The sequence below is a fragment of the Thunnus maccoyii genome, chromosome 14, assembly GCF_910596095.1.
Source record: "Thunnus maccoyii chromosome 14, fThuMac1.1, whole genome shotgun sequence".
Classification (NCBI taxonomy): Eukaryota; Metazoa; Chordata; class Actinopteri; order Scombriformes; family Scombridae; genus Thunnus; species Thunnus maccoyii.
Genome location: NC_056546.1, coordinates 12,748,859 through 12,820,947, shown reverse-complemented (window position 1 = coordinate 12,820,947; position 72,089 = coordinate 12,748,859). Strand labels below are relative to the sequence as shown.

The 72,089-nt window shown below is 39.0% G+C and overlaps 2 protein-coding genes and 2 long non-coding RNA genes across 7 annotated transcripts; 2 read left to right on the top strand and 2 right to left on the bottom strand.

Moving 5' to 3' along the window:
• Positions 1-16,472: 16,472 nt before the first annotated feature.
• On the top strand, positions 16,473-20,399 carry nkx1.2la (NK1 transcription factor related 2-like,a). The gene is made up of 2 exons (XM_042433673.1): positions 16,473-17,747; positions 19,179-20,399. The coding sequence occupies exons 1-2, from the start codon at positions 17,531-17,533 to the stop codon at positions 19,790-19,792; spliced, it is 831 nt and encodes a 276-aa protein (XP_042289607.1). The 5' UTR covers positions 16,473-17,530; the 3' UTR covers positions 19,793-20,399.
• Positions 20,400-23,984: 3,585 nt separating this feature from the next.
• LOC121911679 lies at positions 23,985-32,038 on the bottom strand. Of its 2 annotated transcripts, none has more exons than XR_006099936.1 (4): positions 30,147-32,038; positions 28,087-28,281; positions 27,437-27,578; positions 23,985-27,309 (listed from the first exon to the last, which is right to left on the bottom strand). It is a non-coding gene; the product is annotated as an uncharacterized LOC121911679 (long non-coding RNA). The 2 variants fall into 2 exon arrangements; XR_006099937.1 differs by lacking the exon at positions 30,147-32,038 and adding an exon at positions 28,694-28,866.
• A 601-nt stretch (positions 32,039-32,639) lies between these two features.
• On the top strand, positions 32,640-54,288 carry LOC121911678 (carbohydrate sulfotransferase 15-like). Of its 3 annotated transcripts, XR_006099935.1 has the most exons (10): positions 32,641-33,161; positions 45,433-46,077; positions 47,130-47,469; positions 48,662-48,805; positions 49,710-49,866; positions 50,089-50,245; positions 51,907-52,054; positions 52,242-52,521; positions 53,145-53,193; positions 53,371-54,288. XR_006099935.1 is itself a non-coding variant. In XM_042433428.1 (9 exons), exons 3-9 carry the CDS (start codon positions 45,604-45,606, stop codon positions 52,430-52,432), a joined length of 1,611 nt encoding a protein of 536 aa, XP_042289362.1. In that variant the 5' UTR covers positions 32,640-33,161; positions 45,433-45,528; position 45,603; the 3' UTR covers positions 52,433-53,060. The 3 variants fall into 3 exon arrangements, 2 of the variants coding, with proteins under 2 accessions (XP_042289362.1, XP_042289361.1); XM_042433428.1 differs by lacking the exons at positions 53,145-53,193; positions 53,371-54,288 and having other exon boundaries at positions 32,640-33,161; positions 45,433-45,528; positions 45,603-46,077; positions 52,242-53,060; XM_042433427.1 differs by lacking the exons at positions 53,145-53,193; positions 53,371-54,288 and having other exon boundaries at positions 52,242-53,060.
• On the bottom strand, positions 33,168-36,033 carry LOC121911680. Its single transcript, XR_006099938.1, has 3 exons — positions 35,482-36,033; positions 34,684-34,826; positions 33,168-34,354 (listed from the first exon to the last, which is right to left on the bottom strand). It is a non-coding gene; the product is annotated as an uncharacterized LOC121911680 (long non-coding RNA).
• Positions 54,289-72,089: the final 17,801 nt, after the last annotated feature.

The window sequence follows — 72,089 nt, the reverse complement described above, 5'->3', positions numbered from 1 at the left end:
TGTCTTTATTTTTTCCATTAATGGTTTAGTTCAGTAAGAGCATACAGAGACATCTTTCTAACTCATACACTCTAACCCGGTTTGACACATGCAAGCATCATAACTCTGTTAGTATAACCCAGTTACGCTTATATTTGATCATGAGAGACAAAATTAAGATGTCTGGCTTTCTCTGATGGTTGAATAAGTTACTGAGAAAATGTAATGGCCAGTAAAAATATTTGGATCATCACTTTCTTACTGTATTAGTCTTTTTCCAACTTTTTTTTGCTGATGGACTGTTCTGTCTGGGAATATTTTGGTTAGTTTATATATCTGAGTGACTTTGTTTGTAAGTCATGTGACCCTGGATCACTTTTGGCCTCGTTTACTGGGTTGAGTACAAATGACAGCGAAGCTAATCTGCTCTTTCAATAGGGAAGGTCACCATCCCTCTTCTCTTACTCACCCGTTCAGTATTTGCACTCAAAACTTTCATGAACGAGCACAAGGGGCACATTCTCACACATGAGCATGAATACAAACTGCAAAAATAGGCCGATGTTTACCACAATTCCAAGGGGTTATCTGTAATGCAGGAAGTGCGTGTGTAATGAAGGAAGCCTAACTAAAAGATAAACACACCACACCTCATACTGTCTTGTCCTGTCAGATCCTGTCTCTCTCTGTCTGTTTGTTGCTGTTGCTCCTGCTTTGCTGCCTCTGGGTCAACAGGGTGTATATCCATGCATATCCATACATGAAACTAGGTGTGTTTGATGTAGAGCCGGGCGATATATTGATATCGTTATTGTGATGTTAGACTGGATATAGTCTTTTTGGGTATCGTAATATTGTGAGAAGGCATAAGTGTTGTCTTTTCCTGGTTTTAAAGGCTGCATTACAGTAAAGTGATGTAATTTTCTGAACTTACCAGACTGTTGTAGCTGTTCTATTATTTGCTTTTACCCACTTAGTCATTATATCCACTTTACTGATGATTATTTATCAAAAATCTCATTGTGTAAATATTTTTTGAAAGCACCAATAGTCATCCCTACAATAGTGCTGCAATATAGATATCAAGGTAATTGGTTAAAAATATTGTGATATTTGATTTTGTCCATATGGCCCAGCTCTAGTTCAATGCACACAATTATCTGAGTGTCTCGTGCTCACAAGAGAAAGACACACTGACTTACACTCCTTAAACATACTCATACCTATGGACACATTAGCTATATCATGATTTGTTAAACTGCATGTCCTTGATGACACAGTGCATTATGTCTGCTTCACCTTTCACTCCCACACATACACAAAAAGGGCATTAATACACATAGATAGAGGCATTTGGAGACGAAAGAAAGTGAGAAAGATGGAGCTTGGTGTGTTTACTTTATCAGTACGTCGTGGCACGGCACAAACAAAAGGGTCCATTTTTGCCACACAATACTCCTTGCAGGTTATTTCTAGTGCCTCAGCGGTGGAGAAGGATGAAAGACCAGCCACAAAGGAAAGAATGTGGTTCCTGTTGTGGTCTTAGGGGGTCATGGGCGAGTAGATGTGGGGATGGGGTGTCTGCCTTTTCACATTGGGTGGCCCCTGGGGTGCATGAGTCAAGGTCTGCTGTGGGAGGAGGGGTGAAGGGAGGGGCCAGAGCTTTATGGGCCAGAGCTTGAGGGGTCAGAGGGATGAGTTATGTTATGAGAACAGAACGATACAAAGGGTGCCACCTCGGTGTAACCCTGTCAAAGATAAGAGTGCTTTAAGGGATGAAGAAAATCAAGCTTGGCACTGACGTAATGTTGAAAAGTGATGCATAACGTCGAGGGAAGTGGAGTTTGTTAAAGTCTCCTTTTCATGCTTTGACAGCAGTAGACAGTGACACTGAACTCAAGCCCTGACAAATTCCCTGTGGAGACATCTCGGCCTCCGCTAGTACAACAAAACAAACGCTGACGACAGAGACGACACATGACATGCATTGTACTTGTGTACAGTGGATAAGTTTGTGTACAAATGTGCGTGAGAGAGATTATGTCTTTGCCTCTGTGAATGTTTACTGTGTTAATTTGTGTGTTGTGACAGTATTGTTACTTAGATCCTGTTACAGTATAAGTGTGACTGCATCACACTGTGAGTGTTTTTCTAGCAGTTGTGTGTTTGTACATACTCCCCTTCTGGCAGGCTCCCATAACTGACAGAATCTAGTTCTGCCACTGTTTTTGTGTCTGTCTGCGTTCACTACAGCCACAGGGCTGTCTTTATCACCAAGACAAGCCCTTTCATAATAGGCAGCTGATGACAGGACATGAAGACGGGCAACTTTTTCCTTTTTATTGACAAAGAGATTCTGATCTGATTACTGCAGAAAGAGCTGGGCAGCCGCCAAACAAAACACAAAACAATTCAGGCAGAATAAAAATTTTAGAAAGGCACAGAAAACATACCACCCAAATCCAAACCTATTCACTCAGGGAAGTGAGACAAACCTACCTTTTGAGTCTCTTCTGTTTACTGATTTTGTGCATTTTATTCAGCGATTACATGTATTCCCAGATATCATGGCAAGCGAATGTGGAAAAAAGTCTTGTGATGAAAAGGAACAAGAAGATGATGATGGCAGTGGCAGAAAACAGAAACAAAACATTAATGTTTTTACTTTCTGTCTCTTTTTAACATTCCTCACTCTGTCCATGTGGTTGCGTGTGTGCAGTCTAATTGGCAGAGCTGTCTGGGACCCTGTGGCTGCTCGCCTGGAAGGCTGGCACAACAATACAGGAAGCCGGCACTTATCTGGGGATGGGATAAGGAGGAGGACACAGCATACTCTTCTAGAGCTAGGGTTTCTCATAAAAAATCTATTTTAATTATGCTCATCTTCTAAATCAAAGGAATGGAAAAAAAATAAATCTTTGTGCATGTGAGAGCGAGGTAGCAGGGTGAGGGTGTAGGGTCCAGTGAATGTTTAGAGTTTACCGTGGAGTTTGCTGATTTGTGTGTTTTCCTAGTAATGACATGTGTGGTGCTTTGCTGATGTGTATCATCCAGAGAACAGCAGAATATAAACACAAGACTATATTCTCAGTAGTATTTTTATACTTCTATTCCTCTTTTTCCAGCAGCAAAAACACTCAAAAATTACACACATGCATCACAGAAGAATCTTCTGTATTTAAATGAACTCTCCTGGTCTAAGTTTACACTATATACATGGGCGTAAAGTTAAATCAACACTTACAAATATTCCCAGGGATGACTGAGTATGTTTAATGAGTTTCAGTGACATTTTATTTGGTGTTCAGATGTGTTGAGTGTTTGCACTCTCACAGAGCTGATGTGGCTCTGAGGCAAAAGTTCAACACTGTAAAAGTATTAAATTAACTCTGCCGGTTTGTTAATATTTATATACCACAAGGTCAACTCCAGGTTATGGTGAAAGATGATTAATCAATCATTACTGGAAATGATTCATCAGGCTATAATTCACTCTGATATAATGTTTAATTGCAGGAATGAGTTGTCATGCATCTCACTAAGGCTGCATGTATTTCTGTTTTAAAAGTTATTGTATTTTTCCACCAACAGGTATGCTGTGAGTGTCATATCAATGCTGCAGTTTTTCCTTTACCACTGAGATGACCCAAAACATCTCAGGGTGGCCATCTTGATGAGCATTCCCTTCTCCCAAACGCTTGATAAAGCTGAACTCCATGTGAGCTCCTCTGAGATAAGAAAACCTGCTGAGTTGCTTTGTCTTGTGCAACTTCTTGTAAATGAGTCTGGGAAACATCCGCAGACAGATGGACTCTCTTGGTGCCACTCTAAACAACGAAATGTAATATAAAAGTTAATGGGTGAAAACAGTTTTCCCAGTAAGCCACGTGTAAGATCCACATGGGAGTTTTGTGAGTGTTACGTTCTCCTCCAATTTTTGGATTTAAAAGATACGTTCACAATTTTTCAAGTCTGTCTTAAGACAACAGTCAGGTACCCATATGAATATTGAAACCGGTTTTACTTGCTGTAATCATTCCTCCTGTTCATAGTGACCATTAGAAGATTCCCTCCAAATAACTGATGGAGTGATTGAGACAAAATCCACAGCTCTCATTTCGAGCAAAAATGTATTTAAAAGTTTGCAAAGTTACAGTCTTTTTAGTAAAAGAATTCCCTCTTTGAATCTCGATGGACAGTATTTTTCTGTTTCAGTGGAAGGATTGTAACAAAAAGAAGGAATTTGGCACTAAAAAGACAGTAACTTTAAAAGATATTGACTTAATTTGGTGCATTTGGACAACTGAAGCCTCAAAAAGACAGAGTTCAAGCCAACACGGATATGGAAAAGCAGATTTCTATGTTAAGAATTCCCTATTAATTCTCCAAGATTTACTTTCAAATCCTGGAGAAGTAAAGTGGTTACAGCATTCACTTGAAAGGCTATGAAATGGTACTAATACTGGCTAATAGTTTCTGCATGTCGGGAAAACTAATACTGAATAAGTAGGTTGCTTTTGAATTCCTGACTTGTTAAAATAATGTCAGCTAATCAGCCGGGCTGCCCCTGCAGGGTTTGTACTCACACTGACGGTAATTGAGGGAGCAGAGAAGTGTTGGGAAAATACAGAAAGGCATAAACAGGTTTGGGTAACTATTTGTGCACTGAACCAATGCTTTTACATCTGGCCCTGAACAAAGGAAAAACACTTTATAAATTACATTCAAGTGCAATGTTAATGCACACACAGAAACACAATAAATTTACAGCTAATGTAGTAACACTTCCCGAAATGTCTCTATTGCACTGTGCTCCAGTAAAAAAAGGCATCTACGGGCGATGCCTATCTGGCAGAAGGACAGGAAATTTGAGGAGCCATAACCAAACCAATAAGCCCAGAGATGATTATTCAACACCCTGGCCGAAAGGCAGCTGTCAGAGATACGCAGTCAAACACTCCCCATGGCTTTGAACCTGAGCAGTGCCTTTGGGGGAGTAGATAGATGAAGCAGGGTGGAGAGCTGCACAGCTCTGACTTCAGCATGGCAGCTGTGTGTGTGTGTGTGTGTGTGTGTGTTTGTGTGCACACAGCTTAGACAACAATATGGCAGTTAACCTTCCTTCAGCTACTAACTGAAATGACCCAGAATAACACTGCTAATGTTTAACAAACACAGATGACAGGGTATACTGTATATGTGTGTGTGTGTGTGTGTGTGTGTTTATATCCTTTGATAACCCCGTCCTGACCTTTCTATCAGAAGCTCATCTTCTAATAGTCCTTGTCAGGGCCACTAATCATTTCACAGACTGTTGCACAACACCTTTCGTTGACTCCAAGGAACAAACTGTGCTGCCAATGACACTCATACTTAAAGGCATTCAGAGAAGCCTCCCTGTGCCACACATACACCTACATACACACGCACACATACACACACACACGCGCGTGCACACACACAAAAACGCAGTCACACACGCAGTCACACACATGTATACAGGTCACCACATGTTTAAGCAATATTTAGGCTCGGACAGTTTTATGAGCATGAGTAACACTGAACATGTAAAGGCAAACTCCACTGACCAAAATAATAAAGTCCATCATAAAAATCATGTAATTTGTGGGAAAACACTCAAGCCAATACACTCTACAGCTCATTACGGTGCAGAGCCAGCAGATGGCACCATTTTACTTTTATATGTGCAGAAGTGATCAGTTCAATGTTCAGTCCAGCAGACTTACAGTATATAAATACTCTGCACAGCTTGATCTGAGTTGTTATATGTCTGAATTTTCTCACTTTTCAGTAGTTTAAGAGTGAGAGAGTTTTTGTGTAAGGCTTAATAGGGGGTGTTTTTTTTGTTTGGTATGTTTTATTGATGCTGCAGATTTGACAAATATATAAAATATATGATTTATTTATTATAATTTAGATAATTTATTATTTACAAGTCAATTCTCTCTGTTATTCTATTATCACAGAACTCATGCAGATCTGCAGAGAAACTCCTTTGAGTAATGTCCAGAGTGAGATCATAGCTCCCTCTTCTGACACAGAAAAGCTCATGAACTGTTACTCACTCCAACGTGTGAGAGTTAAATAACGGGAGGTAGATGAGCTTTTTAAAGCAATGAGATAAACAGATTTTGAGAGAAGTGTTTGGAATATGAAGAACATCAAAATCACAGTGGATAAAATCATGGAATTAAAAGACTGACACTAAAATCTGAAGGATATAAAATCAGAACTAGTGATTTTCCAACATTATTCTCCACCTGCAAGCTATCTTACACAGTTTTTTAATCCCCAGAACACTGCTGCTGATGGTCATGAGAAATGCAATGACAAGTTAAAGTCAAAAACAAATTATTTAACATTAAAGAACTCACAGGAGGTGGTGATGTTACTCTCCCCCGGGCCAAAATCCAAATCAAGCACTCAAATAGAGGATGAATTCAACGTCTAACCAAATGATATGACACCACATATATAAAAATGCCATAGCACATTTCAGATTGTGCAGCAGTCGCTTTAACCATTAGAATCTGTAATGTCTTTATATGCTGTCATTTTTGACTCAATGCTCAGGGACTCTGCAAAATAATTTTTTAGTTTACACAATATGAATCTCAAAAGTCCTTCAGGCTGCAAATCATTGATCATCTAAAAAAAGATGGCCTAGTGGTTGATAGTAGCTTTAGAGCCCCACCAGTAGAGGTCATCTGGTTAGACGGCCTCTACTGTGTCTCCACTCCAATATGTTGAATTTTTAAAAATGCAATTTTTCACTGTTGTGAGCACTAGGAATGAAATTCAACATTCAACTCTATTTTATTGAGGTGGGGGCAGAAATCTCAGAGATAGATATCTTAAAACCTGACCCAATGAAATCGAAACCATCTGCATGGATACCACTCAAGGCAAATGAAAAAATATGTGTTTTTGTAATTCAGATGACAAAATTGGATCTAATGTGTTATTTGTGATTCTCATGTGTATATTCATAAATGTGTTAAGTTGTCCTTTTCATGCTGCACTGAGTTTAATAGGGCTTGGATGAAATCAACACTTCATAACATGCCCAGAAGTATGATTCAGTGTTCTGTTATGTTTTGTTATGAGACAAATAGTTGTTTTTATTCATGCAAACCAAAATAAAATCATTCACCCCAGACACTGAACTGGGAACTACTGGCGAAAGTGTGATGTAACAGCTACTTCAGCTGCACCACCCATTCTTTTTAATTAGGGATGTGGCCCTTTAATTGATCAATAACGTAATGTTTGCCATAAATGGACTAATAGTGGAGCGGGGATGGGAGGAAAATGGAGCGACTCCCCCTTGAGATTGCTCTCTGCATCCCAGAGGTCTTATCAGTTACCCTCCTTGTCCCTCATACTGCTCTATTTGCTGCTAACTGTCACCCAGCCAGATAGATAGAGGTCTAATAGAGAGTCTCGCTCTGTTAAGTGATTGAGCTGTAAATACAGATTGACCTGAACTAAGACTCTCATCATCTGTAAACTCATTCAACACTCTACGTCCTCTCCCTTTGACGTCTGGGAGAGTCTGAATCATTTCCATCACTGAGCAGAGGGGCATCTCTGATCATGAGATAGAGGGGAGAGAGTGAGCCACACAGCTCATGGTATATAAATATATATATATATCTATATGTTGGTGTGTGTGTGTGTATAAACGTGTATGCGAGAGAGTGCTGAAGCGTCAAACGACAGCACCGAGATGATCTTTCCATCAGCCCCACAGAGAGCAGAGATTGTCCCAGACAGAATTTATGAAAATGGTCGTAAAACGTGAAGACTTCAGTAATGGGATATGTCGATAAAACCCACGGCGGCACAATCTACGGCAGTTTACTGAGGAGATGAGTGGCCCGGCTGTTAGACAACTCAAATCTAATTTTCTCAATAAAGCCCTGTAAGTCAACAACCCTAAAGGTTCTGTAAATCATAATATATAATACAAAGAGCCACTGAGGAAGGGACAGATTCATCAAGCTGGTATTTATTGTTATGGCAGAGTGCCACCTCAGCATTAATCCTCTCACTATGTGTGGCTCTAATGGCAAAATTAGATGTTTTCCTGCTGCAAATTACTTTTTAAACAATAATTAAAAGAGAAACTCAAATAGGGCCAGTGTAGTTTTTATGCTAATTATTTTTTACACACAGTATATAATAATATACAATAAGAAAATATCCCACATGAAAACAATTAAACATTTAGATAGTAATATCCACTTGTATTGTAGGTGTATCTTTAACTGAGATTCTGTAGGCAACGGATCTTGATCAACTTCATTATACAAAGGACTCTTCTCCCTCTGTGGTTGCTGGCTTTTGTGCATTTGTGGGGGAACAAATGTGATGCTGATGACAAAAATGTGATGCTGATGACAAAAATGTGATGCTGATGTCAAACAATCTGTGTCATGACACTCAAATCACTTTCACAGGAAGACATATACAGTGCAGTGAGCTCAAAAGGTATTTAGGCAGTTCCTTATTGCCTATTCTGTGCTGCAAGTGTGAAATCAATAAGGTTAAAGTGATGGCAGTCTGTTTTAATTTCAGGGAACGTCTAGTCATATCTTATTAAGAGCAGTTAATGACCCACAGCCCCTACGGCAGCTGATCAATAGTTCCTCAGAATTGTTGGTGATTCACGAGAGGTAATTTTGAGTATTTAGTGAAGAATTCTTAATGTGCATCTACTTCTGAAAATCTGTTATCTCTTTAACCTCGTTTGATAGCTTGACAGCTACTATTACTACAGTCTTTACATAATAAAAAATACAGATGTGGATAGTCAGTGTTAAAAAATATTTAGAAGAGGAGACAAAAATCAGGCAGAAAAAAATGAAAATGAGAGTCATAGCTGTAAAAATATGTAGTTTGGTGATTGTCACTGGATCCTTTGTCACTGCTATGAACTGTATTTACCAGAGTCAGTCCCTTGACTGCTGGATGCTCCACATGAGCGGTGATGCCTGCAGAGCCAGACAGCCAGGAGGGAGCCCTATGAAAGCTAGCGACCCCTCCCCCTGGGGAACGAAGAGGACCCACACCGTTTTACTAGCACAGAAGGGCAATAAGTGCTAAAGGAAAACAATTATAACCCAATCATTTCCGATTCTTTGGTAGTCATGGGCCAAAACGGTCTGAGGATGAAGGTTACGGGGCAGTAGAGGACGACTATAAACGCTGGCCAACATGTTCAGATGCTTAAGATTTGAATTTGCAAATAAAGTAAGTCCTACTTGGCAATACTAAGGCAAGAAAAAAACATCATTTATTAGAATCAAAAACAAAGGAAACAAAAATGTCTCAAAAAAAACAAAAACCCAAATGATTTGATTCTGCTTTGAGAATATATTCATATGAAATGTGTCTATCTGTCTCCAGTTTAGGTGTCAGCAGGTTTGACTTATATCTCACCTGGGTTAACTGCTTCCTTAAAGGGTTAGTTCATCCAAATTACAAATGTTTTCTGTTTTTCTGCCACCAATAATTCAGCAGCAACATGCCTCCCCAGAACATGTCCCCATTACTCTGAAGAATGCACCTACCTCACTGTCGAAAACTACTTTATACCAAAGAAACAATCTCAATAAAATCTGTTGAGAGTGAGTAACAGACCCTGGTTTTGGAGAGAGGCAAACAAAATTCCACATATCTCAATTATTTTAGGGTGGTATTAGAAATGTCAGATGTTAATATCTCATAAACTGGGCAAATAAAACCAAAAGTATCTGCATTGCAAGATTCCACTTGGGGTAACCAAGAAAATGTGTTTTTTCGTAATTTGGGCAAATCCACTCTTTAAAAAAATGCATTTTAAGAGGTTAAACAGAATCAAGTGTTGCTTATTTTAGAAAGAGGCTGATTACCAGTGTTTAACAACCGTATATTTATTAAAACAGATTCATATAAAGAGCATGTCAGATCTCAATCAATTGAATCCTCTGTTCATGGCTGATTCCACATTCCTGTTTCCTGCGCTGGGTTAACACAGCTGTGCTGTCATCTCGACATATTTAGGTCTTTATTTGAGTCAGTGGTCAAGCTCGGTGTCAGAAGTGAAGCTGCTCTGGGGAAGCGTGAGCCTGGATCAACAGTAATCCTCCTCCCATGGAGGTCACAGTCTAGTTAAGAGGCAAAGGTTCCCTCCGCTGTTTTCAGGCCAACTTCCATTAGCAATCTGTTAGCTGCAGTCCATTGAGAGGGAGGACCGGAGCACAAACTCCTGGGAGCACAAAAAACACACAAAGACACACACACACACACACGCTCACGGCACAGACCTTGTTTGATGAAAAAGAACAATTAAGGGAGAAATGAGGGAGAATCATCAGGGGAAATGGCTGATGAAGACTTTATTGATTAGAGCAGCTCCACTGATCCAGCTCTCACTGTAGCAATTACCACCAACCGCCTGCCACCAGTGTGGGGGCCTCACAGTGCAGGGCCCCCATTTAAAGACCGCGACGTGAAAGACAGGAACTGGGGAATCATGTTTGTATTACATTTGACAGAACTACGAGCAAGAACATTAGCCTGTGCTAAATTTTATATTGACCTGAGAAAGAAGAATGTCATTAACTTTCCCAGACAATCATAAGTTAAACTGATATTTTATTGCACTTTGCATAATGGTTGAAAATTCTGCTATTTAATGCCATTTACTCAACTACATAATACTAAGAGTAGAGGAGAGATAAATAAGAGAGAGAACATGGTAATGTAAGCACTTCTGGGCTTAGTAGAAAGGAGTTTTGGGTTGATTCCTGGCCTGATGGATGGAGAATAGTGTTTTTGCTGTTCTTCATTATCATAAAAAATATTTTTTTCCCCGTCACTTAGTTTCTCCACATTTACCAAAACCATGGCCTTGTATATTAATCACACATGCAGCAGAGCAGGCTGGAATATGCGTAAGAGAGGGTCGAATAAAGCAGCGACTTCCTGTTTTTGTCCTTCTCTCACACATACACACACACACACACACACAGACACCAATGATTAATTCAAATCCCTGGTGAATAAAGCAATAAAGCCTAATAAGGGCACATCTGAGTCAACATGCCTACAGTGCATACCTACCAGAGAGGCCGGTCTGATCATTTCCATTCATTTGTTTGCTAAGCTAAAACAGCGCTTTATTTGTATTTAAATCAGACTGTTGTATCTTCAAAGACCAAAGACGCTGCAACTGATGTGTACGTTGACTTGTTAGTGCAGATTGCAGACACTTGCATGCATGGGTGGCATGAAACGATATCCTCTCTTAATGTGGTGATTGCGATCAATTGTATGTTGGTTAAATGTAACCTTTGCATACCAATAAGACAGGATGCAGCCTGACTGTCTTTATCCCTGAATGCCTTTCGAGAATATGTTAGATCTTATTGTGTCAAATAATGTTGTCATCATGCAGCATAAAGCAAGCAAACCTATGTGCTGGACTAGAATGCACATCTTCATCCCCGTGGCAAGACACCAAGTTCAAAGGTCAGATGAGGTGACCTTTATCTAATTAGAGGTGAGGGGCTAAAATTTAATCTACAATGGGACCTGGTGCTCTGTGAACAGCATGATAAACTGAATGCATCTTACTGACTGAGCCCAAAAACAAAGAGAACTGCAGAAGTGTAAAATTGTAATTATATGTTCAGTAGTTCTAAGTTATTTAAATGCAGTTTTAAAATATTTTTGGATTGGGTTTTTGCGGATATGTTGACTTAACACTAACAAACTGCAATTACTGAAAAATGTGTTAGGCTCCTAAGATCATCTCTTCCTCTTATCAAATGTAAAAGCCTCACCTTTTTTTTTTAAATACTTGAAAGACTAAATCCCTGTTTGGGATCATCATGAGGTAAATTTCATGTGTGCAGTATAACATACAATAGCATCAGTAAAGGAAATATTACAGCTGTATAAAAACACCTATTCATTATGAAAATCATCTTTAGAAAATACCAAGAAATTAACATGTTTAGAAACTAAAAGTACCAAACCTACTCTGAAAATGAACCAAAAACTGAACTTAAAAGGAAGAAACTGATGATGATGAAAAATGAAATGAAAAATTCAACACTATATTAAATCTTGCTGAGAAGAAGCGCCTTTGCTGAAGTCCAATGTCATCATTTTAGGCTGGTGAAGCTTGAAAAGCCACCAGTCCTCCCAGTAACATCGACCATTACTGAGCCACTGAGCTCTCATTCTAACTACAGCATCACAGTTTCAGAACACCATGGACTATTTGGCAAGGGCATAGAAACAAAAAAGAGATAACGGTCAATGGAGAAATATAAAGGGACAAACACAATCTGTTTCTACACTAGATGGAGATGAATGGGGTGTAATCCTTTGCCTTCCATCACACCTTCCCAGCCTGCACCATGGCTGCTCCCCGCTCATCCGCAATGATGATTAATCCTACACCCACTATTTATATAATTGTAATTAGCACAAATTATCAATTACAGTTAGTGCCTAATTGCCCTTCATAAAGACAGCTCCCCAGGTTTAAACGGGTCCATTTAAATAATGTAACTAATAGCTCTTGCCTTTACGTTGCGGATACATCTTCATTGTTCCACGCGTGAACCGTGATGGTTGCTCGTAATTTAACAGGGCAATCGAGAGAAGGAGTGCAGGTGGCACTGCGGGACTAATTATTGTTAATGAATTATGATGTGACCTTCTCAGAACAATGGCTAATCAATGCTCACGTTGAGTGACAGTGCGCTCTGCGCAGATGCCAGAGACCACATAGCCATTACTAGCAGGCCTCAGCCCTGTGCAAAAACAGGCAGCTGCAGCTCTTGCTGTTTGTTTTCTCTTGGTCCCTCACATTATGTTCACTCTACTCTAGTTCCCACAACACTCACCTCCCTGTGGCTGCAATTGCAGTTTTTGTGTGGAGAGAACAGGTCGGCCAAAATACCTGTGTAGCCTAATTTACAGACTAAACAATATGAAGGTCTATTCAGGGCATTAGGCCAAAGAAACTTAGTTTTGTACCCAGAACTTGTGCCCAGAGAAGATAAAATGTTAGCTGATTGTTTTGTAATCCTCAATGTTAGTATTTAACTAGCTATATGTATTTTATTGTATCACATCATTTCTCTCTGCTGTTACACAGTTAACAGTCAGCCTGAGCTGAAGAAGTTTAAATGCTCTGGTCGCTGGTCTGTCACCCACAACTATCATGGATTTTTTATTCCATGTTGCAATTGCGTGAATGCCTGAGGAAATGTCATTAATGAGACAGGGTCCAGTACAAATCACTGTTTTCCTTTTGCACAGACTCAACACAGCATGGAAACAGAAAACGACTTTACCCTCCACTTCTCCTCAGATCTTTGTTTGCAATAACACAAGACTCTATTTAAAATTTTTAAGAGGTACATTTACGTTTGTCTAAACTCCAAACATTATCAAATATCAAAACAATCACATACAAATAACATTTTCACATGAAGACAGATTGAAAGCTTAGGGAAATACTCTAACCTTTGAACTAAACATCTCCAGTCAGTATGAGGTAGAAAGTTTGCTCACTTTGCCAACACGACCACACTATGCTGGTTGTCATTTGACAACATCAGTGTTTGAACTGACCTTTACCTTGCTGTGACAGGGGCGCGGTATGACTGACAGTGTCCCTCAGCATAATTTACCCCCACCCCACATCGCCCTCCATCTCCTCTGTGATGCAGTTGACCCCTTTACAAATCACCCCCAACTTTACACATCTGCTGCCTGTCAGCATCTGCCAGGCGCACTCACCCGTCCCGCCCGTAATGAAAAACTCTCATTACTCGCCTCCACCCAACAGGTATACAGACCGTTAGGACAATTACTGGGCAATGCCACTGACCTTGTTGTCAGAGAGAGTCAAACAAACATAGAGGTCTAACTGAAAAGGAGGCCTGGCAGCAAAATCCGTAGGCATGCAGTGCAGGCAGGAGATTTGGCAAAATGAATGAAGCTTTATGCTCGTTAAGGAAGATTGTACTGTATTGATCAGCACCGGCACACATCAATGCCAACTGCCTCTAAGTGCAGATAAAGTGGAATTGTAGGTAGTAGCAGAACTCAGTACTCTAGGGCAACAGACACTAAATGGTCCGATTAAACCACAAATACAGAAGTGGTGTTACATCTCAGTATGTCAGACACTTAAAGTTGCAGCACTCAGATGACCAAACTGGAGGTTTTGCCATTTGTAGTTCAAGTTGTGTATGTATTACTGCTGACATCCAAGCTCTGCAAATCAGCTGCCAGAAATAAGCTATAGGGTCAGAAAATTAAACCCAGATTATGAATAATAAGCAAACAAGATGTGAATTTGGTGGTTTAATGTGTAAAAAACAAGAGCACTTGAATGCACATGGAAGAGTTCAAAATAATGCCTGCTTTCAAACACATTACCACAAAATGATGATGTGAGATTAATGAAAACAAGACAACACAGCCCAGCTAGTTGTAGAGTACATGCTCACAATGACAATGCTAACATGTCGCTGTTTAGAAAGTATAATGTTTACCATGTTCATCATCTTACTTTAGCATCTTAGCATGCTAATATTTACTTATTAGCTCCTAACAAAAAGTACAGAGCAACTGATTTGAACATCATTAGCTTAGCAGGTATTTGGTCATAAATCAAAGTATTGGACAAATTAAAATTATGACCTAATGATGACGATAAAATTTAAGGGGTTACCAAAGTTATTACAAGTCATCCTGAGAGGGGCATGAATGTCTGTATCAAATTCCATGGCAATCCATTCAATAGTTGTTGAGACATTTCACTAAACACTACAAATGTGAACCTCATGGTGCCGCTAAAGGAAAAGTCAAAGGGTCACCAAAGTCATTAGGAACCATGCAGGCAACCATGAATGTTTGAAAAAAGTTTGTGCCAATCCATCACGTAGATGTTGTGATATTTCACTAGATGAGTTAAAAAAGAAAGTCACAAAATCAATCTAGCTTGGTATGCTTTTTTAAAAGAGGCAAAATGTAATGAAAAGTATACAACATATAGACAAAAACATGCAAAAATACTAACTATGTTCTTCAGTAATGTCACTGTATCTTAGAAACCACAGAAATTACAAAGTTTAGGAATCTGGTACAGAGGATCTAACAGCCTCCCTTAATGTTTCACCAGACACTTGCTGATCCTTTGTTTGAGTCCCATTTTACAAGAGAGTTGGGGAGACAGTGGAGGACTTTAGAGAAAACAATAGACACTACAGTCTGTGAGTAGAACTGCAGCTCATAATGCCACTCCTGCCATTAGACAAATTATCTGACGTTTAGCAGACTGGGGGCAGCCTCCCTGTGAAGTGATGACTTTATTGACCCTGGAGGGGGGTCTTGTATGGAAGTGTGTCTCTTGGGCTCCCTGCCGTGTTTGACAGGGACTGCTCCTCCTCTCTGAAGTCTTGCTCTGGCCCGTACAGACTCAGAGCCGAGCCAGCTGCCGTTCCCGCTCTCTGAAGTCTACCTGAGGGCCTCTTTGTCCTCGGGGCTCGTCCCCTTTGTCCCGCTGACCCACACAAACAGATGTCCAGCCATCGGGCTTTCTCGTAGGAAGTTGTAAACCTCCAGTGTGCAGTGGGCTCTATTCATATGGAGGGACTACAGTAATGGCCGTGCAAGTGCCATACACATGCAAATGTCGACAAGCAGACACCCTGTAGGGGTGGCTTTAACAAATGTTTGACTATGTAACTGCTACAGAGCATGCCAGTCCACCAGACTATGACTGGGTAGTAATGAAACCTCCATGTAGCAGAGTAATCACCCTGAACCGTATAACACAGGAAATTGTGTAGGGAGGAATTGGAGAGATCTTAAACAGTGTGTAAACTTGATCAGATGTCGCTAACACCGGACAGAGCTGCAGACACAGAAATGGCCCTTCTGCCTCCTGTCTGTCTCATGTACTGACAATGTAGACCTCACAGGGCTTAGATAGTAAAATATGTTAATGCATAAACATATGGAGCAAAACTTTAATACCAAACTACACCTGGCAAAAGAAAAAAGGTTTTCTAACACATATTTTTTTAACTACACCTAATTCTGCAAAAATACTAATTACAAATGTGGAAGACATTATAGGAAAAGCATCAACTAAATGCTCAAATAATTTGGGTCATTCAAGAGCTGAAGCGTTAATGAAAGCTTTGAATGAGCCTTCCTGTGCTGTTGTAGTTACTGGTTTGGCCTTCCAGTATCCAAAATGACTGTCTGTAGCCATCAGGTTTTATCTGTATTGGACACCTGCTGAGAATATTGATCCTGTGCTGGTTTCACCATCTTAGCCATCACCAGGCATCAAGCTTTAAACAACCCCATGTCACTTTATATTGAATACTAATACCGAAGACTAGTGAGCCAACTGATTGTGAATATAAATCTATCACCTTAGGTGAGAAAACAATCAGCTGTATTCATTGTGTACCTGCAATATAGGTTTGAGTGAATGGATCATTTTAGTTTGTCCAAAATATATATGCTTACAGTATAAAATGAGCTGTAGGTACTGCAATACAATGCAAATTATACTGGAGATATTATTAACAAGAATGTTTTATGAAAAACAGCAAAATAAACAAGAGAAGTCACCTGCAAATACAAATAAGCAAAACAAGAAGGATGAAGTGAGACTAACCATTAGCTGACCTCAGAAGTGTGTAATGCAATTATTAATTTTCACTACAGCTGCGTTTAAAGTGGCACAAAATACCACAATAACATCTGGAAATAATAAGCATCTGTGTAGTAAATATTATATCAACAGTAGATATCAAGGCGTTTGAGTTTCTCTTTCAGTAATTGCAACTCACCACTGCTACCATCTGTGCTTAACACCTCCAGTGTTGATACTGTTACAAACTACATTTTCAATGCGTTTATATTTTTACATTTTTATTTGAAAGTTATCATTTGAATTTATAGGGATTGTGATGCTACAATATCCCTATAGCCGGTAGTTTAGAAGTAGAAACCATTTGGTTTCGACTAATAGAAAGTTTTTCTCTTCCTCAGAATCCACCGTCCTGACAGTATCGCCTCTAACTGAGTCCAATTTTGGGAGACAGGGCGATCTCTGATATGGCTCAAGTGCCATCTGTGCCCAATTTACTTTCACGTCGCGGATTATTGAATTTAATGATATGGGTGATTATCGACGAATGCTTTGAGCCCATTAGGAGGTCGTGTGAAACACTAATAGTGTTTGTGTCACGTGTCTAGTTGAGGGACTGGGGGACAGACGCTTTAAAGACCGCGCTCCGGTCATCTCATTCACGCTGCAAGACTGACAGACAGAAGCAGAGGAGCGAAGTCCACACTCCGAGGGATCATCAGCACTAATCCGGTTTGATGAAGCTTGAAGACAAGAAGTGGGCTAAACTATGAAAAGTTCATTTCCACGCGCGTAATTACGCACATCATCGCTTTTCCATCTTTAATGTTTTTTTTAGTATAAAGGATGCTGGACCCCAAGGACTGTGGAGTGACAATGACGTCTAGTCACAAGATTTCCTTTTCTATAATCGACATTTTGGATCCGAACAAATTCAACAGCAAAAGGGTAAACGAACTTTCCATCGCCGAGGAGAAGTTTCTTGTGCCAAATGCAGAGGGAACAAGTTTGCAGTCGGACACCACTGCAGGCGGAGACTTCAGAGTTGAGCGCACGGAAGCAGGTAGAGAAAACAGACATTTTTATAATATTTTTCAACGTATAGACCGAATCTTTGATGCTGTTTTGCGTTTGTTTTTTGAGTTTTTTTTTTTTTTTTGCATATGCAGATTATCTTCCTATATGCAGAATTTTAGACAAATGCAAATCCATTGCACCATTTGTAGGCATTTTTTAAAAAAGTGCTTCAATGAAGTGAATATTAAATTTAATGTGAAATCTTACGATAAACACTTTATGCTCTGGGTTTAGACTAAATAGCATGTGAGATAGTGAGATATTTTCTATCAGATTTATTGTCATCTCTGTATGACCTTCCCTTAATTTCCAAGGCTGCGTTTCCTTTCAAGGAAGCCACAAAGGCTTGCTCCCAGAGCCCCAGCGTGTGATTGGCATTGGGACAGGCAGGCTAGATAATTGTTTAAATCGTCCCATTGAGGATGCCTCTGCGCGCTTTGATCGATATCCCATTACTGCATCCTGCATATCTCCCTCCAGCACCTTGCAGGTACAAACTTCACACCCCATCCATGTCTGATCCTAAATATCGTTCGATTAAAACTTCCCTTTAAATAGATGACATTTATCGATCCGCCCGCAAATATGAAACTCCATTAGCACGTCATGGCTGAGGTGGCGGAGCTGGATTTAGACGGGATTTCTTTCCGCAACATGACATTTGAGGCGCTATGTGGTTTATAAATTATTTAAGGATTAGTGACCAAGGCTCCCCCTTCTCTGAATCTAAGCTTCGTTCCGCTCCAACGACCTCCGGATCCAAATCATACACTTAACAGATGTCAACTTTGGGCCTTCTGTGTTTGGTATTTAAAACGCAATTCAAACAGGACAAAGAGGAACATCATTGCACAGTGAAGATAAATTTCTTAAGCAGGTGAGGGCTTTCAGCTCTGGGATTTGACACGTGACTTTTCTGTCTTGTCCGGAGCTGTCCATTCAGCACCACGGCCAATTTAACCCCCTTAGCCAGCCCCCCTTTTTTAGGCCCGTTACTCAGATCACAGAGACACCAACAAGGCACATGTCTTTTATTGTAAACATTCTAGAAAATGGTTACAAAACCAGTAGTACTTATTGAAAACCATGGTTTGATGCTGTAAATAACCTTGAAAATCACTTTTTTATGCACGACCAGGGAGGCCTTGATGCCCAATGTTGCTGTCATCTTTTAAATCAAAGCACTGAATATATTTCAATCCTCAAAAAGCTGTTGCCACTTCAACATGAATCGAGGACGGATGGGGCCTACAGTTTCACCCTTAAATAGTTGACACGTACCCTAACGACTTAATTTTTGATTGAAAGTGAAATATTAATATGACTGGAATCTGGTAATTCTTCGCACTATCTGTTAGTTGTTGGATTTGCTGCAGAGTTCAGGATGTTAACTCACTCATCTCTGTTTTATTTATAGGAGAGGACGCAGGAGATGAAAACTCCACAGGCGCCAAACATCACGCAGTCGTCGCTGACCCCCTCCTGCTCTCCCCAGCGGCTGAACCAGAGCGGTGTCTCACCGGGGATCAGGACGACACAGCAGAGGAGTCAGCGGTCACCCTGCAGGACCCGTCACCGCACAAGCGGCGGCGCCCGGACCAGGCCTGCGCCAAGCCACGACGCGCCAGAACAGCGTTCACCTACGAGCAACTGGTTGCTCTGGAGAACAAGTTCCGCGCAACTCGGTACTTGTCTGTGTGCGAGAGACTGAACCTGGCCCTGTCCTTGAGTCTGACCGAAACCCAGGTGAAAATTTGGTTCCAGAATAGGAGGACCAAGTGGAAAAAGCAGAACCCCGGGGCGGACAGCACCTTGCAGCCCGGCTCCAACTCCCTGGTCAACGTCAGTCCCAATCCGGCCACATGTGGGTCGAACCCCGCCAGCTTCCACCAAACTTTCCCCAACTTCAGCTCTGGGAATGTGATCTTCCACACGGCCGGTGCTGTTCCGCTTTCATCCACTGGAGGGCTCCTGCATCCCTTCATGTCCAGTGGATTCGTCCAGCCGACTTATTTTAATCCACACCTATAAAAGAAGCCAGGACTGAAATGTTGCAGCTGGTGAAACATTTAAGGCGAATCTTTGCAGGGAAGAAATAACTATCCTCAGCTGAACTTTTACTGGCCAGAGAGCTTGTAACTGTTGCATTGATAAGGTATCATGTTCTACAAACTGAGCAGAGAAAGGCATCTGTTTGTACAAGTTATCTCTTTCATGTCCCATCACCACTTTGCCAAACTGGCTTCTTTGAAAGGAGGAAGGTCTTTAATCTTTCACCATGGGCCTTTACCAAGACTTGAACATCATAACAAAAGGCCAACTTAGTGATCTGTGATCAAGCCCAACAATTATTTCAAAAAGTACTCATAACTTTGTCAGAATAATTCACCACTATGCACTGATTGTCTGTCGTTGTGTTTGCTGCAACACCTGCTCTCACAATGTGTATTTGACAGCTCATACGTATCATTTTCTGCATCAGTGTGCTCCCTTACATCTCTGTAACACAAACTGTGGCATATTGCAACCATCCAATACCCAGCTGTGTTCTTACCTCTCAAAAGGCTTGCACAGCTCACGTCTGTTGCCATTTGTACAACATTATCAGTGTAAGTTAATTAAAAAAACATAAAACATCTGTGTGTGGCTCTTGTAATACAAAGTAAAGCATTCCGAACGAGGATGGATTGAGGGACGTTTTGTATCCCTCTTAACATTAATTTGGCGTAAAAGTGACGGCAGTAATAGGCTTGTAATAGTGTTAGATTGTGTACTTGTTAAAGGGCCCGGTGAAAATTACTCGTATGCTGCCATCTCCTGAGCAACAGGGCTGAACTTTTTCCAAAAATATATTATACATAAAATACATGCTACTGTATACTTATACTCCATCCATCTCAGAGGGAAATATTTTACATTTATCTGCTGCAGCTATAGTCCCCTTCGCAGATTAATATTTTACACACAAGATATGTTTATTACTGATTAAACTAATCAAACTGCTGCATCCATGTCAATGTATCAGTAATAATCCAACTTTTGTTAATGACAAATCTGTAATGTTACTTCTCTCACCTCTAATTATACACTGTCACTGATCCAATCCTTCACTTATATACTATGACCACACCGTGTCGCTATTTCTTGGCTGTCTGCCTGCATAATCTTAAATGAGATGCAGACACCAATAAATTTATGGGGTGTTCACGTGTTCCTTGGTAACAGTAAGAGAATGAAACACAGTATATGATGTAGAAATGTCACATTTGTAGAGGACCAGAAGAAGTGGATGTCTTCCTGGGTGCCATGAACATTTTCAGATATGCACATACACTCACCGAGCACTTTATCTGGAACACCTTTGCAATCTAATGCAATCCAATACAACAGCTCTGCCATAAATTCTACTTTTACAAAACTTATGTATTTTCAGTTTTTGTCAACATTGTCAGAAAGGTGATAAATCTACATTATGTTTATTACTGAGGTCGTAGTGGGTGGTGTACTAGAGTGCATTATATTGAAAAGTGTTCCTAATATTTTGGCCCCCTCATATATGGAAATGGAATAGACAAAATTGGCATTTGATTGCACAGGTGTTCCTAATAAATTGCTCTGTGAGTGTATATTATTCACAGAGAGAGAGAAATTAGAAAAATTTATGACAATGCAGCCGGGGTTTAATTGCAGACCTCCTTCTAATTTAGCACAGTATTGGTGTATAGATCTGGTGGATACAATCTTCTGTTACACTTCATTTATATCAGTTTTGTGTGTAGCAGGTGTGCATGACTGATGTGACGTATCACCCACTGAGCTGAGAGATGGCAGCCAGCAGAACAGGAGAAAATAAAGAAAGATTTGGTATAACAGCTATAGGTTAGCCGGGATGATCAGCACAGTCCTGCAGCAGAGAACTGGGATAAAGGAGCTTCAAACCCACTGTCAAACCAGTGTCATTAGTTGACATCTTTCAAGGGTGTGTTGTGCTTTCGCTACTTTGATCCACAGTACACTGGTTGAATAAGAGGCCTCTGTCTGTATCTGCAGAGAGTGAATGTGCTGGGGGAAGAGACAGGAGAGCAGACTGAGAATGGCTGGTAGGCAATTTTCTCCTGACATCAGTTTGACGGTTAGAGGGCTGACAAGCATCCTTCAATTAAATGGAATTTTCTCATTGCTGTCAAAACCTGGTCAATGTCAACCTGTCGCTGAGGTGTGCCGGTGTTAATGTAACTGCAATTTTTTATTTGCTTTTTCTGTCTCATACTTTTCTCACTTCCTCTTTCACATATGCATACTTTTGCACGAGTCACACACAATAATGAAAATGTGATATCCCTCCATTTAGCTTTGGTTCAGTGAAATTTTTCATTCCAACAAGGCTTGGCATGCAGCCCAAGAATTTGACGGTTTTGATCAATACTCCGGGTAATCTGGCATGAGAAACCCATCCCATATTTTGGCTTGAGGCAACTGTTATATGACAATATGATGAATAATTTTGCAAGGTATCTGAGGGGGGTTATTTAGGTCTGGGCGAAGAGGGCTTGTGTTTAAAATTCATGTTGGAGAATGCTCTGGGACAAGGTCAGATGTTAATAGTAACAGCGCTTTCATGCCTGTGTGTGTGTGGGCATTGGTATGGGGAAGAAAATTCCATCTACAGTCCCTGTTCGCTGTACTTATCTTTTTCGCAGTGAAACGAGTAGGAGGCTTGAATAAATAAAATGGAACTGAGGATTTCCTGGTATATGTGTGTGTGTGCTATCTTCAGCTGTGGTGGTCCACAGGGACCGGCGTTATTTCCACCAAGGTTCACAGGTCAGATGGGAGGGGAGGGTGTGGGGTGTAAAGAGATATGGGAAGAGAGACAGAAAGAGGTTTCCAGATAGAGTTTCATACTGATACAGTGATATCTAAGAATGGTCAGTCTCTTGTAATTTAGTGAATTAACACACATGACATTTTTATCAATCCTAATACAGTTCTGCTCATAAGTTTACATACCCTGGCAGAATCTGCAAGATGTGTACCATTCATAGTGTCTATAGTTGTGACCATAAAACTAAATTTTGGTCTCATTACTCCAAATAACTTTGTTCCAGAAGTTTTGAGGCTTGTCTAGGTGCTGTTTGGCATATTGTAAGCGGGCTGTTTTGTGGCATTGGCACAGTAACGGCTTTTTTCTGGCAATTTGACCACACAGCCCATTTTTGTTCAAGTTCCTCCTTATTGCGCATCTTGAAACAGCCAAATGCAACTTTCAGCTGAAGTTGCATGTGGGTTTTTCTTTGCAATCTGAATGCAATTTTCCTGGCACTTGTGGCTGAAATCTTTGTTGTTCTACCTGACTGTGGCTTGGTATCAACAGAACCCTTAATTTTCCACTTCTTTATCTGAGCTTTAACACTACTGATGGACATTTTCAAATCTTGGGATCTCTTTTTATATCCTTTTCCTGATTTATAAAGTTCAACTCCCTTTTCTCGCAGGTCCTTGACAGTTCTTTTGCTTTCGCCATGGCTCAGTATCCAGTACAGTCAGAGCAGCCCTGGAAGAAATGTGCAGGGTCTCTCAAGAGCTAAGAAACTCATCGACTATTTATACACAGACACTTATTACAATCAAACAAGTCAAAGGTGTGGAAACATACCCTTCATAGCATTTAAACCTGTGTGCGTCAACTTGTGTGTTTATTATCAGGCCAAACATTCACAAATATGTAAACTTTTGATCAGGGCCATTTTGGTGTTCAGTTATCATTATGATTTAAAAAGCGCAAACATAATGATGTGAAAATAAATGGCTTCACCTGACCACTATCCCTGAATAAAACAAAAGCATGATCAGTCATATTTTCCAAAAAATGGCCAATATTTCACAAATTCTACCAGGGTATGTAAACTTATGAGCACAACTGTATTTAATTTATGATTATACACTCATACTATACATGATTTAGGACTCAGTCCTTGACTGGGCTACATTAATAAAGGCTTTTATCCTGATTTATCCTCCTGTTATCTTAAATTTACTAAATTCTTCTATCCTTGGGGTCGAGACTCCATGGGACTGTGGAAAAATATGTGACTCACCATAAAATCTCACTGACTGACCTCAAATTGGAAAGAAAGATCTTTCCAATTTTATGCCCCAGGAAAAACAAACACAATTTCAAACATTTAGAGGGATTTCATTTGTAAAATAGAACATCGTCATCATCAGATCATCACATAACAGTTCTTTATTTACAAAAAAACACCTATAAAAAATAAATTTGAGCATTGCGTCAGGGGTTCTATGCTACTGTAAGTGCTATATAAGCAAATATGTATGTGTATATGTATAAATATGTGAGATAGTAAAAAACAAAGTTATGTAGTCACCAAAATGAGTTTGACAGAATACAAACAGCATAGACAGAATATGAGCAGCATATTATTTTTCCCACAGGCCACAGAAATACCAGAAGGTACAGTCTAGCCTCTACTGTGCACATGATGTGCAGAGAGTGTGTGTGTGCTCCATGCAGACATATTTCCTGCATTTCACACAGGTGTTGCTGGTCTCGGAGTCATTTCTGTTGGGATAGACCTGGGACCTGCCACGTTTCCTGCCTGCAGTTTGAACCACGGGGGGAGTTGGGGTGTGTGTCTCCGTTTGGATGTCCTTCACAACAGTTGCAGCAGCTGTTGATGCTCTTGGAAGGCACCGTCTTGTCTCGATATGAGGCTTCATCAGCCCATAACCCAGATGCTCCAGGAAAATCCTCCTTCCACTCAGTTTTCCATCGTTCCAGTCCTTGTTTATTTCACAAAGAAGAAGAAAATGACAAGGGGCCAACGGGCAGTCATGCATGAGCAGCTGTATGTGGCTGTGACCTTGTCCAGGTTATCAACCCCTCCCTTTGTCTCGTAGTCTAAGACCATTTGGGGTTTTCTGTCTTCTCTGGTGCTCAGGACAGCATCTTTGTGCATGGTTCTCATCAGCAGGATATTTTTCCCTTTCTTGGGGCAATAGGAAACCACAGCGGTTGTGTTAGTGAAGGCAAATATTGAGGATGTGACCTTGCTGTGCAGAGGGAAGCTCTGGCTTGTTTTTTCTCACTGTCCCCAACATGGTAACCTTCCTTTTCAGCAATTCTTCACCCAGTGCATATGATGTGAAAAAATACACATATAATGTTATGACCAATCAGTCCTTCAGCCATGGCTGAGGTATATCTTCAATGTTTGCCTTCACTGACAGAGCCACATTAATAGTAGGACTTTTTTTGTGTCAAAATATATTTATATCCCTCTCACTTGAGGTTTCTAATGTCCAATAAACAACACACACACACACACACAAACTATATAAAAACAGTGCATTCTGAATAATGAAGCAAAACCACATTTTATCGTTAAATATTGATATGTATCTGTCTATATCCTGAGCAGCTACTGAAGCAGTGGTGGGAATTTACCAAGTCAGTTTATTTATAAACCAAAGTGGCAACAGGCCTGATATTTGCACCTACACACAACACGCTACTGCTGCATATTCAAACCTCTGCTTTTTTTTCTCTGAACGTTGCATTAAAGTTGAGTGTTCTAAGTAAAGTATGTGGGCTGTATAGTTCAGTATTGTCATCCTTTTTAGATGTAACTACAGCAATGCTTTCATTGTTCTATGTATGTTAGAAAACAGTGGGTAAACCAATTCAACAAAAAAAATCTTTTATAGTTTAAAATATTAAAATATCTCTCTGAACACTTTATCTTTAATATCTGAACTGTGTGTTTGAATGGAGAAATAACCATGCAAGTGCCCTTCAGAAGACCGCTCCTATTAATTTTTAACTGGAGCCAATTTTCTATGAGCTCTAGCTCTTGTAAATTTTATTACATGTCTTGCCAACTTCACCAGCTTTATAAATGACAGGGTTATATGGTGAAATTAAGTACTTTTTGAAGCATATGTGTTTTTGTATGTGTGAATCTGTTAATCTGTTGGGAACATTATTGCCTTGCAGTGAGTAGAAAAAAAAAATAGAAAGAGGGTAAAATGAAAGCAAAAGCAGGTCCTGGAGACTTATCAGACATCCTGCGTTTGCTTGAATCATCAGAGTTTTACTTGACGTCTCTCTTAGATGCTTTGTTTTACTGCATCCTCCAGCGCAGCAGGAACTCCAGCCAAGGCAAGAGGAGATAAAACTGATTTCTTCAGTACCAGGCGGCAGTCAGCCGGCAGAAGGGGCCAACTTGTAATGGTCTTTTAATCAGCTGTAGAAAGTGAAAGTCAGGTTAAGGGCAGCAAGTCCTCAGAGGTTCAAGGCTTCCCTGTTTGGGAATTCATACGTGATCTGTACTGTACCACCTCATCTCTGGGTCAGCTCAATGACAGGAAGTGGAAGTCATAAAAACTTCAACAGCGCCATTACCGAGAACAAGACTTGTTGAACATCTTTGCATGATTGTTTTGTGCTACATGCAGAATATTTACATTATGACTGTAACACCAGCTGTTTCCCTCTGCTAACCTCGGTCTAAATCCTCTGAGCTAAAACACAAAATTACCCAGACGTCAGACAGCTACTGTGCCTGAGAAGGAGGAGAATGCCAAGAGCTTGACAATCCAAATGTTCCCTTCTGTTTGCCTACCGTCTGTCATCATTTTAGCTGTCTTCTCCAGCTGTTACCAGCCATTAGGAAAAAATGTAATCCAAGGGTGTTAAATGTAAGTTAGTATCCTCTTTTCCATATTCATAATTAAATCAGAGTTTCCATTTGGTGTGAATGATTCTACTTTGAATGGGTTTTGTCTTTGCATTTGCCTGAGGGAATACAGTGTGTTCAGATTTTCAGAGAAAGTCAATATTTTCTCTCTTTCAGTCTGGCTTTGCCCTCCGTCATTGATTCCTTCCTTCTATGATGAACAATGTGGTTTTGATAAAGCTGTTTCTATATAGACGTGTCCTGCAACGGTGAAAAAAAATCCTTGTGAAAAAGTGGAAAATTTAAAGTGGCAAAACAATTAAAGTTGCCCAGCTGAGCTACAGTAAGAGCAAGTATGATTTAGCAGACCTAATCTGACTCTTAGGGAAGTATTTGGGTAACTTCCCAGGAAGGGTTTTTACTCAAGAAGTCCGGAAATGGCATGCCAGTGTATGAGCGATGTCTTGGATAAATCTCTACCGATTAAGCTCGTCTAGTCCATCTTTCCATGTTGAAAACTCTCCTCCCTCTTAAATCTTTTGACTTCATGTGTTCTAATTTTTGCTCACGAGCCAACATAGACACGCTGATGTGATTACAAGACCACTGGCACAGGAGTGAAGCAGTGGATGAAAACAGATTTTCCAAAGAAAAGGCTTTAGGGAAAGGAAATGAGTGTAATGTGATTTAATCATGAGTAAAATGAGGGGTGAGAATGAGTGTGTTTCCCATCACTCTTGGAGGAGACTATTCTTGATTCTGATAACACGAAGCCCTTTAGCTTAAAACCGTTTGATCATCTTGGGCCACTGACAGAGACATCATTAGTTAAATCCTCCGGTGAATCCACTGTAAAAAAAGAAAAACAAGCTGTACTTCTGTGATACATTTTGCATGATGTCTTATATAATCAGTGAGGAAAAATGTTGAGAATCCTAAAAATGAATGCTCAAGCTGTATCTGTGTATTGATGTACCTTCTCTAAGCTGAAAACGGTGCACCACTAGTCAAGAGTCCTGCCTCTGTTTAATAGTCTCTTTATCTCTCCTCTCACAAAACACTGCAGCTTTACCAGATGTGTTGTTTCACTGATCTGATGCATTCAAAGGTCAGCTGTGCTAATAACATGGAAGAGGAGAGAGCGCTGTTAATTACAGTCTGTCTCAAAGTCAAAGACCACAGTACTGGAAAAGAGTTCGTCCTTCCTCGCACACACACACACACACATACTGCTCCAACACAGTCATTAGAGTACATTATCTCGCAACGGTTGCAGAGTGAACTAATGGCAGGGTAATGGGCTAATGAACTCTGTTGCTGATGTTAGATTTGGAAAAGAGATGCGACAGACTGTCTGTCTCCGAGGTCTCGTGTACATATTGAGAAAAGCACAGTTTCTCAATCAAAAGTTAGGAGACCTATCAATTTACTGATGAAATCCTGACATTTCTACACTGGATGCACTCCAAGGTGAGCTGATTTATATTTTCACCCAGAAACTTGATGGTGAGAAAGGCAGAGGTGGAGGCAGTAGCAGCGTACAGTGAAGGGAATTTCAGCTTTTTTCTTAATGAGCATTGCTTTGCTTCAAGGATCTCCAATAACAGTATAAAGAAGACTTTTTACCTTGTGGAATACTTCTATGACTTTCAGGCCTTTGAAGAAAGTGTCAACTTTCCAGAGACGACAGACAGAAGCTTGCGGTCCCGTGTTGTGTGTTTGGGGGGGGGGGGTGATCTCATAGAATCCATAATGTATGAGAATGCATGTCTTCAAATATACCTCACACAGGCATAGTTTTCGATGAGGGAGCCACAGAGCCTGGGGTAAAGTAAGCAAGAAAAATTAATTATAAGTTCCTTTTAGAAAAGAAATTCTCAGATGCCTCTATTAATGATACTAAAACAGAAAAACAACTGCATAAAATGGTGCTTACAAAAGGTTAAAACAGCAATATTAACCCAATACTACATGCATAAAAAAACACAAAATAGTTTAAATGAACATCCAAGGGTAAACACTAAAAGCATAAGAGTCAGGATTCATTTTAAAAGGTGAGTTTCATGGATGATTTTCTAATGTTAAGTGCATGGATGTATTATAGGAAAACACATAGAGCAAACATGTTTCTAGCTTCCTGGTTTGCTTTTTTGCTTTTTTGGGCATTAGGAAAATTTTACAAATAAAAACCTTCATGGATTAAAAATTAATTATACAAAGTGTGATCATTGACCTTATTTGCAGTTGGAGGTTTCCTGTCAACTGTATATAGATGTGTCTTTTATAATAGTTGTCTATGGTGGTGCTATAGCGCTAAATGCTAACGTCAGCATGCTACCATGCTCATAATGACATTGCTAACATAGTGATGTTTCAGCTCGTCCTCAAAAGAAAAACGACAGTATAGGTTGAAAATTCAGCCAGCAAAAACAACCTATGGTTACGTTTGAGTGACAGACGCCATCTACTGGCCGTAGTAATTATGACTCATACTCAGAGGTGGCGGGTTGGGTGGGCTAGATAGATAGATAGATGGCAAAAAGTGGACTTAGCTGCAGGAGACTGTTCGCCTCCTGTTTCCAACTGTGAGTGTCATGTTTCCAACTGTAAGTCAGGACAGTTTTTTAAAAACTCTAACTACAGTCGTCGTAGTGTTTACTGTTGCCATGACGAAAAAGGTTGCCTAACTTTAAGGAAGTAGTAACTTTAACCCACACCATGTTTCAAATAACCTTTTTAACCCAAACCATGATCTTTCCTTAACCCTAACCAAGTGGTTTTTGTGCCTAAACCTAATCAGACCTTAACCAAGGCATTGTCACACCATAACACATAATTATTAACAAAATTAAATTATTTAACAGTGATTTTGAACAGTTTTGGAAAGCATCGATTAATTGCATATTAGAAAACGTTCCTATGGGTCGTTCTGGAGTGCATGGTTCAACTGACTGAATGTGGTTGTTTAATTATGGGGTTTTGTTGGATGTTTAGCAGGTGTAATGTTTAATATGGTCACCATCTTAATTTAGTGTGGTAGCATGCTAACATTTGCTTATTAGCACTAAACACAAAGTACATTTGAGGCTGATGCAAGATAATTAATAATAATAGTTAATTTTGCAGGTATTTGGTCATCAACAAAAATACAGGACAAATTAAAAATTTGACCAGATGATGCCAATATATGAAAAGTTAAGAGAAGTCATTAAGATTCATCCTCTGGGCACCATGTCATTTCATGACAATCAGTCCAATAGTTGTTGAAATATTTGAATCTGGACCAAAGTGGCGGACCATTGTCATTCCTTGTGTAGCTGAAAAAACCCCCAATATTGTCGATATGTGAAAAAGCAATAACGTAATTAAATGGCGTGTATGAATATGAATAAACATGAACATAGGTAAACCACATCTGATACATTTAAATTGATCAAAACTAATTTCTCTGTGGGGAAATCTATCTGTTAGACTCCATTCATACACACACAGCTTGTGCATCTCTGTGAAATGGGAATAAATCACAATCAATTTAACAGGAATTAACAGCAATTAGACTTGCAGTCTCATGCATATGGATATGCTCTGAAGGGGAGGCAATTTATTCAAATTAGACTTTATCTTCAGAGAGCAGCGTCAGTTTCCCAGGGCAGGCTCTTTCACTTGTCAGAAATGAACCATCTCACCTCTTTAAAGTTGCAACCGGTGGGAGCTCCAGAGATGAACATCATGGCAGCCCTCAACATTTCATTTCATTTCAACATTCCTCTCAGTTTTTTTTTGTTTTTTTGTTTATTCCCTGCAAGAAACAGATGTCATGACAAATGGCGAGGGAGTTGGCTCTCGACAACAGAATTAATTTCCTTCCTGTAAAGAGGAGGAAACACATCAGTGTCAGCTCTTTGAGAATACTCTATCTTGTGTACAGTGAAATGATTTCATTCATCACCACACTGTTCTTACAGTTTTCAAGGCATCTGTCACATTGTCAGACTCTTCAATGCTGGTTAAAAACTGCAACTGGCAATGCTCTTTGAATTTTTGGACATGTTTTGTTGCTTGGTAGTGTTTTGTTTTTGTTTTTTTAATTTAATGACAAATGCTGACAGAGTGATGTCACACTTTGACATCACCAACAGGTAAAAATAGATGAGGCAGGTTGAGGGATAATTACAGCACCAAAATAATTCATTGCAAAAGCTCTAACTCCTGAGATAGCCTATATCTGGAACATTTCTGATGAATTTAAGGGAATCTTTTCACATTTTTCCCTCCGAATTTTGACATGACAAAGTATAAACAGCAAAACATTCCCACAGCTTTTTTTTTAAAATGAATAAATGTGGTGACTATTTTATGCACAAAATGATGAATGTGTGAACCTGCAGTTTTGTTTAATTTCAACAGAGTGCATAGTTTCATCATTAGGCCTAATGTGCAATTGTGAAACATCCACACAGACTCCCAATCATACCGATTGAGTAAACTAATGAAGAGGAAAAAAAAGTCTATTTGTCAAGAAGAACATTATGATCTCACTCTAAGATTGGGGGTAATCCCCTGTCATGACCACATGACAGCTGCTCCGGAAAACAATAAATATGCTATAAGTATTGCACAACCAAGACATGTCCCTGTTTGCACAATATTGCGTACAAAAATATCACCATTTTATCAGTAAACTATGAGAACAGATTGTCCTCAAGAATTAGATAACACAAAAAAGCAGGTGTAATGATACATCTAAGCTACAAAGCCTCTACTTTTCAAATCTCTCACGGCAGTGTTTGGCTTCAACACCGTTTGATCTTTGTTTCAAAGTTTAGAAGTGGTGAGCACCCAAACATATTAAACAATAATACGGTGGATTATTTCAAGGCTGGTGTGCTACTATATGTATACAAAAAGCCCGGTCTGTCTGTGAAAATGAATCCACTGTGATGCAGCCAAATTAAATAAAACGGGCCATTTAGAGCAAATGGTGTGCATGTTATGGTATGTTACTGATTTCTGTGGGGCTGCATGAGGACACTGGGCCTTTGTGCATTGAAATTTGGTTTTATAACTTCAGAGATGAAAAGTAGTTTTAATCATCAGGGCTTGTCCAACAATAAAAATCAATATGTGCCATAATACCTACAGTATATATAACAGAGGGGTTCTCTGGATCTCGTAAGTGTTGAATTGAATTGATCTCTATGGTGTTGAATTGTTGTAAATTGTGGTTGTATCAACTGCAGTGTGAGTTATGAATAACAAATCTGTGCCCACACCATGAAATAGTATGATTTGAGCATCAGTGGTTTCACAAGTAATTAACATGAGTGTTTGCTTGTTGTCATTTTGTTTTATTCGAAGCTCAGTTATTGTTTTTCTCAAAACAAATTTGCAGTGCTGAAATTCATCTTACAAAACAGGGGATGGACATACAGAAAAAGTGAGTGACAAGAGTTAAATAGTGTAAGTAAAAACAGTGTCTTGTGAGCTTTCTTTACTTAACGCCCCCTCTCCATTCAAAAACTGTGTTTTTCTTCTTGTTTCTACAGCTGGATGTTTGAGCTTCACTGTGCAGAGTTTGACACTTGAAGGCTGTTTTTTTTTTTTTTTTTTTACATCCGTCTGCTGAAAGTGGAAAGTTTCACATTAAAAATCTGATTTTAAAGGTAGGCCTACGAGCATTTGTGACATCACAACTAGTTTGAAGGCCACGTCCTGGTCTGATATTTATCTTACACAAGTGTGATGTTGAAACTTGAAGCCTCTATGTGCTAATACACTGAAAACGGACTTGACAGTAAAGTAGGAGACATCTTGTGTCCAGCAGTTAAACTTCTGAAATGAAAAATATTTGGTAGTTATAACTTTTACTGTGGAAAAACCATATGAGAAACACAACCTTGTTCCAAGCAGAGTCTTAATACATGTCTGGAGGGGATCTTTAACTTTAAATAATCAACAGTTCTGGCTTGTTAACCAGCTAATGTTACCCTTTTCACTAAAATTTTCTTGTTGAATATTGCTATTAAACGCAATATGGTGGTAATAAATGTCATTCAGCATAATTACTTCTAACAACTTGGTGTGGTGTGAACATTAACATATTCATTGTGAAATTGTGCCCCCTCCCCCTTGACTGCATGACCCACCCTGGTACATACAGTAAATGCATCTCATACCACAGATTGTGATTCAGGGACAACTGTATGTACGGACTGTTGGTTATGTTCCAGCATTTCCCTAATTAGGACAACTTTTAATGAACTGACGTTGAAGCATTTTCTATTTCTAATCCTCCACACAGTGAGGAGAATCCCTTGGGATGTGTAGCCTGAATCTATTGCTTTGTGACGTGCCATTCATCATAACGGCACGTCAAACCTAATCAATAAACGCGTTTGGAGGTTGAAATGTAGATATGATTGGTTCTGCTGCGCCGCTCCACATGCGCACCTCCCCTCTCTCCTCTCCACTCTCTGGTGCGCTCAGGGGAGCTCAGTCCGATGGAGACTCCGGAAAGTCTCGCATTTCCGTGTCAAATACCCAGCCGGCGTTTGTCAACATGAACATTGTCGTCCGTGCTCGGGATACAAGCTCTCATCATTTATTTCATTTGCGTTTCATACAGACACCTGTCAAGTCGTTTGGATTGCCTTGATTGGTGGTCAACATGGGTCGTGAGCGGCTACACGAGAGACGCCACTGTGAGTATCTTTGTTCAACAAGGTTATTGATTGCAAAGAAGATTGAGAAAGGATTTTTGTTACATTTCCGGTGTGATTAGAGATTATTCCTTAGTTGAATTATGTTTTTCTTAATTTAAAAGCTCTTAATCCTGATTTTAAGTATTTCTTGTAATAAAATTACCTTTTTAAAAATCAGCAATGAATAGACAGCACACTGAATAACAGCCTGAGCTTGACTGAAACAGTAGGAAAAAACAAAGATATTATCAAAAAACTGCATGCAAATTCTTTGATAAGTGGTCAGAAATGAGCCTGAAAGTCCCCAAAAGTGATACAGTGTATTTAAGACTTTGTACTAATGCTGGAAATTGACCTCCTCTAGGTTAAAATTTCAGCTGCAGAATATTTCATTCCTCTGGGGGGTAAAAGACTCTTGGTTGACCAGAGGCTTAACCACAAGCAGGGCTGTGTTATGAGGCAAAGATAAACTGCTGTAAACATTTGTAAACGTGCTCGCCAACATCATGCACTGATCTACTGATTATTATTCTGTTTATTGTAACATAACAAATTGGAACATTGTCTGTTTAGATTTTACTTTTAGGCTAATTCCTTCCATTACACCTAAATGGTTTTTCTCATGTATCACTGCAAACAAACCATGAAGTCACTTGTGTATTCTTTTTCCAGCTTGTTTGGCTGGAAGTCTGGGGTGAGATGCGCTGATGTGTGAGATGTTTGTGCATCCACTGTCTCTGTTTGACATTTTAGTTCACTTCCCTCCCCTGCTTTCCCAATTCTAGACTAAGGGGCTACAGCACTGCTCAGAGTGCAGTGCGGAGGTCCTGACAGGTAGGCAGATGACCTTTGGACAAACCCGCCTCTGTGGACCTCACAGTGCAGCTTCCGAATCACTGCAGTTGTATTTTATTGTTAATTGGAGGGAGAAAGACCTGAGAGTGAGAGAAGGATGAGATAGATACAGTGTCACTTTGTAAGTTATAGCACCTCTCCACACCCTATAACTTCGCACACACCCAGGCCAAACCTCGCTCCGGCTGCTGCACCCTGCCCTGCAGTCTGTCTGGTCTGCCAGGCAAGAAGGCTTTAGGTTGCTCCCCCCGAGTTAGCGGAACAAATGTCTGGAGCTGCTGAGATGTCAAAGCCATGCTTCTTTTGGCAAGGGCCGCCGTTGGAAGGGTTAGGTAATGCTAAAAGTATGAGAGAGGGAGAGGGGAGAAGGAGAGCGAGAGAGTTGTACCATATCAGATTGTTTAGACTGGACTCTGGGGGTCCACCACAAATGGAAGAAAAGGATTCTGTAACATAGAGCATTAAGAATGTGGGAGGATAGCGTGATACTAAAGTGTTTTGGCAACAGCTCAGAGTTTCTATTTCAAGAGTCGGTAGTTTTTAACCTGAAATGACAACAAGCCTCAGTAATGCAAGATCAGCTCTGCATTATTTCTAACATGAAAACTGATGATGCACAGTCAAATTTTTATCCGCATCTGTCACTCTTCTGTTGTTCTGCACACACCTTCTTTTCTGTTGAGCAATTTGTCTGATGGATGGTGTTTTTCTCTGGGATTTTGTTTCACTTTCTCCCTCGTCGCAGTTGATTTAAAGGAGGATTCTGGCATAACTTCTCCTTTTAAAGTTGAGTCGTTTGATTGACGTAGCCTAAATCATAAAAAGAGAAAAGGGAACTGTTCACTTCCTGAGACTACATGTGTCACGTTTGGTATTGTCAACCCTGACACACGTAATGAACATAGTCATAAATATATGGTAAATATTATGTTAAATTACACTGTAGCACATGTGCTCAGGTCAGTATGAGTCATAATACATTAGAGAGTAAAGTTATTCTATAGAGATAACAGCTTATAATACTTTACCCAAAACACTACCCCACTAACTTTCATATTTAAACACTGAAAGTTTTTATTTAATTTAATGTTGCTGAAAGCTAAAAGAATTTACTTCCAAATTGCTTAAAATCAACAGCGAACATTCATAAAATGCTACAAGTGCAAACAACACTTAGCTGCATACATGCTGTAACTCTGAATGAGATCTTGTCTGATTCACCAGCCAAGGTAAATATTTTCCCTAATGTATAAAAACATTATAATGTGGGATCAGGCAGTGCTCCAAGCAAAATGTAGGCACAGGAGTGATTCATAAAATAAAATAATGTTCATGACGCATAAAGATTACAGTCTAATTATAAAGGCTTAAAAATTTAAGTGACTTTTTTCACAGGTGAACCTATTAGCTTTACCTCTTACTCTTTATAAATATGTATGGAGTGTGTGAGCAGCTTTTGACTCACCAGAGTAATGAAGAAATCCAAAGTATGATCAAGCCGCTACATGTCATATGGCTGCGCATGCAAACAGGATCAACAGTAGTAGGTCGTCTCACACACACACACACTCACAAGCAAAAGCAAAAGCAGTGGCAGTTGAACGGCGCTGACAGGTTCTTTCTTCAAGCGTTTTTCATCAACATAATTGTCAGCCAAATGTTCTCCCGGTTGCAACTCAACAAGATACATGCGTCAGGTTCAAGGACAACAGCAAGCGTTAGTTGCTAACCAAATCCCCAGCTGAGCTTTTGCCACTTTCTGCCTATTGATTAGATTAATCAATAGGAATAACGTGCTCAAGCAGGAGAATTACTCTGCCCAGCTTCAACTGGCTGGGTTTTCCCATGATTCATTGTCTTTTAGTAAAAATAAAGAATTTGTACATACTGTTTTGTTGTCACTTTAGACTGGAATCTGTGTGTTTATAAATAAAAAAAAACCCAATAAGTTAAATCACACTTTGAATAATCTATATTCAAAACACTTTTGTTCAATCTTTTGTTATCAGCATTTGGTTCTGGCAGTTGAAAGCTCACAGCAGCCCTGCTGTTTGCTCAGGGAGTTTCATCATGTTTTAGTCATAACAAAAAGAAGAATTTAATGAAATATTATTAATCATATTTGTATAACATATTGTAATTTGAAGGGCCCTGGGCACAATAAATTATAATGCATGTTTATTAAAATGTGTCTCTTTAATTTATAGTTTTATTTCTATCACTTAATATAACATTGCGCTCACCAAGGTTATTTATTGAGAGCTGAGAGCAAACATTTGACTCAATAGATCCATCAGATGAGGCAAGAGACACAAGCGGTCAGATGATCTTACAAAACTTACTTGGAAGAGAGAACGTAGGCAGATGGATAAATTATGACCCAAACAGTCTGTTGTAAACATCCATCATAGTTAATCACATCCTCAGAGGCAGTGCTATGCAACTGGAATTGTAGGAATTGAACTGGAATTGCCAGTCACCTGACGCCCTCTGTAAATAACTGTAAAACAAGGCATGCTTTTTGATAAGTAACACTAACACTTGCCATAAAGTGCCTATTACAATTTGATCCAATAAAAATGTCTCAAACAGCCATAGAAGTGCAGTATTTTTATGCTATTCATGTGTGTGGGAAGTCAACAGAAGTACTTTAGGTCTGTCCAGGTCTGTATTTTTATTCTGGGGCTATACTGGAATATCTTTGCATGATTCACAGTTCAAAAAACTCCTTATTCATCTATACTGGCTCCTTATGCAGCTCCTCAGTTCAGCCTCTGTCTGAAACAGGCTGTTTTAGCCCACTTTCTTCTGATTGGTTAGCTTCAACAAGCTGCCCTTCAGCAGGCTTCTGCCAGCTCTTTAGGCTACGTCAACAAACAATAGAAATCAGATCCTGCTTCTTTTTCCCGTTCTTTACTTGAAATATAAACTTCTCAAACACATTCGTATATGTTCGAGCCTGAATCTGATCCAAAATATGCGAGTGGACAACGCAAATAACTCATGGAACAACCTTAGCAACAAAGGGTATGGAACAGATGGCCGTTTGTGGGCATACATGAATGAACTGACATCTAGTCGATGGGAAGGTAGAGGTAACTTTGCAAGTGGAGCGTTCAGAGCAGGTTGAAGCAGTTATGTCCCCTTTACTACATTTCATATATTTAGTGTGCACTCACTTTACCTCTAAGTAAAGTGGTTAACATGATCTGGCTAAACTGCTGGCTTGTTTACAATCTGTATAATTGTCGGAGCACTTGTTTCTCACCCTGTCAGACTTCATTGTCTAGCGATGTCACCATGTTTGTGTTCCTAAAGGTTTTCAGTTCATTTTGGTGAAGAAAATGTAGTACAACTAGTCAAAGCAATGTCCAAAATTTGTAACTTGTAATAAACTGGAATTACCCTTTTATCTGGTTATTACCACCCAGGCTGAACCCAGCTCATCCTCTTTGTCTTCAGGGCTTGCACACTCCTTCACCCTTACACTAATTTAACAGTAGGAGAAATGTTTCAGATGTTCTCTGCTTGTTATAAATGTCACATCGGTTTTAAAGCGCTGCTAAAGCAAACAACCTGTTGCTATTAGAAAAACATACACATGCAAATATATACACTTACATGCATGCTGGGGGACACATCTGTTCCCCAGATGTCAAGGTGGACTGCGGTGACTTGCCTGATCAAGACAGACACCATTGTTAAACAAGAGGTTTAATATTTCTAGTTCTTTTCTTAGTACATGTCAGGTTTGTTTAGACTGTACTATTGTTTATTGAAGAGATTAAGGAGTCAGATTCCTGTGAAGGCAAACATCATTCTTCAGCAATAGAAAATCAACTCGCTCGTCTTCTGTCTTAGTGGAAAGTCTAAAGGAAAGGGAGGACTAGTCCGGCATAATGAGACGGATGAAGCCTGCTTCCTGAGAAATTTGTGCTCTCAGGGAGCTTTTAGATTTCCTGCCAAGATTTCGTCCATAATCTGACTAAGAAATTAAAAAAAAAAAATACTCATCTAGAAGTAATTGTTGTTTTCTGTCCTTGACATTGACTTGATTTCATTTTCATCCACAAAGTTTTGATATTACTGCAGTTTGGTATCCCATCTGTCATTGTTTGACTTCCCCATCAGCAGGGACGCTGTCTTATTTCCTTTTGTGGCATTGATTTCTCTAGTGCCTCCCATCTCCCAACGCTGGGATTCAGCCAAGTCCCAGTCACAGTGTGTACTGTACAAGGTCAGAATGTGTTTACACAGTTATAAACATGAAGACATGATTAAAACATGTTTCAGGAGAGGCGAGAATCTGTGTGCACGGAGTGCTGCCTCTTGGAACTGATTGTCTCCCCTCTTTATAACTGATTTTGTGGTCACAGCGGATTTTCACATTTGTAAAAGCTCTGTTTCATAATGTTGATGCTAAACAGAGCTGTGCATCTGCGTGCAGCATGCAGTATTTTGTCCCTGGAAGAGCTCCGTGGGGTTGACGATTTTCATTTGCTGTTCAGTTTGTATCTTCGTAGCACAGAATGGGTTGAGGCTGATTGGCATAATTTTGTCACGAAGGCTAGATGAAGGGGGATAAATGAGAGGGTGCAAGACAGGGGGGCTGTTTGTAATGAGCATGTGTTTGAGTGCATCAAGTGTGCATGAATGTGTGTGTGTGTAAGGGGAGTTTATGCTTGCATGTAATGGCATAACCTGCACCCAATTTATGCACCCAAAACAGAATTTCAGTGAACAAATCAAGCCGATGCATCCATAAAAGCCCATCAGAAATGTCACAGTAAATGTAATCAAGGTGAAATACACTGTCACTTCTAACTGAAGGTGGTAGGACTAGAGGGAGACAGAAGGACATAGACTGTCGCTTGACAGTAGTAATTGTTAATGTTTATCAGCAGTGTAAAAGGTTGAATTGCAAGTGTGACACACAGCTGTGGAATTGGTGCAGCTGGGGCTAATTAAAAATAATGAGCTTCATGGTTTGGCCATGTAACAGCCACAAAGTACTGATATGAACCTGTATCACAGCTGGACATGTTGTAATTCATATTGTTCAGCAGAATTTTCAATTAACTGAAACCTTTTTGGTGATTCAGTAAGCTTGAGACAAATCAAATCACAATTACCTGAGTGCACTGCACCTGGACAGTAAACTGAGTGTAAAGACACATCATCTAAAAAAAAAAAACCCAATTAATTTTCTCATATACAGTTCTTGACAGTGGCCTTATATATATTGCATTTCTGTATACTTAAGACATGATTAAAGCCACTATGTGTAGAATTGGAAAATGTTCAGCTTTGTCTTCCCTGGTTTCAAAAATATATCAGGATATACTGATAAACACACACATTCAACACATAGTGGCCTGTTGTATAATTGCATTTCTCTTGTAGGATGAACCATTGTAGTGTTATGACACAAAAATAAAAATAATCTATTCATAGTGTCTTTAATGAATTTGAATGAATTAACTTATAGCAAACTCTCAGTTATTTAAACTGTGTTATCCATGCAGAAATGTAAAGAAGAGGTTTTGTCTGCTAGTGTTATAGGCCTTTGTCAAGCGGGCTTAATTATATATATGTGAGAGATACATTGAAAACATTTAATAAAGTAATCACAGTTATCATTTGATAGGAACAAGAGAGGAGTGAGGTTTACTAGCCTATTAATTATCTGGAACAGAAACTTGAGTTTATATTAATCTCAATGAAATGTAAGAAATTAGCTCTTGCATCCTTTACCTAATGAGTGGCATTAGAAGAAACGCCATGGGTCAATACATCAAATGGTTTTATCCACTCAGCCTGAGTGGATTCAGCACATGTCATGGTAATCCACACATTAGTTCATAGGATATTTTCTGCAAAGTTGACATTTTAAACCGAGGATGGAGCAAGAGGAACACTCAAAAGTGTCCTGTGGGAGCATAGTTGTGCTGTTTAAATTCCATCACCAGCTGCTCGTTTAATTTCGACATTTCTAGTATACAAATGTGAGGTCTTACAGTGATATTAACAGAAAAGTCAAGGGCCACCAAAACATTAGCATTAATAGCATGAATTCTCTGGGGATCCAAGTCTGGATTTCAAGTCAGTCTAAAAACAACAGTTGGGGGCCTATATGAACACTGAAACAGGTTTTGTTTTTGCTCAGGTTTTCCTCCTGTTCTGACCATTAAAAGATCCCCAAATGTGCTGTCAAGTGATGGGGGGGCAAAATCTAGTCTTTTTTTTTTTTGTGCAAAAATTAATTTAAACGTTTATCTGAAGCTAATATGAGGCTTCAGCTGTCTGAGCTGGTAATCTTATTAGTTTAAAATTCCCTATTTGTGTCTCAACAGACAGTGTTTTCGTTTTGAGCTGTGGTTGAAGGATAATAAAAAAAAGTGGGAACTTGGCACTAAAAAGACTTGAAAGTTGAAAGATGTCCACTTGATTTGACTAATTTGGACAGCTGAGGCTTCATATTAGTTACAGAAAAACTTTAAAATACATTTTTGCATGATAGCAGGGTTGTGGATTTTGTATGCTATGGAGTATAAACTGCTACGTGTTGTGAATGAACCCAAATAAATTAAATATTCCACAGGTTGCACACTGCTCTTTCACAGGTATCCCTCTTACATTTACAGACAAACTCTCTTTTATTGATCATCTCACATTATTGAGTGCTGAATCCTACTTACACATTTCTGCAAATTCCAGACATCTGTGACTGAGCAATTTCTTTCAATTGTCTGAACTACTAGTATTGTAATCCTGGACAATATATAATAATACAGAATATGGATAATACAGGGGAGAAAGATATTGCCGATACAGTGGCTCCATAGGAGAAGAAATAAACTCAGCACACCAAGTTAGATGATAATATGCAGTGTGTATATTTTAGATGTATTTAGCTTATAGCAACTGTACTGTGTGAGCTGCTGGATGAAATTACATCATGGCTTTCCAATCCTGCAAGATTTCAGATATCTGGCATATTCACACTGTAAACAACCCAACACACTTCTCCCAATAACATGAGAAACATCCCATTCTCACTTGACATTTTGTGCACTCAGAACAGCAGAGGCGTCTGATGCAATGATGAATGCAGGTTTTTATTTTGAGTCAGCCGGATTTTGATGGTGTGATTTCACCTCAGTCAATCCCACCTGCTGCTCGCTTCCTGCCACAGATCGATTTTTAGACCACAGAGGTCTAAAGGCTGTCTTTTCTGCTCTTTCTGACACCGTTTTTCTCATCTTTGCTGCTTCACTTCTCTACACAGTGCTTTACCCTCAACTCTCACTACCCTTTTTATTCTCTATCACATTTTAAAATCTCTCTCTTCTCTCACACTTCTGAATTTTTGCTCTACCCAGGCATTAATATTTTATGGTAATAACAGATTAAAGGTATAATATGTAATTATTCTGAACTAAAATGTCTAAAAACAACTAGACCTATGTTATATATTTTGTTGAGTTGTGTACTCACATTATCCCAAATGTTTCCAACAATTTTGAAACCCAGAGAAATCTTTAATTTAATCAAAGTCACAGACTGTTTCATTTGGTCGCATGTCAATGACGTCATACCTCCTCTACCAAAGAGTAAACACGCACAAGATGCATACGGCGGTGCTGTGTTTGTCCGCTACAATGGCGTCTACCAAAGAGTAGCTTACACATATACAAGATAATACATCGGCCTCGTGGTTGTTCCACAAACTGTTATAAATGGACTTTTATTCAGTTTTAAGCCACATTTTCATGATAAATTTAGGTCACTTTTAACTATATCTTTTAACCGGAAGAAGGATTTTAGTCATTGGACGTCTGGATCTTAAGTTATCAGAGAAATAAACTGGGCAAACGTTAGCAGCAGCTCGGCTAACAGCCCCTCCATGAAGTCCGGTGGTCACCAAACATCATCGGAGAAATATTGATTTTTTTTTTAGGTGAAACAGCTTTAATTAGTACTTTTAATGATTTTAATCTGCATGTACGTTTGTTTTTGGAGAGGAGATCTCTGCGGATAATTCTGCTCCCGGGAGAAACCGGCTGAACGTCTGGATCTAAAGTTATAAGAGAAATAAACCGAACAAGTGTTAGCAGCAGCTCGGCTAACAGCCCGTACCGGACATCCGGTTGTCACTGTACATTGACGGAGAAACACTGATTTTTTAGGTAAAACAGCTTCATTCAATGTCTTTACCTGTAATCTCCGAGTCCATTTGTTTTGGAGAGGAGGAGACCTCTGCGGGTAATTCGGCTCCCAGTAAAAACATCCCGAATGATTAACACTGGAGTAATCCTATCCCGGTGAAGCTGGTTATTTAACAACTAAGACAACAACTCCCATGATCCCTTGCTACTTCACACCGTCATCACACTCCGTCTTTTGTTATTGTTTTGATTGAGAGACCCCTAGCGGCTGAAATTACATATTGTGCGTCTAATAGTTACAGAGAACACAGAGGATAACAACTACCTGGATTCATAACAGAATATGCAACAAAAAGATATACAAAGGAAGGACTAGAAAGGGCTTTACACATCATTAAAAGTCATCAAAACAACACCAAAATATGGAAAAATATGAATTTGATATGAAGGATTTGTATCAGAAGCAGCACCATTCACTAATAACTCGAGTTGCGTTTAGGGAGGGGTGTCAGTGGCGTTTTAAAGAACCCACCTTTACCTACTGATATTTCATTGAATGAGGCACGCAACACTTCCAGAGGGATCAAAAATAAGTTCTTTGCTCAATCCCAGTGTCTGCCTACGTGGCCTCGCAGACATCGGCAAGCATTCCTAATAAGTCTGTGAGGGTTCAGAGCAGTCCCATTATGAAATCTGCAAGTGTGTGAGGGCTTCCTTGTGGACTTTTCAAGTCCTTTGTTCACACCTTCAGCATGTTGGCACTCATGCAGACTTTGCATGAGGGTATGTCCCAATTTATAGCATTGTTGCAACATTGAAACGGATGACGGTAAGGCTGTGAGCATAAAAAATAACATGTTGTACAGAAGTTACAAGCAAGCACTGAGTGCAGCTGTTAGTTGTTTATCCTAAAAAATGTCTTAAAGGGGATACTCCAGTGATTTACAAGTACACCTCCATAAACACATTAAAATGAGAATCGAAGCAGCAGAGGCCAAAATATCCTGACTTTTAGTCCCCAGTGTGGGTCAAGCTCCAAAAACACTGGATCCTACGCTTCCCATAATGCAATTTTGTCTTTCACAGTGTATTGTACTAGACTCTCCCTGCCTAATGCTGCCTGACGACATCATCGGGTTAATTTTTTCTCCTCCAGAGATACAGAAGACTTGGTTAAAGTCCCCCTTCCATAAAATGGAGATATGTCTTTCAAATTTGTTTTTCTTCTTGTTCCTTCATTTGGATATTTGAGCTTCACTGTGCAGAATGATTTGTGTGCAGAGTTTGACACTTGAAAGCTCTTTTGACATTCATCTGCTCAAGGCGGAAAGTTTCTCTGTGCTAACCTTAAATTTGAATTCAAATCATTTACCTACGAGCACGGTTTGTGACATCACACAACTGGTTTGGAGCCAGTTGTGGTCCAGTATGTAACTTGAAACCTCCAGTGTGCAAACTCTGAGAATGGACTTTTCTGTGAAGTAGGAGACATCATGTGGAAAAACCATATTAGACACACATTATCATTCAAGCAGAGTATTTTTTGTATATCTTACAAGATGTCTGGAGGGGATCTTTAAGCTTTATTAGTTCAGGAAACCCTCAGGAAAACTGGCCATTAAGAGATCCTGTCGTAAGGCACTTTCAATATAAGTGATGGGCGACAAAATCCACAGTCCTTCTTCTGTGGAAAAATGTATTTAAAAGTTTATTTGAAGATAATATGATGCTTAAGGCATCCACATTAGTCAAGTAGATATTTTTCAAGGTTACTGTCTTCATTGCCAAATTATATCTTTTTGTTACTATACCTCCACTGCAACTGAACAGGAAAACAATGTCCGTCTAAAAAGACTGTGACTGTGGAAGATATCAACTTTATTTGTCTAACCCAGATGGCTGAAGCCTCATATTATCTTCGGATAAACTTTTAAATACATTGTCTGTCAAAACTGTGGATTTTGTCCCCCGTAACTTACATTGGAGGGGATCTTCTATTGGTCAGTATAAACAGGAGAAATGATTACAGCAACAAAAGCCTGCTTCAATGTTCATTTGGGCACCTGCCTATTGTTTTAAGACATTTCCTTTAAGGCTCGTTTTTCGTTCACAGCAATGACAGAGAATTTGTAAATTTGCTTTCAGTACAAGCTACAGCAAGAAGCTAATCCTACAGTTGTGATGGGAGCATACTAATCACTTCTGTGGGTGGCTGCTCTGTCTTTGCAATAAGTAAATGGTGGTGAGCTGATGTGAGTTTCTCTCATTTTCTTGCATTGATCAAATAGCATTACTGCCATTAGTTTAATTAGTTTCATGGAACTCCATTTCAAAATTAAGTAACGTATCATGAGAGGACTGGGGTGGCATTTCAATATACTCTGGTTTTGCACCTTTAATGATGTAACTGTGAATATATTGAGTCACATAATGTTTTTGTGGCTGCACTTTAACAGGCCCCTGTTGCTCAGTAAGAAAAAACATTGTAAAATCAGTGAAACTCCAACTGGTGGATTTCATTTCCTGGTCCAGTGGGATCAAATATTACAAACTGCAACAAAAGAAAAAGAAATATGCTACTAGTTTATGAAGTGTCAGGGAAGTGTTTTAAAAACATTTGACACTTCGATGTCTGTAATTTATTAGCAAACGACCCCAGAAATAATAATGCCTGCTTTATTTTTAGTCAGGTGGCAGGAAAAAGAAAACAAAATGTGTGCACACTGCTTGTCCACCTGTATCAATACCTAACATTGGTCTCTGTGTAAAACCTTGATCTTGGAGAATAATGTTTTCAGGTTAACAAAATAGAGCTCTTAGCAGGCTCTTAGCTCACAGAGAATAATCGTGTGTTTTTAGTTTTGAATTACAGAGTAACTATTATTCTGACCTTGAAGGTCTCTCGGTAGGGCTTGTCTTTGCATGTGCTATATAGCCTTCAACCTAAAGCAAAGGATCTCCATCCAGCAGACCACACACACTCTGCAGCTGACCTCAAACAATTTAGAGGTGACTCTCTGCTAAAGAAAGAAGTAAAGTTTGAAATTCACACACTGATGCCTCAGAGGACGAATAAAGCTCCCTCAAATACCCTAATATTAAACATGTTCAGTCCATCTTTCTTGGAATCATGGGAGATGACTAAAATACTTCAAAGCAAACTACACTGCTGCACTTTTGGCAAAAAGAAAACGGAACTCATAAAATAGCCATGCGCTTTGTTTTAACAACTGTTTCCGATTTTACAGGAGGCCTTGCTGAAAGACTCGGGAGCGTGTAAGAAATGAAGACGAATGATGACCTGCAGATTAAAAACCATGATGAGTGGACACAGCCTCCTGCAGGTGAAGCTTGAACTTTTTTAAGAGAATCACTTATCAGCTTCTTTTTCTACATGCTGACTCTGCCTCCATGACAGTATGCCACTATCAGACTGCAAATATGGGAGCAACACCCAAACAGACCCCACCTACAGCCTCCACAGCTTGCCCATGGCTGAAATCTATGGGAAAAGGCCCGTCAGGACGTTTTTTGACTTCAGGCAGACAAACCTGCCTGAAAATCCGGATGTCAAGTGGGCTCCTCTGTTGTCACTGACTAACCTGCGAAGCTTCTCAAAAGTCAAAGTGGTGAGCTTCCTTCTGGGCTTGACGTTGACATTCCTCATCGTGGCTTCTTATATCCTGACATGGGACATGAAAGGACTTCTGTTCACCCCCCCGCCCTATCAGCTCAGACCTGTGGTCATCCCAACCAGCACAGCGGCAGCTGATGTTTCTTCTGAAAAGAATTTAATACACATGAAACTGCTGGTGAAGATAATCGGCTCCAAGCTAGAATATACATCCAGGAAGGTCCCTGATGAAAAGGACATCATTGGAACCGACTCCCATGTAAGTCTGTGGTTTGTTGCACATCTTGTTTATCTGAAACCCTTGCAAGTCAGAATGGTGATTTTCATGTTTTTACTTAACTGAAATGATCTCATGCTCCTTTTTGAGTTGCTAAAGTTCACCCACTCTTTTATCAAACCTCTTAGTCAAACTCACAACTACATATTAGACCAACTAATATAAAGACTGCTTTTCTTCTTCTTATTATTATTTCCAGGGTGCGACGATGACACAGTGTTTTCACCCAGTAATGACAATGAATGAAAAATATGTTGACAAATGATATTTCAGGCTACACTTTATAATCACTTTATTTTTTTGTAGACACAAGTGAATTGTAGGAGACTGACAAATAACAAACACCTCACCATATGCCCTCAGTTACTATAATGACTGTTTGGTGAAGCTCATAATCACCGGTGTTTGTTGAGACTGTCAGACGTCTTGATTTAACTTAACATTTCTAGAGCCAAAGTTTGTTGTGTTTTTAAGTAAATATCAGGTTACACGTCTTGATAAGTGTTGCTAAGGGCCTGCTGCTTCTGTTTCTATGCGCTAAAGTAGCTCTCCTGTGTTTGGTTTATGTCCTCGTCATATTTTCCCACGTTACACTGCATAATTTTACAGTGTTGATGGCCAAAGCCTCATCAAATCTGGCGGTTACGCTGTAAAACACAATTACGGAGATGGCGACACAAGTGAGTCAGTGTCAGTGTTGGATATATGAATATCTTTTTCTAACATAATGCAACTAACAGCTGTACAAAGAGGACAAACAGGTGATGATGTATCAATTCTGAAGCTGCAAAATCATGTAATGTGGGTTTTAAGTAGTGTTTTGACACTTTTTATGTAATAAGAAGTTATAATAATTGGCTTATATGAATATAAAATCGGCCACCTGTCTGTCAAGCCACAGGTCATCAAAAGAAACATTTTGGGATATAAAAATAATGACCTTCAAAACTCAGGGTTTAGGCTACTAAACGGCTTTAATTATTGTAAGGTATTTCAGTTTTTTGGCTAATTTTTTCTTGTGTCTCTCACCACAGCTGTTCACTGCAATTCCTCGCCAGTTCCTGCCTGGCATCAAGAGCCCCTGCTGGTATGAAGAGTTCACCAGTAAACTCAGCACTGATCTGTACAAGAGGAACCTCTTCACTGTGCGCTCAAAGAGCTTCAAGACTGTGTGCGACCACCTGAGGACCAACTTCCATCAGTATTTAATCCACAGAGACGGCAAATGGTTTCGTCTGCGCTGCCTGCCGTACTTCTACATCATCGGTCAACCAAAGTGTGGCACAACGGACTTATTTCACAGACTGCTGCTGCACCCAGAGGTCAAGTTCAACACCATGAAGGAGCCCCATTGGTGGACCAGGAAACGCTTTGGTAAGTCATCAGAGGATGGATGGTTATTCTAAAAAGTGTTTTGACGATTTTGGATAAAGTTTGTGGAGGCCAGGTGATGGATAATAATAGATTATTAGACAATGTAGGCTTCAGCCGTAGTAGTATTGTGTATAATTAACAATACACAATAGTGGAGTTCTGACTTGATTAACCCGTTACTTCTACACAGACTTCACAACTGATTAAAATCAGGTCCTATTTTATTTCAGCATCTAATGACATAAAATAACAGACTCAAACAGCCTGTTCTCATCATATTTCTTTTTCAATGAAATGACTCACTACAGTGCTGCAAAGGTTTCAAGGTCAAGTATTTGTTATTATGTCTCATTGAAATTTCTCTTCTAGGGTTTGTAAATGTGAGATCAGCAAACATAACTTATCATTTAAACCTTTTCATGTCAGCTGTCCACTGATTTTATAGTTGTGTCCATATTTCTTCTCTAATGGTTCTGATTTTATTGTCTTCACAGGATATTCTTTTTTTTCTTAAAAGTATTTGTTTTTCCACACACACACACACACACAAACACACACACACACACACACACACACACACACACACACACACACACACACACACACACACACACACACACACACATTTGAAACATAAAATTATAATTCAGAATTTACAATTCTACAAAAATCCACCCATCCATTAGCTAATTAGCTATCCGGCTTATCCTTTTCAGGGTTGCAGGGTTTGCTGGATCCTTACTCATCCATATAGAGACTATTTTATGATAATAAATTCTAATTCAGCAGCACATAAATGCCCAAATATAGAAATACTGCTGGTCTGCAAGCTAAAAAACAAACTAAAGCTACAGTACACTACCACCACTGTTAGTGAAGGCCTTCTGCAGCTGCTTCATTAATAAAAGGCTTCATTAATTCCCTTCCCTGGAAGGTTTTTACAGTGAGCTGCCTGCAGACAGTGCTGCGTAGTAACAGTATATATACTTACATATATGTCTTAGTTAATAATACATTATAAATTCATTCGGCAATTATCTTTTGATCATACTCCAGAAACAGAGGTTTTTACAAATTCTCAATTTTTTCAACCGGGTTCAAAGGTTATACAATCTGTTAAATGAATTTTATGGTGAAGTAGTCTATAAATGAGCATATAATGAGTGTTATTTTGGCATACTGTGTGGTGCAGGTTATATCCGTTTCAAAGATGGCTTCCAGGAAAGTTTTCCTGTGGAAGACTACCTGGATCTGTTTGACTTGGCAGCACACAACATCCAAGGAAGAATCAGTGGAAATTCATCTGGAGACCACAGCACACTCCAGTTCATAACAGGTGAACACATGCGAAAGTGTTTGGGTATGATTTGGTATTGTTAGCGGCCATTGTGCATCAAATGGAAGAATTTGCTGCCTTTAGAGTTTTCATGCTGTGTTTTCTGAGGACCTTTGAGCAGCCAAACAATTGGATCCTGACCATGATTCAAATTACAGGTTTCGTTCGTCTGCCTTGCCTTTATTGTCAGTCCTGGCTCAGTTTCAGTGGATTCCCCACAAATGGCTCTGACCTCAGTAGCACAACAGTGATCATATGGAGAGCCAAAGGGAAATACCGCTCACATTATTCTAGGTATTCTGTAGTCTGACAGGGAAAACCAGTGTATTTGATAGTGTTCACAGTATCTCATACACTGCAGGGTGCTGTCACAATCACCTTTAATTGCTCTCTATGCATCTGTGATTATAAATCAGATGACTCAAACCTTGTTCACCTGGCTCTGAGAGACAGAAGAATATAATCGCTACTTATCAAAACATGGAATTAAATAAATTACATTTTTGGAGTGAACAAGTATTAATCTTTTAAAGCACAATCCTTATTAACATGGTTTTGTAAAGTGGTTTCATCTTCTCATGAAAATGTGCTGATAAGAATGTTCTGCTTGCTTGGCTTTGGTTGCTGATCCTTATTTGGATTTTGCATGAGCGTTCATAATAAATTATACAGTTAATTTTCAAAATCTAAAGAGTTGCAGCTGGACTATCACAAATCTGTTCGAGAGTAGATTAGGGAGACATAATGTTCCCAGATAAGAAAACTGTTAACATTTCATGCTTATTTTGGCCTGAAATTCAGCTCAACTTTGTCACATGATGTCTGTGTTTCTGCTCCACTCGCTGCATTTTAAAATGAACTGTTGATGCCCAAGGTGATGCTAAGACTGTCAATGTCTTGACAGGTGAAGCCAGTGCATCCACTATGTGGGACAATCAAGCCTGGAGCTATATCAATGGAGACCTGGAGGAGACAGAACCCCCGTTCCTGACCCAGGACTTTATCCACACAGTCCAGCCAAGTGCCAAAATCATCATCATGCTTAGAGATCCAGTAGAGAGGTAATGTAGAGAAATCCAACCACACAGCTGCCTGTATAGATGATGGACACTTTTCTGTGGTGCTCATTAAAAATAATTTCCATGTTTGAATTGCTCCTAAACAGTTTTCCTGTAATTTATCATTGTTGCAGAACATAATTGTTTTAAACCTTCTTGTATATCCAGCAGAATGTCATTTTGCAGTTCCAACTGGCTTACAACTCTGTTTCACTCTGTTCCCAGGCTTTACTCTGACTACCTGTACTTCAAAATGGCCAACAAGTCAGCAGAGGACTTCCATCAAAAGGTCATAGAGTCCATACAGTTGTTTCAGTCCTGCCTTTCGGAGAGATCTCTTCGTTCCTGCGTCTACAACACCAACCTCTCCAACGCAATGCCGGTCAGCTGAAATGATGTTCTCACTTTTAACTGTTTGAATATCATTTTACATGAGACTAATTACAGCTTTTATAAGTATATATATTTATACCTATCAATAAACACTCACTTTATGCTTTGAGGATTTCCACCTGTCCTCAGATACATCTTTAAATGGATGTTACTACACTGAAGTCCAAAATATTATCAACTAGCTGCTGAAACTCACTTCAGACCCTTCAGCATATATCCTATCAGACAGCGCTCCTGCAGGAATACGTTGATTTATGAGCTCTGTCGGTTGGTCGCCCCTAATCACAACATGTAGGTGACAGCACTGTTATCCTGGGAGATTTACTTCAGTAAAAGCAGCAATCAGCTCGGCTTGAAACTGTTGGAACAAAAACATTCAGAAAAAAACTACCCTTAGATTTTGTTTACATGATTCTTGTGTTATGGATGAGTTTGGATGGGTTGTTAAAATATGTAAAATGTCGTTTCATGCTGCTTGTGAATGGTTTCAGTGGGTAGTGTTGCACTGTGGCGCCCTCTTGAGGACTATCAGTGTCAGTGCAGCTGGATTAAACACTGAACTGTCTCACTCTTACTGTAATTTCACTGTTCACCAAATGGGGGAGACATTTACCCCGTGAAGAAGACTTTAAAGTCACATTAGGTTGCATGACAGAAGTATCTGTTCACTCCATTTACTATGTTCATCATATCCCCTGTTTCTTAGCTTCAATTTATGACAAAACAGCATGTTGTCATGATTTTTGAAACATATTTCCTTTACCATTTTAACAGTTTTTTTGATCTGTGCACTGAGGTCTTAGCCCACAACATCATTAATTCATATTTTCTTTACAAGCCATGGTGTGCAAACATTTTACTTGTCTGTATTTATTAGTTTTAGTTTTGTATGTATGAAGCTCTAACACCAGAACACTTCACTGAATAAAAGAAAAAAGAGTTGAGTGTAATTTCTTCATATATTTTCATTAACTGATGCTTCAGCAATTTGGACTCAAATAATTTGGTGTGTTTGAAGCTGTTAGTTGTCTTGTGTCATTTTGAAAGATATCAAAGTATTGATTTCCAGAGCTCTTTTATAGCTTACTAAGGCTTGCTATATTCTATAGCTAAGCTTCGACTCAAGATGTAAATATTTAAAAACAGATCAGGAATATATATTCTTTCATTTTTAAAAATGCTCAGTTTTTTCTTAAAACTGTGCACTGTATTTTTCAGCAAACTCAAGTAGTAAATGGTGCATTTACTGGCAACTACTTTCATACTCAAATTTGATGGAAGGAACATATCATCCGGTGCAGCTGTGTGATCGATCATTGATGGGCTTTTTGTTGCTGGACAACAATGGAGGTCTATGATACAGATGAATAAATTCTATCAGGGTTCAGATACACAGACAATACTAGTTAGTAGGATCAGTTCATTTTTGGTTTTTGTCTTTTCAATGCACATGTCGACAATAAAATAATAATTTGGTGATATTGTAAATGTTCACATTTCAGTTTTTCTGAACACTTTAAGGATTTCTTGTCCATGTTTGCTAAAAATTTGAGATTGAAAGTTCACTCTTGACCTTGAAAACAGAATTTTGACAAAAAAAACAATCTCACCACATGTATGATGTTGACTTATCTGGATGCGTCCCCACAGGTGCGGCTAAATCTGGGGATGTACATTGTCTTCTTACTGGACTGGCTGACAGTTTTCCACAGAGAGCAGATTCTAGTTCTTCGACTGGAGGACTACGCAGCCAACCTGAAAGTGACAATCAAAAAAGTTTTTGATTATCTGAGTGTAGGTATGTAACAAAAAAGCTGTAGAGTGACATGCTGCACATTTAAGTTAAGCTAATAAATTTTAACATCAGAATTTTTAAAAAATGAGCTTATATCTTCTTGGTTATGTATTTATTTGTTTATTTCTTCCTTAAACTTTAACTCTGGTATTGTTTGCAAGGTTTCAGATGTGTCCGATAATCTTCGCAGGTCCTTTGTCGGAGCAGGTGGAGGCAGCACTGACCAAACGGCCGATGTCTAACACCCGGCGTGCAGCAGACAGGAACCTTGGTCCTATGCTTCCAGCCACCAGAGATCTCCTCAGGGAATTTCATCAGCCCTTCAACCATAAACTGGCCAGTGTGCTGGAAAACAAGGCCTTCCTCTGGAGTGACACCTGAAGTAGCACAAGCACAGAAGAAACCAGAGAAAGAACTAAAGCAGGGATTACCGACAAAAAAATATCTACAGTGGGAGAACTCTTACACAGGTGAATTATTTGTCTGTGGCATTATATGAGTGAGTGTGTGGGTTTTGTTTGTGATATTTATTTGCTTTTGAAAGAATGTGTGACGAATCAAGTGAATTAGTCAGAGTGATGATAATAAACTAATGTTGTGTTTCTAAAATACTTCAGCAGTGTTAGAAAGCCATTTTACTCAAAATGCACTGTTACAATCTACAGATTCATAACTGTACACCTCTGATAAAGTTTTCACTTCATTTATGTATCAACAGGCAGGCTTGAATATAATGTAGTCATGATATTGTGATTTGAGATTTGTTCTCATATGATGAAACATCTACTGTCCCATTTTTCTTGTCTATTTCCCCACATTTTTAGCCAGAAAGAAGCACAGAAAGTTGTAACATTAGATTTCATATAATCTAAGAGAAGGCTTCAAATGAGAGGGTTACATATTACTACAATGACTATTGTGCAGTAAATGGGTCTGGGAAAGTGAACTAACAGCAGTTGAAGTGTTAAAAAAACAAAACAAAAATGGCAATAAAATGATTTGAAGTTGATTTTGTACAGAGTGGTGTTTGTATGTTGATGTTCTGGGATGAAATCACAAGAGGGCACTAAAACACAGATCATAACTCCAACAGGTCAACATCCAAACCTCTGATTGCTCCATGCAGACATGCTGTCACTGAGGTATTTCATTGTGTTGTGTTTATACAATACAGATTAAAATATAGCATTAATATAGCATCAATTCATGTCTACAAAATTATAAATAATGTTGGGGTCCATGAGGGCACATTAGTTGTATCTTCAGGCTGCTTTTATCACAATAATGAAACATAAAAAGGCTGTATGGTGCATTTACAGAAACCAAATATAATTGAACCCAAGGGATGGGATCCAGGAGAGAGAAGGATTGTAAGAGGCAGACTGACCAGGTGAGATGAATTTCCCTGATGATCTGACTCAGCCCTCCCAGCTCCAGACTGAACCCCACAATCAAATCCCTGCAGGTGATTATAATAATTATATATATTTACAATCATTCCCAAATATTTACATAGAAAATTGCATAGATAGAAAATATAAATCAAAAGAGCGCAATGCGAAAATGCCCTTCTTGTATGCCACAGTATACCAAATATATCCACATGTGTATACACACAAAACATCAGCCTATGTCTGATATGGATAAAATGTTGCAATGTTGCACATGTGCTGAATAAAGATTGTGCATCCTTACTTTGAACTGACACCTCAAGCAAGAAATGTTCATCTCTGAATAATTCACAAGTCATTTTCACAAAACAGATTAAATTAATTTTTTGGCCCCAGACGCTCATATGCATTTCATGACTTCTTATTTTGAGTGCTATTATATGATGTCATATGTTCTTTTATTCAAGCATTGCCCTTGCACGTCAAGAGCAACACAGAATGTGAGAAATATTCAGAATTACTTTGATTTTACTTCTGCAGAAATGCAATGCAAAGCAGCACTGTGATACTGTGAAATAAAACTCATTTAGCTTCATCCTCAAAACTGTATGTGATGTAATGAACTGTCTCCACATCTCTTGTCTTGGGGACAAATTCAGTTTCAGTTTAAATAGAATTACTGTCTCATTATGTTGTCAGAGTTACTCATGTAAACACTTTTTCTGCAGTTGTGTCATTAGACCTACTCACTGTCATTTGAGAAAATTACATCCCTTAAAGTAACAATCTCGAACATCTCCGTTTTGCTCTCTTTGGCAGCACCTATGGCGATAAGCAGTAATTACAGGTGTGTGTGTGTTTTTGGATCTTACTTTCCAGGTATCCAAACAGTGTTGCCTGTGTGACTTCAATATGCTGCTTTACACACAAGTGAGTTGAAGATCGAGTGTGTTGCATTAGCTCTGTATACCCTCTCTGGCGGACCAACCACTGCTGGGTGATGGAAAACACGTCACTAACTGTGAGCCGCTTATTATTTTTCCTGGGAATGTCGCCACCGACACCCAGTTCGTAATACTCGTAATACTGCAAATGCAAGAGCTTTCATCAGTGGGCGATAGGCCTAATCGCCATTGTGTTACATCATTCGGTGACAGATAGTGACTTAACAGATGTTTTATTTAAATGAAAATTTTCAAGGTTATTACTTTAACTGTGTCTCACTTGATGGGTAGACAACCCATTACATTTAACACCATTAAGATTACAGGTGACATTTTCCGTCTGTCACTGTCAACATGCACTTACTGAGGAAAGGAAATCAAAGAACGGAGATTGAAGAGCAGCGGTGGAGGAGAATCACCATGTTTAGCTCTTTGATTATGTGCATTTACAATGTGATTGTTCTCTCAGATGACGACAGAGTCTCAGGATCCTCAGGGCTGAAGCACTGATGCTCTGGTGAGAGAAAGGTAGTCAGGTATGGCTGATTAGCCTCTTCATGTGATATTGATGGAAATCCTCTACAGGATTTTCAAAGGTGGAAGAAACCGATAAGACGTCTTTTGACATTCCTTCATTTTATGAAGGACGTAAGACATTGGATTGTGTACATGTAAGACATTTGATTGTGCACATAGGTGTGAGCGAGTGTATTTTAGGAGTTAGGATTATGTGAGAGTCCACTGAGTGCCTGTGCTTTTTTCTTGCATCATCCCACTTCACACCCAGTTTCACAGTTTCATCATGTTCACACCTGGGTGCAGAGGAGAAAAAATCATTATCTACTGTCCACTGAGCAGCTTCACTGCCAGCAGTCTGATGTCCAGTGCCTTGCTCAAGGGCACATTAAAGGATAGGCCCACAATTTTTCAAGTCTTCCCTAAAACAATAGCCAGATGCCCATAAGAACACTGAAACAGTTTTTGCTCACTGTAATCATTCCTCCTGTTCATACTGACTGATAAGAAGATCCCTTTCAAATGTGCTCACAATGTAAGTGATGAGGGACAAAATCCACAGTCCTTATTTTGAGCAAAAAAAAGTATTTAAAAGTTTATCTGAAGATAATATGAGGCTTTAGTCATCTGAGTTAGTTAAACAATGGATATCTTCACAGGCTCTTAACAGACTAACTTTGAGATATCTACTTGATTTGACTAATTTTGGCTGCTGAAGCCTCATATTAGCTTCAAATGCATGCTCACAGCTGAAAATCAACAAATTCAGAGTACTGAATTAATGATTGTAATCTAGTTGGACAAGCTGTAAATGTTACATCATTCAATCTTAAAATATGCTACAAGATACATGTGTTTTATTGATATTTCTGACATGTCACAGCAGGAAAAGCACAGGTATAAATAATCAAATGATGGTGGCTCACAGTCACACAGTTATGACTTACTGGGACACTTGAATTGAACTGAGTCATCGTTAATGTTATCAGTAACACCTGTTTTTTTTCTGCTGTGACAAGTCAAAATATCTGCTGTGAAAAAGGCCTGTGGCAAACGGTAACCAGCTCTAGAACGTGTTGATGCCTGTTGACTAATTGATACCTGTTGCCTGTTGATACCTGTTAAACACAATGAATAAGAACAAGACTAGGTCAAAAAAAATTGAAATGACCAATATAGAAAGTAACGACACTCACCCAAGGTTGATGAAGTTGGTCGGCCTTCTGACCAATGGTGTAACTTCATCATTCAGTCACTCAGTCGGTCAGTCAGTCAGGGACAAACTTTCGCATTTAAAGTGCTGGCCTGCTGTGGTCCAGCCAATAATCAGCATAGACCTAGAGCAGGAGCTTACGCTGTGTTTCATTTGTAGTAGTAGTTGCCCTTTGTGTTACGTAACATGGAGGCCACTTCGAGAGCAGAGGGAAAGTGGGCAGGGGAGGAGCAGGGGATTTAAATGTAATCCACTTGCCCTTGTAGTCAGCCCTTAAATACAGTACTGTACCATGATAAGATAAACAATCACTATTGGGTGGCCTACTAACATTACTATAATGTGAAATGGTGTGCTAAACAGCATAATTCAGTAACATGGGTACTCTGATTATCTGGATATTGATACTTACACTTGTAGATTGTTTGCTCAGATGTTCTTTCTGTTTGTTATAATCACAAACATCTGTTTTAAATACTGTAAATCAGAAGCGTTGACATCATAGCGGAAATGATGAGAAACTGAAATGCACAGTGTACGCAGTGCTGAGTGACTATCGTTGATGACTGGCTCCCCCAACCCTCAAAGGGTCAATCTCATGAAGTTCACTTGAATTTTCCAGAGAAATGGAATGACACTTATCTTGGCAGCAGGGATTCCCCGAGGGCAAGTGCCGAGGGGAAGTCAACGAGGGCGTGTTGAATGACTAATGAAACGCAGCCTCAGATTTACTTAAGGAGGCATAATAGAAGTTGGAGGGAAAAGAGAAGGTACATCCTCAAGGATTAAAACAGGTCATATTTACTGTTCCACACCGAAGAAACACTGTAAATCAGTTAAGCATCTGTCTCTGTCTCTCTCTAACAGTCCGTTTTAGCTCCTGTCTCTTTGGCCCCACTCCCGATGAGCCCACTCTGTTTTGATTGGTCAGCTTTCCAGAAGCCTGCTGAGAGGCAGCACGTATCAGAGTCATGTTAAGTTACAGCTGACAGGAGTATGGACTGAAAACGCCATGTCATTCACTCAAATTCATCACATCTTACGCACCCAAAATCAGCAAATCTCACAGCCAAATCAGAAGTGCAATAGAAAATTTCTCAAACTAAGTCATCAGTAAATTGATAACATGGACAAAACTAAAATTCCCATTCTGGACATGCTCCTTTACTTAAAAAACTTTTTATAAACATTAAAAATTGAAAAGAAACTTTGTGTGTTTCATTATTTAAACACACAGGCTGCATTAGAATGAATTAAATATTGAAGTAGAAAGCAAAGCAGCCCAAAAAGTGGTCATTTCAAAGTAGAGGGACTGTATGAAATGTCCTGCTGTAACAACAAATACAGCTGTGTGCTGTATGTGCTCTCATTTTGGTTTGCAATCTTGTAGGTATGACTGAAACTTTAAGAGTTTCAGCATTTAAATAAACGCAGTCTGGCCCTATTTGAATAAAAACACTGACATATTGAGTGAGGTGTTGATACTACTGATAACTAAAAATGCTGGTATTAGTATCATGTTCTAAATGCTGGTATTGATTTGTTATCTATGGTATCTGGTGACATCTCTAATTTTATCCATTTTGTGATGTGTTTATCGAGTTGTTTAGAAGAACGGTTCCCAAACTGGGATCTGGAAACTGCAAGGGTCCTTGAGAGGGCCGCAGGGCGTTCCCAGCAAAAGGACAAAGATTAATTTCACTTTTATTACACCAAATTCCAGGGAATATATCTTCTTAGAGGGGATTCTTTTAGACAAAATCCTCTCAAACACCGGTCTGTGGTCTATTGTGCATCTTGATCTTGATCTTTGATCAAAAAGTGAGATTGCTTGGTTTCGTAAAATCCAAAGAGAGCTGGATTTAGTTTCCATTTATGTCCATTGCTCACTTTTTGCTCCTCTGGGAAGTGCAGCATAAAGGTATTTTTTTAAGTTATGTTATGTTATGTCTTTCTGTTTGGAACACTCAGAATTTGTATATCTGAACCCATGATTGGAAAGTTTTTGTTGCTGAATAAATTAAATTCTGAATGAATGTTTTACAAATATTTGCCTTGACTCTTTCATAAATTTAATAAAGAAATAAGTAAGTGTGCATATTTATAATATTTGTTCATGTTCGACACAGGCCATTTTGGTAGAGGCATTAAATATATCACAATAGGATAGAAAGAATTTAGTTTTACTTTTGTACGGCACTTTGTAGGCGGGACGTGACACTGGCGTCCTCACTGAATTACATCACTCCTGCAGTTTTAACTCACTCTCTCAAAATGTAATATATATTTCCCATAGGAGTTATAGTTGTTGAGATCTAAACCTTATTTGATAAGGAGAGCGCTGCCAAGCTCTCATTGACTGCAACACAAACTGCAGGTGGGCCCTACTGTTTCTTAAATTTACATATTCTCTCTCCCTTCAACCACTGTGTACACATATTATTCATTTATATGCTCCGCTAATCCTGCTGCCACTGATGATATAAAGAGGTCAAAACTCCAGCAACACCTAGAACAACTTTGTGCCTACTAATGATGTACAAATCTCTGATCTAAAAGCCTTAGTTTTAAGCAAATCAGCTTCTCTTCAACAAAATGGAAACTTTTTCTTCACATGCTGTGGCTAGTCCGCTGGCCCGGTGGATTAAGCATTGCTCTCATGGTCATCATTTCTACAAGATTACAAGCTTGTGGGTTTGATCCCCGCTCCTGGCAACACTGCTCATTTTAAGGAAACGTACACACACAGAGACACACAGCTGGTTCCAATCAGCTGATTGAGTTACATCTTTTTGGTGTGTATGAGACTGAAGCATGAAACCTGAAGCCGTTGACGGTTTGAATATACTCACAGTTAAGACAGTTAGAGTGAGTCTTAACTGACTTAACTGTGAGTACATTCAAACCTTCAATGGCTTCAGTCTCACACCCACCAAAAATATACAGTACAGTAAATACAAAGACATACTTACATAGTGGCATGCACAAACATGCACACACCCCTCCTTGTCACCTTCTCTCTTCAAATAAAGTTGTTTAGAAACAGTCTTAACTTATTTGAATACGTTACAGTCTTTGCTGTACCCTGTTAGACATATGAGTCATAGAAGCCATCTTTTGCCTTGAGATAGTAGTACACCAATGTGTGGTTTAAGATGATGCCTTGGCAACCTTGGTCTCTTTTAAATCCCAAGGTTGTGAGTTTGATTCCTATTGAGGGCAGCACTCGATAGAGTTGAAGGTGACACACGCAGACACATACAGGCACTCCCAGTCTGCTGTTTGAGGCTGATTGAACACAATCACTCTGTTAAGATCCCCTCCTCTCTCTCCTTCAGGTTTCATTCACAATTCAAAACTACCTTTATCTCACAAGCACAAACAATACATACAAAAGCAACATAACATATTGACATGCACAAACACACACACAACCTCCCCTCCTTGTCACCTTGTCTCCTCCTCAACAATAAAACAATACAAACCATGATGAAGATAGATATGCATGTTACTCACTTGCTGCATACTGTTACATGTGTTATTAACAGGAGCCATTTTTAAAAGCTCTGCTCCTGGACTATCTGACTTTTGGCAACACAATGAGCTCTGTATTATATGTCAAGCAATAGTAACAAATATGTGAACCAGTCTCGGTTTAAATAAAAAATATTGTCATTGTGATATTGCTGCAAACTGCTGGTTCCTTGGCTGAAATTAATCTATAGCAGAAATTCCCAAACTTTTCAGACCACTACGCAACAATCCATATTTCACAAGTACCACTTCCCACTGCAGATACCAACAATGTAATAATGAAAGAGCCATCTTGCCTAAGTAAGTCCACCCCTGACTGCTACTTCTACTACTTCTACTACTACTCAGGTCTGGCACCAGGATGAAGGGGGCTGATTTAACCATGCAATAGCCTCAGGAAGGCTAAATAACAACAACATAAGGCGACTGTTTGAAAATCAAAGAATACATTTATTAATCAGAGCACTCACAAAAATCACTCAAAATCAGCAGGGGGAGGCATGTAGAAACAGCTGTTTGCGGCTCTCTCGCTCTCTCTTCTTAACTACCGACTCCAACTCCTCTTCAGCAATCAAAGGTTCGTCTGACCTGTCAGGGCCAGATCTAAATCCACTAGTACTTAGATATGAAAGAAAACAATTTCATCAGTTACAAAGTGGTACATGCTGCTAGCAATGGGACCTCATCTAAATAAAATTAAGTCATTTGGAGACATTATAAAACAAAGTAAAATGAAACTCAGCATGTAATTTGGAGCATCAGAATCACAAGTCCAGCTCCACTCTCACAAATGTTGACTTTCAAAACTTAATTCAAGTCCAATGCTTTTTGCATTTAATCAGAATAAAATTCACTTCAAGAAAACAATTTGAGCAAAAACTCCAAATCATCAAGATTGGTTAATATGTCATGAAGAATCTCAAAGAATAGATCTCAGACTTAATGGAAAAATATATACTAGTAAATTAAATGATTCAGTTTGATGTTGTGATCAGATCATCATCATGACAGAAGTAAGGGTATATAGCACAGTTCAAATTGATTAGAAATGTAATGTATTTTGCCTACGCTACCAGGAAAAGCAAAAAAGAACTAACCTACTGATTTCACAAAACAGTTAATTTACCTCATTCTTTAAAATGACATCTCCTCCTTCCCCTCTCAATCAAAAATCCAGAATCTATGAATATGCAAATATTGTCCATTTCAAAAGTTGACCTACTGGATAAGCTGTCTCCTACTTTGTGTATTTGCACTGGAGGCTTCAATCATTGACCATGATTGGCTTGTGATGCCACAAAATCATGTTCGTAGGTAAACACCTTAAACTCAGATTTAAGGTGAGCTAGAAAAACATCCTCCTTTCAGATGAATGTGAAAACAAACTCTGCACATACATCATTCTGCACTGTGAAGAGAACAAAATCCAACTGAAGAAACAAGAAGAACACATTTTTGAGTGGAAGGGGACTTGAAAGAAATTGACGCCTCAGTGCTGAAAGCATCCATGCTTTATCCTCAACCCACAAAAGGTCCATTTTTCCAGGACATATGCAGGTGTTTGTGCATGCCCAAGAATAATCGTTAGTGAAAGCATGTTTTCCTGTATTTATATATGCAGGTATATTGTTAATGTTTGCCTTTGTGTGTGTACCCACATGTAGCGCAGGTGGGGATTCTTTGAGAAAACACAAGGCTGGATGATACGCAGGCTGCTCTTTGTAATCTCAGGTCCATCACTCTGAATGCTAGTCAGTTAGAGAAGGAAAAGAATAAGACCCAAATAATTACCAAACAAGATAATCCAAGCAATAAAAGCATGAAGGAAGGAACAATGGGAGGACAAAGGAGGGAAAAATGAATGAAGGACAAAAAAAAAAAAAAAACCAAAGCAAGGAAGCAAACAAAAAGAAAACAAAGCACAAATAAAAAACAGCAAACATGCTTAATTTATTAATTGTATCCATTTCCAGTGCTAGTTATTGGTTGGCACAAGTTATTGGCTCTCAATGAAATGATGCTGGAGACACAGAACAAATGAATATCCAAACTATGGAGGATTCAGTGTGACACCTGTTGCTAACAGCATATGGATGAGAGCAGGTGTTCTGGCTGTGAGACTGGCCGTGCCTGCTGGTGATGAGCAGATACTTTGCAGGTCAAACAAAACACAGACATTTCTTTTTCCTCAGGTTGAGAAACCCAAACAAAATAATCATTACTAACAGGTCAGTAACCTTTATCACACCTCTTTTCTCAGGACTACTGATGGAATCTGAAGGGTTTAAACATGTGCTATCATGACAGCATGCCTTAGATACATGATTTTTGAGGAGAATATTTTGGCTGAAATTATGTGACATTACAAATAACACAGACAGATCTGTGACAACACCCATATTGAGACATTACAAAGCTATGCGTTTCCACTTGCTATTTGGAAAAAGACCAAAATGAGTCTGACAGTCAGCCAACTGTTGTCAGTTTGTGTACTCTGTATCTCCCACAACAGCGCCTCTGGATATGATGGTAAAAATGAAGCTGCAGCTCGGTTTTAATCAGCTAGTTGTAAGTGGGAGATGTCCCAGTGTCTGTGACCAGCTGGAGGGTTGGACTCATTCCACAGAGTGGTGGATGTGCTGGAGCAACGTAAGGCTTCTGTTTCCTCTTCGACATTTTTAATTTGCTGTCTTAAGCTGTCACTAGACTGTGGCCAATGAGAAAGCATAAATAAAATCTTGTCTGATAATATTTTGGCTTTTCATATAATAATCTTGTCAATCAAGGATTATGCTTAAGGCTAAACATATATAGAATCATGGAGTTGGGTTTTAGGGTCGTACAAGAGCATTTTATACATTAAATGTTGTCATGGCTCAGTATAAGAACAATGATGAAGTAAAGTTGTTCATCTGCATGAATTTCAATACCATGACCCCCTTTCCAAAAAGGCTAAAGGAACAGTAAAATTTAGTTTGACTGTTCTGCTCTAAATAAAGGAGAACTAAGTTTGATAGTATGTTTGCACTCAAGAGTTTCAAATTTACACTATATATGTTTATAGTCAGTTATGTTTACAAATACTTAGAAATATTATGTTATTTATAGTTTTAAGAAGATATGTGACTTTTTAAATATGACTACAGGGTTAGTTGTTGTATTTACATTATTTAACAAGCCTTCAGTTGTAGTACAGCCGGCAATAGAGCGTCAAGATTGAGCAGCCAGGCTACGTCATGTTCAGGGGGCATGTGCTTGCAATTGGATTGGGAGGGTGTATGAGCGGGACCTCAATACTGCAGCTTCAGCCCCCGATCATTACATCAAATTACAAATTACATCACCAGTGCAAGATGGCAGCGCTGTGATATTTGTACAGTGGGAGGAAGATATGTGTCGTCCATCTTATACAGTCTGTGTGGCCATTGTGATCCTTTTAGGATTTTTATTTTCAAAATCGCACCTGCTATAGTGTAAGGTCCTGTTAATGTGTAGGGGCTTTTATTTTTTTTAAAAAGTATTTTGTTTGTTAATGAATGTGTGGTTGAGTGTGTGTTAGTATATACTGTAAGTGTGTGTGTGTCTGTCTGTCTGTCAGTGCGTGTGTGTTATTTTGAAAATCTATCTTTTTCCAAAGCCCCCTGGTTTGCTCCTCTTACCTCATTGGGACTCTTATTGTCAAAGTTTAGCAATCTTTATCCTCCCAGTCTTGCTACTTTTGGAGGAGAATACACAGGCTGTAGAAACGGCCCGGTGACTCCAAAAACTTCTACACACCACCATTGAAAATTTTCAGAAGGTCAATACTAGAGATAAACCAAGTATTAATATGATGCATGGAAGAGGTATTTAGTCTTTACGAAGTAGTTCACACTAACAACACACAACATAACAAAGCGCAAAACTCATGTTTGTGTGAAGTATTTGTGCTCATTATAAAGAGGAGAGGTGTAATCAGTAAAGTGGACATACCTGTGTGGTTCTATTGGGCTTCATAAAGTTTGCAGAAGACCGACAGAGGAGTCGCAGTCACCGAGCAAGGCAACGGAGATTCTAACTGCATACGTGGATGACGTCCATCAATGGCTGCAACATAATCATCTTGTCTTGAATTTGAAAAAAACGAACAGTTTCTATGTATTTTTCCATTAGAAAACAGGGCCCAATTGAAAATTTAATTTTAAAATCAAGATACGGAGTCAAAAAAGAGGAGGTAAGTGATTTCAAGTTTTTAGGAATAATTTTAGATCCACAACTCAAATATGATAAACATGTAAAGAAGATTTCAAAAACAGTAAACACCATCACCGTCCACAACCAGACACCTCACTTATACAATCAGGCACTGAAAATAATGGACAAAAAGCCTGTTCAGTTGCATCACTGTCACATACTGAAAAGATACAATCTACTTACCTTTGAGAGCTTTACTCATTTTTGTTTTCTCAAATTAGTTTTCAAATGCATCAACAGTTTAGCCCCAGAGCCTTTTTCCAAATATACCCAAAGACAGAGTGAATGGCAACTGTAAAATACTACATCGCAGATCTAAATTTGGACAATCAGCTCTCTCCATAGAGGGCTGTCAACTCTGGTACACATAACCAACTGAAATCAAATTAATTCCACATATAAAATCTTTTACAACAAAGGTTAAGTGCTGGCTAAAAGCAAACCAGAGCTGTACCCATTTTTAGCTAATTGTATTGTATTGTTAATTTTTTTTTCTCTTTCAAACTACATCACTATCAATGTATTTCAATATGTGTATTATTGTACTTCCATATCTGTAGTGTATACATGTAAAGGCTGACATTAAAAATGTCTTCATGAGAGGAGCGAGCACAGATATTAGATTAAAGGTGCCCACACATGATCAGCAGTTCAAATTATTTCAACTTTGACCTCGGTTGCTGTTGACCTTTCAAAGTGCAGCCAATGAGATAACAGCTGTATGTGACGTAGCACCTTTTGATGACGTAAACCTGAGCTGTGCTTTGCCTCTGCACCAGGCGTCTGCACTATGCTCTGCGCCGTACCTCACGGTGAGCGAAGAGCAAATTTCTTATCATCTGAAGGCAGCAATATAATCGTTGAATTAGCCAATCGGAGACAGGTGTGCCAGTTTCTGTACAGAGGCTGAGTCACAGGTTACAATGATGGCAGGGGCCCCCCACAGCAGCTTGTGTCTGTAAGGCGAGGCACACACACTATGGTCAGGGTATATAGGCAAAATTCAAACACACACTCATAGCTCTAAAACTATAAGTCCTATCTAAATGTTTTTTCTGTTTGAGTGGCACAAGGTTTTACTGAAGACACTGAGGTATTTTATGTGTATACATTCCTTAAATCAAAGGAGCTATAGCATGAGATGTTTTACCCACGTTTGTGTTTTCAATGATAACTTCTGCATAAAAATTAAAGAAAAAGCTCAAGAAAGATGAAAGCTAGTTGAAGTTACAGTGAGTGACATCACTGACTCAATACACACTAATGTAAAAGTTTGAAGACCAAAAAAGCTGAAAATGTAAACAACGATAAGTCAAAAACTTGAAAAGACAACAAAATGCTGATTTAAAATTATAAAGTTGAAAGTCTCTAGACGCTTACAAAGTTTAAATGATGACCGTAACCCAAAGTATGAAGAAGTAAGAAGCTGATAAAAAGATGAACGTTTGAAGAAGGTTGAAAGGTCTTCCCACAGGAATCCATTAAAAACAAAAAGATGAATAAATTAAAGGGTATAAAAGGAAACAACAAGAAAACTAATAGACTGCATCACCTGAAGATTTGTTTTTACATTTAAACAAAGTTTCTACACCAAATGGTGCAGAAGGATTTTACTTTTAACCAGTAAAATCTCATAAATCTCTTAAATCCACCTTCAGTCAGCAAGAGAATGATGGCGTTGTGGACAAGGATATAAAAATAGGAAGTGAGCAATAAATGAAAACGTTGTCACAATGTGCAGAAAAGGTAGCATGTTAACATCTGGTATCAAACGTCTATGATTTTGTTGTGACATTCACTATACTGAGAAAAGCAAATTGCAGCCATCTGGCACCATGATTCAGATAGTGCTCAGCTCAATTAATCCAATTATTTTACAGTTCATCTCTACTCTGATCAGATAAAGACCTGATTATGAATCATTCTCATAATAGTAACGCCATACACATTGAGACTCATATGGTAATTGTTTTTTGAATAGGTCCATGATTATGTCTTAACACGTCCTCCATCTATTAAATATATTCTTAAGAGAGCTTTGAGATGTTTTTTTTTAATCTAATTGAATCATGATTTTAAAAAGACTAACATCTAGCTACTTTTGAATACTTTGCTAGAGTAAAAGATGTGATATGTGGAATATCCTGGTTTATCTCTGCCATGTGCTGATATTAAAATACCTCACTGTACAACAAAAGTAAAGAAAGTTGATGACCTAAAGGGAGAATTTATGTCAGCTGAAGCTCAGTCATAGCAACTGGGCACCAACACTGACAGTTGCATCTTACAAACCAGTGCAGTTTCATTGAGGTCTATTTTTGTCTGCATGACAACAGGGTGCTTGAAGCTTTCTTCAAAGAAACTGCAAGAAACAACCAATGCCATCAAAAAGGCTACATTGACATTCAAACATGCAAAGAATTTAATGGAAAAATAAATCCTCACTCTGTCTGTGGTGTTACTGTATGTGTGTGGCACGCTGAGCACTACAGTGTGAGTTTATGTGTACATAACCTGTCTGTATCCATTTCATACTCTATTTTTTTCCTTAATTAAAAAACAAAGACAAAGCAAGATCAGTGGGTTAGCCGGCTATCTTTGAGCTTCACTCACATTTTCCGGTATCACGTAACTGGCTCACTTTTAGATCACCATGGTAACCTATTGTACTGTATGCTGAACTGCTGACCTGCAGCTAAACAGAGAATCAGATCAAAACCTGCCAACAACCAGATTACTGACCAATCAAATCCCTGGAAACATGGTCATCATTCCTACAAGATCTTGACATGGACAAAAGTCCTGAGTTTATAATAACATGACAAGTGATAAAGAGCGATATAAACTTTAATAGATCAATAGAATCACTTTGCTGTTCCAGGCTTTCATGTGTCACTCTGGGTTTAAAACGGAGCTTCTTATTCCTTAACAGCTGCTCAGAATAACATGAAACAACTGTGTGATGATAATATCAAATAAAAACTAAATCCTCTGTTGTCTTTTTAGTAGAAAAATAATCCACACAATGTTAATTAGCTCCCACTATTATAAATGCAACATTTTGGTCAATAGGCCTCATCAGGCATTAAATATTAACTTATTAACTTATTAACTTTTTTTGGTGCATCACATATTCAGAATAGACAAAAAATACTTACTCTACACTAAAGACACATATAATAATTCCCACACTTATTTTAAGCCTTGCCCTTACTTTTAATATTTGGAAATTATTTCTGCTGTCTCCAGTTGTGTGATCATATTGTTTACATTTCATAAATATCAGTTAATGCAGTCTCTGTAACCTCATTGATCTGCAGGTATCACCGTTTCATCTCATTTTATATGAAGTACTTCATTGATGGCTTTGATAATGTTGCTCATAATTAACATACATACACGTTGAAGTATTAACTTTGTGCTTTTCCATGAATTTTTGGACAATGAAGTCTGTATATACGAGGGTAGAAACCTTTCCTTCAGGTGGAAAAAATAGCATCGAGACATGAATTGATGTCCTTAGGTGGCATTTTGAAGTATTGGTCCATTGATATAGTAGTAAATATTACACCAAAATTAATTTAATTTGAATGCAGAGCAGACAGCTGTGAATCAGAAAATGTGTCATTTCCCAGTAAAATCACTTCGATGTTCAGGAGATTTTCTTCATGTATTTCTATAGAGCAGTTCAGGGTTTCTGTTGAACCAACCATGTGCTGCAGAGGCATATGTCCTGACTCTGTGTATTGGGTTTGTTTCCTCATGACCACCCATCAGCAGCAACAACAGTGGGCTACACTGGAAGGCGGCATCTCTCGTTTTACGCTTGCGGAGACAGAGAGAAAGAATAATAGAGATAAATCTCTGTGTACTACTGGGCCTGAGCAGAGGCAATCAGTCATGGTTGAACTGTGCTATGACTTCAATTTCAGTGAGAGGAAACTCATCCTGCTATCTCATTTGATTGCACAATAGAGAGGCCCACCGCTGGGACTGCTGGGACTTTATCTGGTAAAATGGAGAAATGCAACATTTTTTGTGAATGATATTTCTTTGTCAGTGTTACAAAGAAATAGATACATGCTACACTATGTATAAAACAATGTATAAAAAGCTGCAAATGTTTCTACACATACAGGTCTTTGTACTTTATTTTTTACTTTTACTATTACAACAAACATGCAGAAAAACAATACCAACCAATACACAAACAGATAAAAACTATACTAATGCAAATACGCGAATATGAATGCTAGTTTACTGGGAACACTGAGTGGTGCACATTCGGGCTAATGTTAGCTCCTTTAGCTAAATTGTACTAACAGGGCAGGTATCACAATCAAGTAACATCAAACTTACCGAAATATTGCAGCAATCGTCTTACTCAGTAGGAGCCTCGGAGCCGGAGAGAGCAGCAGGCGAGCCAACTGTCAATCACAGCTATCAATCAACACCCACATAGCAGACATCAAAGCCTAATATAAGTCTTCAATCTTACTAATGGAGCAATAATTTCCAAAATGACGACCAGCACGCTTATTAGAGGGCCTGAATGAAGTGCTTGAGACGATAATGACTTGTTGAAAAAAATAATTGACTTAGTAGTCCTAGAGAGAAGTTGACACTTTTTGAATGGGAGTAAATTGGAGCCAGGATCTATCAGCTGTCATTGGAATTGCACTTTAAGGTGCCTCAAGCCTCAAGCTGTGATAGTTGCTGCTTGGTTAAAAAGCTTGGTAAAGGTTACAAAGGTCTGGATACTTTTTATTTTAAGGTTTTATTATAACATCTTGATAGTGTAACTATGATGCCAACTTGTTAAAGGGAAACTTCAGTAATTTTCAATCTGGACCCTATTTTCCCATCTTTTTGTGTCTAAGTGTCTAATGGGGATAATCATTTTTGAAATTGGTCCAGTATCGAGCAAGAGCGCTGCAGCCGGCAGCTGCAAAATAGGCTGCAATGTAATCCGATGGGGCAATAGCACCCCATCAATCTGCGTCCACTAAAAGTGCTTGTCTTTGTCACTGACAGGCTTTAATTGTTAAAATAAGTGTCTGACAACATTATGGAAAGGACCATACAGAGAAATAAAGCATTTTTCTTTACCTTTCACTTGATCTGGTCTGTTTGTTATTGTGTCTAACCAAGTCTCGCTCAAGGAGAAGTCTCATTCTGAAATCACGCGAGAGTTGAGTTGTCAAAATCAACTAAATATTCAGCCATGACAGATTTGGAGAGAGGAGTGCTGGGAGGAGTTTGTTGTGTTGGAGTAAAGAAAACATAGCTTAGTGTTATCTAAAAGATTTTTAAAGTCATGGCTGAATGACTTTCAATTGTTTCTCAGTAGCTTAAAGTTCTGCTGAAGCCTTATAGACTGTTTGAGCCTTAATGTCATTTGTGCCTATATGTACAATAACAGTGTGGACAGTGGGTTGTCGGTCTACAACAGGAGGGATGTTTTAAACAATATCCGGTCTTGGCACCAGAAAAAGACTTCTAAGACCCTGCGCCTTATTACAAAATCGTACATACACATAAAAACAGTATGTTGTCTTTATACTGCCAACAACATCAGATCAGGTTGGACCTCTCCTGTACACATACTATTATACATATGTTAATTTTATCTGTCTCCTTATTAGTGAGAAATGTGGCCACTGGATCAGTGGAAAAGGATAAAATGCCTTTATAGTTCACAGCAAGTGTGGATGTTTTCCTTCTGTCATGTTTTATGTCATGCCAGCACTGTTTTTCCCTTTCCTTTTTAGTTCCCTCCCTACACATCTAAAAAAAAACAAGCTCACACACTTTCACACACTTTCACACATGCCTGCTAATGGATGCCCGTTGCTGCTGTGATGTTGCTTGTGTTAATTGAGTGAAGGCTCACTGGTGTGTGTGTGTGTGTGTGTGTGTGTGTGTGTGTTTACTTGTGTGGTGCTGCTCTTATGATTCAGAGTTTGCAGAGCAAAGAGGCAGTTGACACAACACACACACACACACATACACACTCTCTCTCTCTCTCTCTCTCTCTCTCTCTCTCTCTCTCTCTCTCTTCACATACACGATAAATACTTGATGTTCTAGTATTGTCCAGCCACAGACTTGTACTATGTTCTATTTGCATAATGTGTTTTCTGTATGCAGTATGTTCGTAAAGGAATTTAAAAAAATAATAATAATCATGTTTTTAAAAAAAATGCATAGTTGAATGTGGTGTGGGTCTATTGTCCCATAATGTAATGAATATTGGAAATAAAGGACCTGTTTTCAAATGTGCCTTCTAAAAAAAGGATATTATCGCTATAATAGCATCAAATGTATCTGTCTCACATTACATGATGTTCTGGGCACATGATTACTCTTCTTAATATTGTCGACATGCCTGTACACAACAGCTGCTTCTCGGCAGCTGCAGGGTTGGGCCGTAATGCGTTATTTATGTTACCTTTGTTTGACATTTTACCAGTTGACTTGTTTGCCATCTTAGCGATAGTGTGATAGAGAATTGATTTCAGTTTGATCTCTGAACGTTCAGTAGACAGACTGATCCTTGCTAGCTTGGTTTGTGGGCTGGAGGTGTGGGGACGGGGTTAGAAGCCACCAAAAGAGGAGAAATGCAACTCCAGGTAACTCAAAAGTTGTCTTGTTTGCATGTTGTTTGTCTTCTTCTTTGCTACATTTAGGAATCATTACTTCAGGTCAGAGTTGGAGAATGTGAGAACATGTGAGAACAATGCAGCTTCACTGAGAGAATGTGACTCTGTGTTAAATACCTCCAAACTGAAGGCTTATTTAACCACAACATCTTATTTTCTTTTTCCTCATATGTTAAACACAGAGGGTGTAACATGCTGGTGTGAAGACTTTAAAAGAGGCACCTTTGATGGAGCTTTGCTGTGTAATGAAAGCATAACGATGTAACTAATTACTTTTGACGTTGAGTAGTTAGTAAAATATAGTGTAAGTGCTTCCATTTTTTAAGTAACTTTCCCAACACTGGTTGTGTGCACGTGTGCAGCAACCACCTTGTGCATGTGACTAAGAAATAGAGAATAGTAAAAAGAAATCCTTAGTCTTTGGCAAATCACTCTGTGGTAATGAAAATGTATTCAGAAGTATATTAATGGGGCTATAACATGCTTTTTGTCATTTATATACTGTTATAAATTCTGATGTCTATGTTAAACATGGTTCCAAAATATTGGGTGAACATTTATAAAAATGTTGCCTTCAAGTCAAAAGCCAGGGCTTCAGCCTGCTCACAGCGTCACCTTTACTTCTCCACACAAATGTCTCTCTGCAGCCTTTGTTGCGAAGGTTGTTGCTAAGGTTGTTTGTGTTGATTAATCGCAGATTTCTGATCAGATCTCAGCTGGAACATGTATGGATGTATTTAAGAAGTTCACACTTTCAGTAAAGGACAAGAAAAAGAAGTGAAATCCTACTACTAGTGTTTCTTTTATGTAGCCTCCAGAAGTCAGCTGAGGGCAGCGTTGCCAGATGGGAAATGTTAAAGTATCGTACCAGAGGCTTAAAATTATCATATTTTGAGGAAAATTATTGTACATAACTGAGAGAACAAATAGGCGTTAATGTGTAATTTCAGAAACCATGTATTTATTGACACAAAGGACTTTTTGACTACACAAGTCTCTACAAGTCTAGCCACATCGTTTAAAAAAATAAAAAACTGCTGACATATTTATATGATGTGTGGACTCACATCAGGACTCACTCAAATAAAAATGTACCAACATCGAAAACAAAAGCATAGCTCATAGCGTACCTCACCTTCTTTTTCAGCACTCATTTTCTTTACTTTTTTTCACATGGATGCAAACTCTTGCGGGAGAATGATAGCCATGCTCGTAAGTCACGTTCATCATCACAACAAGCGTGATTGACTGGAAAGATGTCACGTGAGAAGAGATGCATAAACACAGACATAGGATCCATATTTTACTATACTGATCGTGTCAGGAAATTAATTCAAATGAGATAGCCTAGACTGATTACAACAACTAATACCAAGTGTCACAAAATGATCAAATTATCATACTTTATGTGACTTTTGGCATTATTGATCGCACATCGTACAGAGGGCAAAATTATTTTACAAATACAATAATTATGGTACATCTGGCAACGCTGGCTAAGACGCAGCTTCTGGGAGCTGATGGCAGGGAGCTGGCAGCTAACCA

Bases quoted from the DNA above. Each gene is read 5' to 3' on its own strand.
- nkx1.2la (XM_042433673.1), top strand. From the start codon at position 17,531: ATGCTGGACCCCAAGGACTGTGGAGTGACAATGACGTCTAGTCACAAG. The intron at 17,748-19,178 runs GTAGAGAAAACA...TTTTATTTATAG, and splicing joins AGTTGAGCGCACGGAAGCAG to GAGAGGACGCAGGAGATGAA.
- LOC121911678 (XM_042433428.1), top strand. From the start codon at position 45,604: ATGCCACTATCAGACTGCAAATATGGGAGCAACACCCAAACAGACCCC. The intron at 46,078-47,129 runs GTAAGTCTGTGG...CTCTCACCACAG, and splicing joins TCATTGGAACCGACTCCCAT to CTGTTCACTGCAATTCCTCG. The intron at 47,470-48,661 runs GTAAGTCATCAG...TGTGTGGTGCAG, and splicing joins GTGGACCAGGAAACGCTTTG to GTTATATCCGTTTCAAAGAT.